This window comes from Mangifera indica, chromosome 11, assembly GCF_011075055.1.
Source record: "Mangifera indica cultivar Alphonso chromosome 11, CATAS_Mindica_2.1, whole genome shotgun sequence".
Taxonomy (NCBI): Eukaryota; Viridiplantae; Streptophyta; class Magnoliopsida; order Sapindales; family Anacardiaceae; genus Mangifera; species Mangifera indica.
The window spans coordinates 9,259,323-9,331,411 of NC_058147.1; the positions used below are offsets into that span (position 1 = coordinate 9,259,323).

General features: G+C 34.9%; 2 protein-coding genes and 1 non-coding gene across 4 annotated transcripts; 2 read left to right on the forward strand and 1 right to left on the reverse strand.

The window, feature by feature from the left end:
• The first annotated feature begins 640 nt into the window (after nucleotides 1-640).
• LOC123228586 (sucrose transport protein SUC2-like) lies at nucleotides 641-4,321 on the forward strand. Of its 2 annotated transcripts, XM_044653995.1 has the most exons (5): nucleotides 641-2,021; nucleotides 3,563-3,626; nucleotides 3,728-3,771; nucleotides 3,864-4,088; nucleotides 4,176-4,321. In XM_044653995.1, exons 1-4 carry the CDS (start codon nucleotides 780-782, stop codon nucleotides 4,038-4,040), a joined length of 1,527 nt encoding a protein of 508 aa, XP_044509930.1. In that variant the 5' UTR covers nucleotides 641-779; the 3' UTR covers nucleotides 4,041-4,088; nucleotides 4,176-4,321. The 2 variants fall into 2 exon arrangements, with proteins under 2 accessions (XP_044509930.1, XP_044509929.1); XM_044653994.1 differs by having other exon boundaries at nucleotides 3,864-4,321.
• A 13,068-nt stretch (nucleotides 4,322-17,389) lies between these two features.
• On the forward strand, nucleotides 17,390-30,315 carry LOC123229793 (embryogenesis-associated protein EMB8-like). Its single transcript, XM_044655746.1, has 14 exons — nucleotides 17,390-17,813; nucleotides 18,301-18,390; nucleotides 19,211-19,272; nucleotides 20,373-20,473; nucleotides 20,877-20,966; nucleotides 25,130-25,252; nucleotides 25,669-25,746; nucleotides 27,778-27,863; nucleotides 28,094-28,142; nucleotides 28,571-28,627; nucleotides 28,708-28,838; nucleotides 28,920-29,003; nucleotides 29,374-29,443; nucleotides 29,664-30,315. The coding sequence occupies exons 1-14, from the start codon at nucleotides 17,563-17,565 to the stop codon at nucleotides 30,117-30,119; spliced, it is 1,728 nt and encodes a 575-aa protein (XP_044511681.1). The 5' UTR covers nucleotides 17,390-17,562; the 3' UTR covers nucleotides 30,120-30,315.
• Nucleotides 30,316-55,510: 25,195 nt separating this feature from the next.
• Nucleotides 55,511-55,618, reverse strand: LOC123230224. The gene has a single exon (XR_006505036.1). It is a non-coding gene; the product is annotated as a small nucleolar RNA R71 (small nucleolar RNA).
• Between the last annotated feature and the right edge of the window lie 16,471 nt (nucleotides 55,619-72,089).

Sequence of the window (72,089 nt, forward strand, 5' to 3'; positions counted from 1 at the left end):
ATAATAATATATATCTAATATATATTTATTTAAAATAAAGATATATAATTTTAATGATGTACCAATGTTATTATTCCATGAAAGATGGAAAGTGTCTTTCGGCCTAGGTAAGAACTTTAATATACAACCTTCGTATATGAAATCTATATGTGCAAATCTACTTTATAGGTAATTGTGGGGTCAAATGTGTTTTAAAGGCCAATAATTCTGCTTCTAAATCTCTTATCAAATGATCCGATAATAAATACTATACCATAAGGATTGATGCTATAAAATTTTAAAATATTTTGTGGGGTCAAATGTTTTTTGTAAAAACACTAGGACAGGAGAGATTTGTGTTAAACTTAGGGTGAAATTGACCAACAATTTCATCCATGCAAACATCATTTAATACTCGCAATTATAAACAATGTTTGAATCTTCTCTTCTGCTCTTATCGATTATATAGTCTCCCAAATATCATAAAAACAGACCCTCCCAAAAGAATGAAACACCCAAAGGCCAAAGTCTTCACCGTATTAAATTTCCACTAATTACTATTTATTACTGGCCTCCACGTGTGCCCTCTGATTCTGTGCCCCCACCACCCCCTCGCTATTCACTCTCAGACAAAAATCAGGTCTCGGATAAGCCTTCTTCCCAAATCTCGCCAGTTGCAGCCCCTCATGCAACTCAACGGAACTCTATTTCCCTTATAAATTCTCATCCAAATCCCACAAACTCAGTAACAATATTTCTCTTATCTTCTTCTCCTTCGCTTCATTTTCATAGAAAAAGACATGGAGGTTCAGCTTGAGAAACAGCTGCCACAGTCGCAGTCGTATAAAAAGATTGTAGCAGTGGCCTCAATTGCTGCTGGGGTCCAGTTCGGCTGGGCACTTCAGCTCTCTTTACTTACTCCCTACGTTCAGCTTCTGGGAATTCCTCACAAATGGGCTTCCCTTATTTGGCTCTGCGGCCCCGTCTCCGGGATGGTGGTGCAGCCTATTGTGGGGTTTCATAGTGATACATGCACCTCCCGTTTCGGCCGCCGCCGACCCTTCATTGTTGCAGGAGCTATTCTCGTCGGCATTGCTGTTGTCCTAATCGGCTTCGCAGCTGATTTTGGACACCTGTTTGGGGACTCTGTCTCCCGGCAGGTCAAACCCCGGGCTATCGCCATCTTCGTTCTCGGGTTCTGGATGCTAGATGTCGCCAACAACACCTTGCAGGGCCCCTGCCGGGCGTTTCTGGCGGATCTGTCCGGCAGCGATCATAAGAAAACTCGTGCCGCCAACAATTTTTACTCCTTCTTCATGGCGGTCGGTAATGTTCTTGGCTATGCGGCTGGCTCCTACACTCACCTCTACCACATGCTCCCGTTTACAAAAACAAAATCATGTGATACTTACTGCGCGAATCTAAAGACTTGTTTCATCCTCTCTATAACTCTCCTGTTTACGCTAACCACTGTGGCTCTCACTTATGTGCGGGAAAGTCCCTGGTCACCGGATAAAGCCGTCAACGAGGGCGGTGACAAGCTTGGAGAAGGGGGAGGGTCCTCAAAAGAGCCATTTTTAAAAGAAATTTTTGTTGCGTTAAAGGGCTTACAAAGACCCATGTGGATTCTACTTCTCGTCACGGCGCTCAACTGGATTGCATGGTTCCCGTTCTTGCTGTTCGACACAGACTGGATGGGGCGGGAGGTTTACGGCGGGAACGCCAATGGAAACGCGGAGGAGCTGAGACTGTACAATGCGGGCGTGCGCGCGGGAGCCTTGGGGCTGATGTTAAACGCCATCCTTCTGGGGCTGACGTCTCTCGGGGTTGAGTATTTGGCACGTGCAGTTGGTGGCGTGAAGAGGCTGTGGGGGATTGTCAATTTTTTGCTGGCGTTTTGTTTGGCCTTGACGCTTTTGATCACTAAACTGGCGGAGTCTAAGCGGCGGGAGATGGCTGCCAACGGTCATGTTTTGGCTCCAGAGGTGGGTGTGAAAGTTGGCGCTTTGGCTATCTTCACCGTGTTGGGGATCCCTCAAGCGGTAAGTTTCATGAGATTTTAAATCTTAAATTAAATTAAATTTATTGTTATTATTACCGTGGCTTTCTCCTAGAAAATGAATACTTTTTTGCTTTTATCTTATTTTTTATTTCATTGATATTTGTGATAAATTATAATTGGGTCTTTGACGCAGCATTTCCTCTTAATTAATTTTAAAAAAAATAAAGTTGAACCATAATTTGCTCTACTAATTTAATTAATTAATTTTAAAACAGAAAATACTATTTTTTGGCTCATTCTACTCATAAGCACTTGCATAATAAAGGCTAAAATTAATCTCTCTTTAGCAAATAAAATTAAATAATTTTGTCGCTCTCTTTGAAAAGTTCTCTTCTCTCTTAAGCTATTTGAATGTTCCCAAGTCGAAAGATTTGATTGGAAAATAATTGGGTTCTATTCGGTGCTTTCAATTCCTGTTTTTCTATTTTTACTTTGTACCACCTTTGTTTCTTATGATTATTTAAAGGCCATAGGACTATATCCTACCTAAGTTTACCTCCGTTCCAAGCCTTATGCTTGTTGAGTTTAAAAAACTTGAAATCTTATTCATAATATAATTGCTGTTAAAATTTTCTGTTAGAGATAACAGTAAAATCATCATTTTACTAATAATATTAAAAAAATATAAAATTCATTATATTTTCCTCTCTAAGTTTTAAAAATTAACTTTACCTCTACTAAAAGTTTTTTAATTTGAAAAGTCACATTTTCCCCTCATATTTTTTTTTTACCTCTCTGACCACCATCTTTAGTGCCGACGATCTCCCCTCTCTACCTTAAACTGTTGGTCGACACACGTAAACAAATCTAAAATGGATCACAAAATCTGGGTGAAGAGATTTTGGATCTCTTCGTCTTTGAAGGAATTTGGAATCTCTTTGTCTGAGACGAAGAGATCTAGAATCTCTTCATCAGAGATCGAGGAAGAGAGCTAGATCTTTTCGTCGGCGAAAAGATATGAAATTTCTTCACCCAAATCTGTTTATCAATGAGGAGACTTTGTTATCGTCATTTCCAAATTATCGGAGAAAGCGATTAAAGGGGAAGAAAAAAATTCTTAGGTTTTGAAGGGGAATGTGACCTTTTAAAGTTAAAAGCCTTTAGGAGGGGTAAAATATTAGTTTTTAAAACTGAAGAAGGAAAAATATAATAATTTTTTTTTAATATTATTAGTAAAATAACAATTTTATCCTTACTTCTAATAGAAAATTTTAATCCCAGTTGGTTAACATGTAAGATTTTGGGTTTTTCAAACCTTATGGTGTAACTTTGACAATGCAGCTAAACTTGGGGATAGTCTTTTGGCCTTATTTAAAATCAAATTTAATCAATCTAAATTATTATTAATGCTTTCTATGAGTACTTTTATGAGTCCAATGATATTTGCAACTATATCGTGTAAATAATCCAAATTAATCCTTTGTTTTGTTTTGTTTTTTTTTTTTTGAGCTATTAATGGTATAAGTTGACTTAATTTCTAATTACAGTTGAATATTGAAAACTCTTCTTCCAATTATGCAGATAACTTTCAGTGTTCCATTTGCTTTGGCATCCATATTCAGCAGATCTTCTGCTGCTGGTCAAGGTATAAAAATTTCTTCCACTTCCACCCATTTAAGAATTTGTTTCTAATTTATATTTACAACTTCCTACTAGTTTTCATTTGATGTTTTTTCCTATTTACAGGGCTTTCCTTGGGAGTTCTTAACTTGGCCATAGTTATTCCACAGGTATATATGTTTTCCTGTAGAGTTTGATTCGACCCATTTAATTAACATCTCTAATTCTTGCAAAATTGCTCATGGATTATTGGGTCTTACAGATGGTGGTATCTTTAGTTGGAGGACCCTTTGATGATCTTTTCGGAGGTGGCAACATGCCTGCTTTTATAGCCGGCGCTGTCTCCGCCGCAGCAAGCGGCATCTTTGCACTGTCCTTGCTGCCATCGCCGCCGCCCGATCATTCAGCAGATAAATCTCCAGTGGTTGGATTCCATTAATTTATGTGGGATCCATTGTTAGTTGAAGCTTGAAAGCTTTTGTTTTAGGTAAGTGTAATGCAAATTAGTTGTAGCGTAGAGACATGCGGCATCTTCAAGTGCAAATAAGCTAACCATAAAACTGTGTCTTCGTAGACAAACTCCGGTCTTCAGTGCAGGCATGGCTAGCCTTTTTGATTGAATCACGTATGTTATGTTTATCCGTTTATCTGTTTGATTACGGTGTATGTACAAATGTGATATCATCACATTTTTTTTAATAATATAGACATTATCAGTAATTTTCATCACTTGTACATGAACATAACAAAAACTCAGTGCAGATTAATTCACATGCAAACAGAAGAAATGGAAATCAAATTGGAAGGGGAAGAAAAAATATCTTCCATGGAAATGGAGTGATACAAGGCAATTTCCAATTTGTATTCTTGTATTCTTCACTGGGTTAGATTATCTACTTTTACTATACTTTCAAAATCAAAGTAGATTTGATCATCTAAAACAATGATGACAGCAACGAAAAATTGAAATCAGGGGAAGAAGAATGGGTTTGTGCGCTTGCGATAAATGCCTATTCTTTGGCTTTGAAGATTAACCAATGATAAAACAAAAAGGAGACTGTACTAACAGTCAAGTTTACAAATAAAAAACATGTTAAACACATATTGCATTCAACTTATGCTTGTTTGAATGAAAACCAACTAAAGATAATTAGAAAAAATGTACCTGGAAAACATGACTCATATGCTTATAAGGCTTTATTTAAACCGGCAATGCTTGCCGGTTTTTCTGGCCAAACAAACAAAAAGGAAACTAAGGCTAATAGCTATGCAAGAGGAAAAGAGCAGGATCTAAGACTAATTTTCGAGAATGATACAGCATTGTTAATTTATTGCCCATTGGCAAACAATTACAGATTTGAAGCGTATGAGCCATTGCGACTTTGTGTGGAAACATTGTTAATCCTCTTTACAGGCTTGATAATTCTAAGATTGCCCTGGTGGTTAATTAAAGTCTATAAATTGGATCATTGCCATTTAGAATAAAGAGTTCCCAGCAACCAATGCTGTTGCAGAGCTTTTGGTTGATACAAATCTCTCTTTATAATAAATTCTTACCCTATGTGAGACTGAGCCGAAGATCCATATTAGTATCACCATCTTTTAACCTCTTTAGTATTACATATTTAAATCAAGACCACAAACAGCCAAAAGTTATTATTTTCAACCTTTAAAATCGTCTTTTCAAAATCCTATAACACCTATTCTACTCTTAAGCTTCCTTTTAAATGACAAAACTCTAACTTAAAAATACCCACCACCAAACTATTCTAGTGACACATATATCCAAGCTACATAGCAGCAACCAGATTAATTCATCTTTGTCCAGCCTAATTCTGTTTACAAAGTGTTAAGCCAAGAAGATCTCAACGTGTGCCCATCAAGAACCCAAGGTTTATGATATATGGTTACAATTGTGCATGTAACATGCATGGTGTACGTGGGACGTGAAAAGAGAAGTGTAGGAGCCATGCAAAAAGTCGAGGATTTGATGGAATAATTGCATAATCTCAAGAAGACTTCTTCCACTATTAGTAGAGGAATGAGTCCAGTTCTGTTAGTTTGTTGTTTAAATAAGTGTCAGCTATTTAGTTTCTTACCGTTGTTAGAGTCCTAATTTAAAGTAATTATTGTAGTAAGTTTAGGAAGAGTTAGTTATCTCTTATGTATTTAAACTCAAGAGTTATGCAGTAATAAAACAAGTTCATTCTACAAAAAATTATTGTGGTCTGTTCTCACCATAAGTAGAATCCTGTTTACATAAAAATTATAGTAGCTTTGATTGTGACCTATTATTGGTATCAGAGCTACAACGCAATGACAACCAATAAGGAAAGAATTGAAAATCTTTAAGCAGGGCTAGGAGGACTTCAAGATAGTATGAGTCGGATGGAGCTTGGGATTATTGACAAGTTTCACCAAATAGAGAACACCCTTACTAAACTAATGGAAGCTATGCTTTCAACTAAAGAAGGGTCCAACAGCAACACTAACGACCATAATGGTCAGACACGCAACAACAGAGAATAAATTAGGGAAAATACAGAAGGGGGGAGACCTCTGTTCTCAACCAAACTAGCTAGACTTGACTTTCCAAGATACTAGGGAGATGACCCTACTAAATGGCTCAGCAAAGTGGATCAGTTCTTTGTGTTCCAAGGCACCATTCATGCTCAAAAGATGTCATTAGCATCGTTCCATCTTGAAGGTGAAGCAAACCAATGGTGGCAATGGCTTCGGCGAGCTTACAAAGAAGAAAAAAAGGAAGTCACGTGTGCAGTTTTTAAGGAAGAACTATGGGCTCGATTCGGACCAACAGAGTGTGAGGACTTTGATGAAGCTTTATCAAGAGTAAAACAGGTAAGTTCTTAACGAGACTATCAAAAAGAATTTGAGAAGCTAGGGAACCATCTGCACGGATGGACACAAAAGGCATTGATAGGAACATTTATAAGGGGTCTTAAATCGAAAATTGTGGAAGGTATTTGAATGTTCAAACCGAAGTCATTGAAAGAAACGATAAGCCTAACACAGATGCGGGATGAACGACTAACTCGCCAACAGAAATTTACAAGGTCGCCACACTCTAATTGCACCTAAGTTAACTTTGTTTTGCTAACAAAAGTTAATCCAACCTCACCTATGAAACGTCTTTCTTGGGATGAGATGCAACAACGATGAACTCAAGGCCTCTGTTTCAATTGTAATGAAAAATTTACTCCAGGTCATAAGTGTTGCAAACCTTAGCTTTTGTTGTTGGAAGAAGACTCTAATTCAAGCAATGGAGATGACGGAGGCGAGACCATAGCCAAGATACAAGATAAACCTGAAATATTGCTGTATGCACTCACCAGGTGGTCAACTTCACGAACCATGAGAGTCATGACCAAAGTTGGGAATCATGAAATGGTTGTCCTTATTGATAGCAGATCCACTCGTAATTTTATTAGTGAAAAAATGGCTATGTGGTTGTAACTTCCAGTAGTACCAACTCAACCATTCACTGTGACAGTGGCTAATAGGGCTCCATTAAAATGTCAAGGGAGGTTTGAAAATGTCCATTTGTTGCTCCAAGGTATTCCTTTCTTCTTTACACTTTACTCCTTGCCAATAATAGGTTAGACTTAGTGTTAGGAGTTCAATGGTTTGAGCAATTAGGCTCAGTGGAGTGTAATTGGATAAAATGGCTATGCAATTCCAATGGAATAATCAAACTCAAAAACTATAAGGAATAGATGTTCAGCCCATCCAGTCCACATCTATGAAAACTTTTTCAAAGGAATTGCACCAAGGAAATTCAATGTTTACTATTTGCTTACTAACTGAAGCAAAGATGCCACAAAATGATATTTATCCGGATATGCAGTCATAATTGGACACCTTTGCAAACATTTTCCAGGAACCAAACCAAATTCCTTCAATAAGGGAAATTGACCACCACATTACGCTCAAAGAAGGAACCGAGCCCATCAATGTGAGACCCTACAGGTAGGGCTGGATTCGAGGCGAGCTTTTTCGGGCTCGAAACGAGCTTAGCTCGAACGAGCCCGAAACGAGCTTGTTTTAAGCAAACGCGAACACGAACCCGAACAGAGCCAAAAATCAAGAAACGAACGTGAGCCCGAACCCGAACAGAGGAATGCTCGGCTCGGCTGGCTCGACGAGCCGAGTTGAGCTCGTTATTAATATTGTTCGTTGGAGGCTGGCGGTATTATATATGGCTTCTTCTGCGTTGACTTTTTATTTTGCAGCAGTTATATAAAAAGTTTGCTTTGCTTTACTGGCTTCTATTCTATTAAAATAAAAAACGCTGCCGTTTGGAAATTGGAAGCAATTAAAGAAACTAAAGCAACAAACCTAATATTTTTTCTGTTGTTCTTTATTCTTTTTTGCCGAAAATATTAGTTGAAACTAAAATACGTCGACAAGGTTTTCCATTCCACCTTTCTTCTCTGCTGTTCAGCCGCCGATAAGGTTTTCCACCTTTCTTCTTTGCTGCTCTTCTCTGCTATTCAGCTGCCGACAAGGTTTTCCACCTTTCTTCTCTACTGTTCAGCCGCCGACAAGGTTTTCCACCTTTCTTCTCTACTGCTCTGTTTAATTATTTATCAAACAAGAGTAATTTACATCCTGATGTGTCTTGGAAAACGGGTTAGGCTTGCCAGATTTCGAGCCGGCTCTAAGTCATATAATTATTTTATTATTCCTTAAAAATGCATAACGATAATAAGTTATATTTTTTTATTGATTTTTTAAAGTTTTATTTATATAAATTAATGGCTTAGGAATGAATTGGAGATGAATTTATGAAAGGCATATTAACTGGAGAGTAATTTACGGAAGCACATATAAACCTTGGGAATTTGATTTTTTCTTTTTTTTACATTTGGGTTGTTAGTAATATATATATATATATATATATACACACACACACACACACACCAAAAACAAAATGTAATTGATCTTATTCACTTTACACTTCTATATTCACTTTACAGCAGGGATTAAATGAAGTTTATTGTTCAACATGCCAAATTCCTTGCAAATTTAATTTATTTTAGCTTAATTGAACTTCTTATGGTACTCATTATATTATTCATTGTGATATAATTGTTTTTGCTATTAAATTATCTATGTCTTGAATGTAAATGCACCAAAAAAATATTAGTCGAGGTTCCTCTTATTTATCAACTGCAACTGGAAAGAAACGTTCCCATTCATCAAGGTCGGTAAAAAGGAAGGGAATAACAATTCAGGGATCTCATTTGTGTGATTCTGTTGAGAATGCAGAAGTAGAAACTACATTTATAGAAGATTATGAAAAGTCTAAAGAAGATGTTGGTGAGCGGGAAGATATAATGTCTGAAGGAAAATCTAGCTCACCTAGTCCTCCAGTTATCCCGTCTAGCAAGAAAAAAAAGACCTCTGTTGTTTGGGAGTGTTTTCCTGAAGACATGATTATAATGGTAGGGGATGTACGATTTGTTGTATGTAAGTTCTGTAATAAAAGGTTAAAACTACAGAAAACACATTCAACAACACACCTTTGTCGTCATATGAGACAATGTGTCAAGCGAAAAAAGGCAATGGGGAAACAGAGTTATTCGAAGGGACAAATGTTGTTGAACTTTCAACCAATAGAAGAAAATTGCCCAGGCCTCCTCACTCCACCCATTATGAGATCGAACGCAAAGTATAATCACGATATGGTATGTTTTAAATATTTAAGTAACTTGTTTGGTTATTTTCTATCGATTTCATCCTAATTTTTGTTAAAATAATTAACTATTATCGTGATTCAATATGCAGATCCGTGAGGCATTAGCTCACATGATTCTGATTGATGAATTGCCATTCTCCTTTGTTGAACATATTGGCTTCAATTATTTTTGTAGTATTCTACAACCATTAATGAGAGAATAGGCAGAAAACAAGTAAAATCTGACTGTGATCGAGTTGTACAAGCTGAAGCCAAACAATTGAAAATTTTTTTTAAAGAGTTAAGAAAGATAAGTGTGACAACTGATTTATGGAAGTCAGATGCACAAAACATTGAATATATGGTTATAACCGCACATTGGGTGGATCAAGAATGGATATTAAATAAACGCATAATCAGCTTTGTCCATGTGCCTCTTCCAAGAAATGGGGAAACTATTACACAGGCTTTGTACAATTGCTTCTAAGATTGGGGTATTCAGAATAAGGTAAGGTGAAATTTGTTTATTTTGCTTATCAATGAAAAATGACAACACTTAAATTTATATGTGTCTTGATGCTATGTTAACAGGTGTTCACTATCACTGTAGACAATGCATCAATGAATGACAAGTGTATCAAATCATTGAAGAAAGATTTTAAGATGGATAGATCTCTAGTTTCTGGGGGAAATTTATTTCACATTAGATGCACGACTCATATCATTAATCTTCTTGTTCAAGATGGTATTAATGAAATTAAGGATATTATTGATAAAGTAAGGGATAGTGTGAAATATGTACGTGCAAGTGAGGTTAGACAACGAGACTTTGCAAGCACTGCTAAAATTTGTGGGATTAAAGAAAGGAAATTGGTCTTGGATTGTCCCACTAGATGGAATAGCACATATAATATGTTGAATGTGACATTGATTTTTCGAGAAGTATGGCCGCGATACGGAGCTAAAGATGGAAACTATTTGCAGTATTTACCAAATGAGATTGAATGCAAAAAATTGGCTAGAGTTTGTGACTTTTTAAGAGTTTTTAATAATGTAAGTAAGATTGTATCAGGAACTGACTATCCAACAACTAACTTGTATTTCATGGAGGTTTTCAAAGTAAAAAAGTTGTTAAAGGATAGAGAATTTGATCCTGTTGTGGCCTCAATGGTTAAATTGATGATGGTAAAGTTTGACAAATATTGGGGAGAGGTTAACCTACTCATGGCAGTCGCAATCGTTATGGATCCGAGGTAATTATCTTGATTATTAGTATATTGTTATTACTAGTGATCTAAGTAAATTTTTTGTTATTGTGGGTATAAATTAGAGTTTATAAAGTTTGCTTATCCCGTTTTATATGGGGAATATGATGCGGAGATTGAGCTTGACAACCTACGCCATACATTGAAAGAGTTATATCATGAGTATGTGGAACTTTTATCAATAGACAACCCATCCCTCGCCCCTATATCACATATGCAATCATCTACTTCAGGTATATAATTTCATTATACATTAATATTAATTGTTATATCATAATTCTTAAAGTTTTAAATTAATTTATAGTCACATGTTTTTAATAAAAAAATATTGTAGGAATACATTCCAGTTCCATATCTTCACATGGAATGATAGATGATTCTGATATTGTATTGCAATGGCAAGCACACCGTAAGAAAAGTCAAGCTGAAGCTGCCGAAAAGTCAGAGTTGACAATGTACCTCGAATCCGGTGTCTTTGAGTTTGAGACATCAGAGGGTGCAGAGACAAAAAAATTTAATGTACTTCATTGGTGGTCTGTTAATCAAACCAAGTTTCTAATCTTGTCACATATGATGGCTGAGATTCTTGCAGTTTCGATCTCTACTGTTGCTTCAGAAAGTGCTTTTAGTGTTGGGGGTAGAGTGATTGACTCGTATAGGGCATTTCTAACACCAAAAACTGTAAGTATGCTTATGTGTGGAGGTGATTGGATTCGAGCCAAACATCGAGTGAAAAAATCAATACAGGTATAACTTTAACTTCATATACTTATTTATTTATGATTTTTACAATCGATTTAATAAACCATGTCATGTGCTTTCTTGAAGATTGAGGACGAAGAGACTGAGATTGGAATATTGCTAGACATTTAAACAGTCACGTATCAGAGGTAATGCAATGTTCTCATACAAATAAGAACAAATTATGTTCATATATGTCTCATGATTAAAAATATGTAATTGCTTTTACATGTTATTTGTATGAGAACTCAAGTAATGTTACTAGAACGTGATGTGTTCTGGTAGTATTTCCCGTATACTGTTGCTTGAAGCGATTTTCTTTTAGGCTTACTGAAGTAATATATTGTTTTTTTTTTTTCAAGAATCAAGGTTGTTTCGGAAAATTCCCATTTGACTCACATATATGTGTACTTAGCATATATATATATGTCTTTCATTTTCTTATTTTTTATTGTTGCCATTTGCTTCCAAGCATGTCGTATAACATCAATAATGATTTGAAACATTTATGTCTGCTATATCTTCCTCTATATGGGTTAATATTACAGTCATTCTAATATTAAATTTTATTTTTTCAAGCTTTTGTGTTCAAATTTACATTCCAATCTCTTTTGCTGCCATATATAAATGGAGATATATGTATTGTAGTTGGAGAGCAGCAACTTGGTCAAGCTGAAAAAGGAGATTGCAGAGAAAAGTCAGTAGCTGAGGTAGGAGTTGGTCTGTGTATTGATTAGTGGTTGTAATGAGCATACTGAAACTTAACCCCATCTATGTATGTGAAATTACAAAAATGTATTTATTATGAAATTACTTCTATGGCTGTCTAATCCTTTCTATTTTTCTGTTTCACTGAAAATATTTGCTCCTATGAGAAATTTATATGTATTTTAACTGCTGACGAGCCTAAAATACGAGCCCAAACCCGAGTTGAGCGAACCCGAGCTATTAGAGACGAGCCCGAGTTAGATACAAGCCGAGCTCGAACACTTAAATTATAAAACGAGCTGAACACGAACATAAGTTTTGACGAGCTCGGCGAGCCCGAAGCGAGCCAAAAATCGAGTTGATTAAAAACGAGCTGAAAACGAGCTAAACAGTGTTCGGGCTTGGCTCGGCTCGTATCCACCCCTACCTACAGGTATGCCTATTTTCAAAAAGCTGAAATTGAAAAACAAGTTCATGACATGTTAAAATTAGGGCTCATTAGATCGAGTACTAGTGCATTCTCATCTCTTGTTCTATTGGTTAAAAAGAAAGATGACACATGACGCTTTTGCACTGACTATAGAGCCCTTAACACTATGACCATTAAAGATCGATTTCTAATTCTTATGGTTGATGGCATGCTAGATGAATTTCATGGGGCAACCTTCTTTACTAAATTAGATTTAAGAGTTGGTTACCATCAGGTATGAGTACATCCAACTGGTATTCATAAAACTGCATTTTGTACTCATAATGGTCATTATGAATATTTAGTCATGCCTTTCGATTTATGTAACACCCCATCTACTTATCAATCCATTATGAATTCCTTCTTTCGCCTTTACCTTTGCAAGTTTGTGTTAGTTTTTTTTTAATGATATTTTGATTTATAACCTTAATTGGATCGTGCATCTTGAACATGTTCGTAAGGCTTTTGAAATATTACAACAACATAAATTTTTTGTCAAATTCAGCAAATGTGTATTTGGCCAACATGAATTGGAATATTTGGGTCATATTATTACTCCGCAAGGAGTAAAGATGGATCAAAAGAAAATTAAAGATATATTAAATTGGCCTAAGCCTAATAATATTTCTGAATTACGTGGATTCTTAGGCTTTACAGGTTACTACAAGAAGTTTGTTCGCAATTATGGAATCTTGGCTGGGCCACTCACCAACTTGTAAAAAAAGGGATAATTTAGTTGGAATGATGAAATAGAAACTGCCTTTGAAGATCTTAAGCAAACCATGACTATCACTCTAACATTTGCCATGCCTAACTTTAATGAACCTTTCATTATTGAATCTGATGCCTTTGGTGATGGGATTGGTGCAATTTTGACTCAACAAGGCAACCCAATAGCTTTCATGAGCCGCTCATTAAGACTGTCCAAAAGATCATGGTCAACATATGCTAGAGAGATGCTAGCGATTGTCCAAGCTATCCAGACTTAGATACCATACTTAATTGGTCGAAAATTCTTTATTCAAATAGACCAACGCAACCTCAAATATTTTTTGGAGCAATGCATAGTCACTCCGGAGCAACAAAAATAAGTGTCAAAGCTACTTGGATATGATTATGAAATAATCTACAAGCCTAGTAAAGAGAATTCAACCGTATATGCACTTTCATGTGTAATAGGCAACCCTTATATTAATACTATATTTGTCTCACAAGCTCAAATTTGGGATGAAATTAAAGAAACAGTTGTTAACCATCCATACATACAAAAAATTGGCAAGTTGGCAATTGAGAAGCCAAGAGCTCCATATACATGGTGAAACGGACTAGTATGCTATAAGAACCAAGTCGTGGTCCCTCCCAATTCCCATCTCATTAAGCTACTTTTGCAAGAATTCCATGACTCATAAATTGGTATACATTCATGCATTCTGAGAACTTACAAACAGCTAGCACAACAGTTTTATTGGCCATCGATGCATCGAGTAGTGCAAGAATATGTCTCTTCTTGTGATGTATGCCAACGAGCTAATTAGAAACACTTTCACCAGCTGGCCTCTTGCAACCATTGCCAATTCCATGTCAAGTATGGATGACAACATAATGGACTTCATTGAAAGCCTTCCACAATCCAATGACAAGAACACAATTCTTGTTGCAGTGGATCACCTCAGTAAGTCAGCTCATTTTCTTGCTTTAGCTCATCCATTCACTGTAAAAATAGTGACTAAAAAATTTGTAGATGTGGTAGTGAAATTACATAGAATGCCAAGAACTATCATTAGTAATTGGGACCCAATCTTTATTAGTTATTTTTGGCACGAATTTTTCAAGATGTCAAACACACATTTGAAAATGAGTTTTGCATACCATCCATAAATGGATGGTCAATTCGAAGTCATCAACAGATGCCTTGAACAATACCTTCCATGTTTTGCTCATCAACAACCCCAAAAATAGAGCTCCTTGCTTTCATGGGCTGAATTTTGGTACAACACAACTTATCATGCGTCAATAGGGATGACACCTTTTCAAGCATTATATGGGTGGTTACCTCCAACAATTCCACACTATCAAATAGGCATGTCTCTAGTGCACAAAATAGACCAGCAACTTGCCTCCAGGGATGAAATACTACGCTAACTCAAAGCCAATCTTAGTACAACTAATAATCATATGCAATAACTTGCCAATTCCAAAAGATGAGATATGGATTTCCAAGAGGGTGATTGAGTTTTCCTTAAACTTCATCCTTACCACCAACAAATAATCTTTACACGAGCATATCAAAAATTGGCAAGCCGCTTTTACGATCCCTACTAGGTTGAGAAAAAGATTGGCAAAGTGGCATATAAACTCAAGCTTCCAGGAGGATCTCGTATTCATCCCGTCTTTCATGTTTCATTACTCAAAAAGAAAGTCGGCAACACCAATATATCCATTCTTGACTTACCACCTGTTGCTGAAGGTGAAATTATCATAGAACTCAAAAGCATCTTGAACACACAATGGATAAAAAAAGGATCACAATTTGTTGAAGAAAGTCTTGTGAAATGGAAACACCTTCCAATCGACGATGTTACTTAGGAATCTACTCAAGAGCTAAGAGACAAATTCATAAACTTGAACCTTGAGGACAAGGTTCCACTAGAAGAGGAAGGTAATGTTAAGCCAAGAAGATCTCAACGTGTGCCCATCAAGAACCTAAGGTTTATGATATAAGGTTACAATTGTGCATGTAACATGTATGGTGTACATGGGTCATGAAAAGAGAAGTGCAAGAGCCATGCAAGGAGCCGTTGAGGATTTGATGGAATAATTACATAATCTCAAGAAGACTTTTTTCACTATTAGTAAAGGAATGAGTCCAATTCTATTAGTTTGTTATTTAAAGAAGTGTCAACTATTTAGTTGTGTACCGTTGTTAGAGTCCTAATTTAAAGTAATTTTTGTAGTAAGTATAGGAAAAGTTAGTTATTTCTTATGTATTTAAACTCAAGAGTTATGCAATAATAAAACAAGTTCATTCTGCAACAAATTATTGTGGTCTGTTCTCATCATAAGTAGAATCCTGTTTACATAAAAATTACAGTAGCTTTGATTGAGACCTATTACAAAGCTATGCAGCGCTATGTATGCCTAGGTTAGTGCCATTTTTTAGACGCCTTGTGTGTAATGCCTAGATTAGTGCTATTGCATGTTTGATGTGTCTTGTATAGAGAGGCCATTTATTAATGAATTTAGCACTGCAGTTTGTACTTCCTCTTCTCTTGTTATCTACTTTAACTTTTATTAGTCCTTAAATAAAAACGTTTTTATGTATCATAGAGACAAAGATGATGTTAAGAAGATCGAAAAAGGAATCTATCATTATTCAACTCATTAGATGAGAGTTAGGGTTAGCTTTTCTCAAGAAAAATTAATTTTTATGAAGTGTTAAAAATATTCTTCAACAAAGAAAAAAGCTTTCTTTACAGCCAAAACGATGCAGTGATAACAGTAAAGACGGTAATAGCATAATGATATGGTGACATACATGTATTTGTTTAATCACAAAATTTATGTTTGTTATATGTACTAATACAACATTTTGTTTGATATATGACACCTACATATACACATTCATACTTAATACATATTGTCATATAAATAATAAGGCCAAAAAAGCTATTTCTCACCAAAGGTTTGATACAAATTCAACTTTTCACTCGTTAATTATTAAAAATTCAAATACTCATATGTCTGTTAAATTTCAATATTATTATTACAAGTAAAATTATCATTTATTAAAATATTTAAAAAAACTAAAAATTTATCACATCTTTCCCCTCTAAAGTTTAAAAATCTAGCAAAATTTCCCTCACCTAAGATTTGAAAAAATCAACATTTTGCTATAGGAATTTGTCAACCACCACTGTTAGTGGTTGGAGACGGTGATGATAATATTTTCCCTCCCACCCAACTTTTCTCTCACTCTAGCTCCATTTCTGGTTTTCATTGACCAAGAAAATCGATCGACGAAGATCTTTCTTCTTCTCCAGCTTTCATTTGTTAAGCTTAGTTGGGAACGAAATAGGATTGATAGAGAAGTCAAGAGAGAGAGAGAGAGAGAGAACACCGCCGTTCCTATTGTCTTTGGTTGTCAACAACGTGCTAAAAAAACTCGTCTCTAGTTTTGGTTGTAGGTAACATGTTGAGAAATTAAGTTTTTTAAACTTTGAGTAGAGAAAATTTGTTAGTTTTTTAAATTTAAAGGTGAAAATTTGATAAATTTTTAGTTTTTAAAATATTTTAATAAATAACAATTTTATCTTTAATAGTAATAGTAAAATTTAATAGATGAGGTGAATATTTAAATTTTTGATAGTTAATGGGTGAGAAAAGGTGTGCATCAAACCTTGGGTGGGAAATAGTTATTTGGCCAAATAACAATTTTGATTTTTTGCGTCATGATTACATATTTACATGTACTTGTTAATCAAAAAAATCCTGATTGCATTGGTCATAATAATTTCTTGACTCCACCTTTGCACGTACTACAGATAAAAAAAGTTATCTGTTAATTACAATGGGCATACGTCATGATACTGCACAAACACATGTATATTTGTTTAATTATGAAATGTGTCTTAATCGTGAGTCATATAACATACTTAAATATGTGGTATATATATTATTATTTTCATAAAATTATATGTATATATTATATAAAATATTTATAAAAATAATGTATTATTATATAATAAAATTATATACATAAATAATATTTATAATTTTATATATAAATAATAAGATATAATCATATAATTAAATATTATTTTATATTTAATTTTTAATTATATAATTACGTATTGCTGTTTATACGTATATCATTATTATCAACCTACCGCAATACATTTTCGTCCAACAAAAAAGGTTCCGAGGTGGGAAACCAGGGACGCGTGTCACTCTCAAGAGTCTTCTTCTCCTATAACTCATCAACCACAACCAAACCTCTAACTACCAAAAGCCAGACAATTCAAAATTCCTGAAGAAAATAACGTCGTTTCACTCTACTGAAGCATTCTCTCATTCTGAAACAATGCCTTTGTTCGATGAATCTTCTATTCATGCTTACAAGCTCCTCTTTAATGCTTTCTCTCAAATCCCTACCTCGCATTATCTCTTCTCTCTTCTAATTCTATCACTCGCTTTCCTTTACAACTTCTTGGAATTCCACTTCTTTCAAGATCTCTTCTCCGGATTTCGTGGGTCCTCCGTTGGCTTGACCTTCAATTCCTCTTGCTCCCTCTACTACGACGTCGTTTCCAAGTGTAAAATTCTCCATGGAAGGTCTGATTTTATTTATTAATTATTTAATTTTATATACATATGATTCTACACTGTTAGGTGTGCCTATATAAACATATTTATGTCAAATGCTTCAGAGTTTTCCAACAGAATGCTTAACATTTGTTACAACAATAACTCTCGCTAGTAGTAGTTTTACTTCTAATGTAGAAAGTCCGAACTGAATGGTCGGATAAAAATTTTAGCACGTAACAATAAACTATATGTTTATCGCAAAATCCTTCTAGGAATTTTGATATGTTAAATTGAATTGAATTTTTGAGGAGGCCAAAAGTGGTTTTTTTTTGGGAAATTATATTCTAGGAAAAATTTCCAGTCTTTGTTGATGAATGGTAAAGAAATTCTTAGGAGTTTGAATGTTGGCTTTTTTTTTTTTTGGAAGAAAACTTGTTTTTGGCCTTTTTCGAGCAAATGATTATGTTGATTTGTTTTCGAAGTAAAAAGAAACTTAATATTAATAGTTATGCAGGTATCTGGCAACTTCCTGGCTTTCAAGTCCTCATATTCAGACTACTTTCTTGCATTTCTTTGGGAGGCCTCCAAGTTTCAATTACAGAAGGTGATCATCTTCAATTTGCTTTCATTTCATTAGACCATCTTTATTTATGTTTGGAATCTGGCATTGGTTGGGATGTGAATCGGGTGTGACTATATAAGTGTGAGGGAAAGTCTCACCTCTATAGCTAGCTTTTGGGATGGGAAGGCCCAATGGTACTTTGTGGTGGTCCAACAAGTGGTATCAACTCAAGGTTAGAAAGAACAATCTTTTCCAAGGTGAGGTTTATGGTCTATACAGTTCTCAAACTTTGCCCATCCCCAAAGGCCCAGTCAAGGGGAGGTTTCACTTGCCTTAGCCCTAGAATTTGGGGTGTGTGAGATCCAATTGTACTTTTTGGTGGCTCAACATTTCGTACACTTGGTATTTAATTAGTATTTCACTGAATATGCTGCTATTGCAAGAATTTTTCTGAACAACAGAAACAATAAAGCTTGTGTGGAATTTGACTTGTTGCAGAAATAATTTGTATTTGACTTCAAGAGATTGTTTAATCGAGTTGAATATTTATCTTGTTGATTCCAATGCAATTTGAAATATGTATTTTTCTTTATCTACTTGCTAAACTGCACACGTCGCATGGTTTAAAGAATCTATTCTGGGCTTGTTATTTTATGCATCATTATATCTCTTGTTCTGATTTTCTTTCCCACTTCATTTTCTCTCTTATTTTTTCTATTATTTTAGGGTGTGTGGTAGGAGGGGAGGAGGATAGTGGACTTTTAATTTTTTTTAGTGTTAGATTGTATCTACATTACAATAACATTTTGGATTTTGATTCCCGGTATTAATCTAACAAATGTTTATGTATATATTTTTCCAGACAACTATTTCATTTACCTGATGGTGGAATGATTGCTTTGGATTGGCTATTAAGTTCTGATGGTAAATGCATCATTTTATTCAGTTTTGACAGCTAATGAAATTATATCTGAAGGTGATATTATTGCTTTGAATTGGCTTAAGATATCTGATGGTAAATATACGACATTGTCAACTACTCTGTGCAAAATGCTTATGCTATGAAAGATTCAACATTGTATCGTCATGACTTCCCTTTTTAACAGTAGCATTAACTGTTTTCTTGATGTTTTTGAAGCTCATATGGAGTTGTACTAGAAGAAATATTTCTACACTTTTAATTAATCAAAGCTACAAAGAACATGACCTAATCTTAACCATATAAAAGAGTTGCTTGTACTTTGTCAATTCTGTAGGTCTGTTTTTGGCTCTCTCATTTACGCAGTTTCTATGACAGTATTACACGGTTGGTCTTGAAACTGCACCTCGATATTGGCAGTTATATTTTGTTCTTGGTCGGCTTTCTAATTAGTATAAGTGGCATTTTTTATTCATATTTTATCCTTTTGTTGATTTTTAAAGCAATTATTTTGGGGATAAAATTTCCGCTTTATTGTCAGTAAAGTTATTCCTATTACCAAATTTTCCTGTATATTGCCTAATATAAAGTTCATAGAATTCTGGGTTGGTTGTACCATTTTTCTTTTTCTACAACTTTTGGAAGAACTATAGACCATTTTCATCATTATTTTCTTTTCCATCTCCTTATTATAATTAACAAAGCTGGCATGCAAATTTTTTTATCTGATAGCCATTTTTTAATTAAACTAATATTTATACCTAAAAGACCATAATATACAAATTTAGTATGTGTGTGCATGGGTGCTCTATCATTAAATACAAGCACTTATTATAGAATTTCCCTACTATTTTGAGATAACAAGTTGCATAGAAGTACTAGGAAAGTTCTAAAAACATTTGTCTGGTTCTTAGTTTATGACATTGTTGGACTGATAATTTGCATATGATGTTAAACTAAATCTAGCACTACATATATGAATACTGAGGTGTGCATTCTTTTGCTTCCAATCTTGTAAATCAGGTCTATATTTTGGAGAGACTGATTATTAGTTTGGTATTAACTGGTAACAAGTTTTAGTTTTTTCTGATTATGTATTCAACAGCTTCAGGAGGTGCTTTTCATGTGAACAATGCTATTTCTAAGGAGGATACAACCCCTATTGTTGTTGTGATTCCTGGCTTAACAAGCGATTCTGATTCTGCTGTAAGCTCAATAATACTTATTTTGTCTTATCTTCTGATCTCTTGGCACTTCTGTTTCAAATTTTATGTAATGAGTGTTCAATTTTATGAAGATACTGTTGTATAATATAGTTGAAATTGAAGTTATTTGTGATCTTTCAGGCTGCCATTGTCATATTGTTTGTGTAACTGGACAATACTTTCTGGTTATTTACCTATATCCAATAACCTAAATAATTAGGTTATGGCTTTGGCCTGCAGTAACTTATGAAGCTCATCTAGTTTAAAGCATTATTTGTTGTATTGAAGGAACGACACATATGTTAACAATTTGGAACTTATGTTCTACTTATTATTGGTAGACCACAAATTATTACTCCATATAAGTTATAGTAACTGGTCACTTTTTATTGTATGAATTGCAGTATATAAAGCATCTTGCCTTTACTACAGCAACACGTGGATGGAACGTTGTTGTCACCAACCACCGAGGATTGGGTGGTGTTTCAGTTACTGTGAGTTCTTTCTCGTTGGATTTTCCTTTGTGGAAACTGTTTATTTCGTAAATATAATATGAGGGACTGTCTATCCAAATGGAAAAAAATAAGCTTCATTAAAATAAAAATTTTATGGTTTGCGATTGTGTGTTATTAGAGCTAAGGTTCACATTTCCTGTAAGACAGGGAGAGTACAAGGGGCATATGATGGACATGGATTAGGAGAAAATAGGGGATAAGGAAGAATAGTTTTGAGGAAGTGGGTTGCCATTATGATGAGAAAGTGGGCGGTAGTTATTTTGAGGAAGTGGGCTGCAGTTATGATGAGAAAGTAGGCAAAAGTTATGATACGTGGGCAGGAAAAGAGTAGGGGTTAAGGGTGGAGAAACATGGGGAAACATGGAAAACATTCAAAAGTAGTTATGCAATAGGCAGTTATAAATGAGTTGTAGGAGGACAAAGGAAATAAGGAAAATCAAAGAAGAATTTGTGTAGGGAGAGTTCGGGCCTTTCAAAAGCCAATAGGATTGTTTCCTGTTCTTTGTAATTCCTATTATCATTTAGTAGAAAGATTTCATTTCCATTCCATGTGTTTCAATTAGGTTGTTGAGCTTATAGTTTACAAATGCTTAACAATTTTGATATCAAAGAAACAACTTGGGTGTGGTTAAATTTAGAATGGAGGGAAGAGTTAATAGTGTGGAAAATGAAGTGGAGATGGTGAAGGCTAAAATATAGGTGATGGACAGATAGTTGAACCATTTGGAGGAAGGAATGTGTTAGGAACTCAACTTTTATTCAACAAAAACAGAGGATAAAAACATAAAATACACAATAAAATAAAACTATTTAATTAATCAAAAGATTATAAGGATAAATCAAACAATTCAAGAAGTTCGAGGCCTCCCACTTCAAACAGTTCGAGAAGTCCAAAACCTTCAATTTTCCGACCATTTGAAATATGGGAGATCTCCTTGAATTAGCTAAAGTTGGCTGCCTAAATTACACAACTCTAAAATATTTCTTCTATCCCATTTGAAACATAAAAACCTTATTTATAATGAAAACTACTATTGGAGTGAGGACAAGTGTCCAAATTCTAACATTTTCACCTCTAATTCATCTAATACAAAAAATAAAAATACAAAATGCACAATAAAATAAAACCGTCTTATTAATCGAAAGGTTATAAGGATAAACTGAACAATTCGAAGAGTTTGAAATCTTTTAATCCGGACAATTTGAAGAGTCTGGAACCTCGCATTTTTCGACCATTTAAGGCGTCAGATACTTTCTACAATCAACCAAGATTGGCTGCCCAAATAAGAAACTCTAATATTTTTTCTTTCTTTCTTTTGAGATATAAAGACCTTATTTATAAAGAAAATTACTATTGGATTGAGGATGAATGTCGTAATTCTAACATTTCCTTCCCTTTCAAAACCACTTTGTCCTCAAGGTGTGAATTGGTTTAGCACTGGAGGATTGGGCACATATTGGGTAGCTAGTGGTGAACGTGTTGGTGACGATGGAAGAATGGCTGACCAAAGTTTTCGTGAGTGAAATTAATGAGGAATTTCGAACGAAGATGCGCTTGTTTGGGGCACACTCATCAAAGTGTGACCTACATCTATGACATCAACGTGAGTCGATGCTCTATTTTATGAACTAGCATGGTGAGATGGGGAACGAAAGATGTGGAAATGTCAGTGGAATTAGAGCTTGCAAAGTTTGAAATGGGAAATATTATAAGTGAGATTTGTGTTCAGTATTTCAATTGTGCCTCCCAAGAAAGCATCCTTCTTTTGGGGCAATTGCACATATTTGTCTATTTTATTGGCTTTTATCTCACCACATTTGGATTTGATACAAGGAAAATTATTCAGTTCAATGACATAACAATTATAAGACAGGTAAAGTTAGTTGGGGTTTATCCTAAGGCAATAGGAATTTGTGTTTGGGAAAGAAAGTACTCAACACCATTTTTGTCCTAGGATGATACGTTCAAGTTTATTAATGATTTATGGTTGCAACATAGTAATGGTTTGCAATCAATATCTGGACAACGAGATTTTTTATTCGAGGCTAGCAACCTTGAGAATGAGCCCATTGTTGAAGCTAAGTTCTCGATGAAAGTTATTCAAATGGTTGTTGAGAGTGCAAAAGTTGTCGGAGCTAGTGTTGGCCACGGAAGCAATGGTGATAAGATGTCAGTGTTTAAGGATCATGGGACGAATATAACCAAGTTACTGAGAGAGAATAAATTGGGTCCTATTGTTGGAAGACTATCATAAACACATGTTATTCGAATTTGGGGTTGTTGAACTAAGAAAAATCAATTTCCAACGGAAGAACTTGTTTGTGTGATGCAATGGGAAACTAAAGTGCAGAGGCATATCTAGGTAGGGCTGGATTCGAGCCGAGCCGAGCTCGGCTCGGTTTTTTGGCCGACTCTAGTTCGGCTCGAGCTCGACTCGAGTTGAACTCGGCTCGGCTCGAGTTCGGCTCGTTTTTGGCTCGGCTCGTTTATGGCTAACTCGGCTCGTTTTTCATATCAAAACGGCACCGTTTTGTATATATATATAGATCAAAACGACGACGTTTTGTATAAAAAATTAAAAAAAAAAATTACCGAGCTAACCCGAGCCAGCTCGAGCTCGGCTCGTTTCGGGCTCAAACCGAGCCGAGCCGAGCTCGAGCTCGAGCTGGCTCGGCTCGAATCCAGCCCTATATCCAGGATTGCGAAAGCGCATGTGATATATAGAAAACACAGAAGTAATGGAGTCTGAAGTCTATCCAAAGTGGGATTTCAATGTTATTTTCGCTTACCAAATGCCACCCATAGCGCCAAAAGGAGATGATGATTTATAGAAAAAATTGAAGAAATTGAGGCATGTTTTTCCCCTATTCACCTTGAGGACAAGGTGTTTCTTGTTTGGCGGGGTATTGTTAGGATCCACATATGCTTATCGTAGGAAGAAAAGAAGAAATGAGGCCAAGACACAGGGCAACAGTTGGGAGATGACAGATGGCAACCAACAAATTAACGGAAAAGCAACAAACCAACACTTATCGAATGAAGACATAGCAAGCAAGTAGCACAGAGTGGAACAAACGGTGGGAACCACTGAGACTCCTAGAGCTGAGTTGGCAGAGCATTATTGAAAGGCATTCTGGAGGAGTGCAATGAAATAGGCTTGGAGAGAGAAAGGCAAATCAGAGAAGAATTTTGGAAAAAAAAAGGAGAGATTTGAGGGAGAGAAACCAGCCTCTGGAAAGCTGGCTTATAGATTATATTTTGGTTGTTGATTTCTCTGTTATTCTCTTAAACTTTTGTGAATGTTTTGCAGATGATGCTAGTCTGAGTTTGTAAGGCCTTCTGTTATTGAAAAACTGCTCAAAAAGAAAATCCATTACATCAATACAAATTTTAGTTCAGTATATTTCAATGCTGTGTTTTGCGTTTGTTTTATAGTTTATTATCCAAAATATATAAATACATTTGCAGCACTCCAGAACTTTGTTAGTTTCTTGGCCATTGGAGAGAAGCAGCAACTTCAGTTGAGTCAGTCTACTCTAGGTCTGTATCAGTATACATTAGTCCAAACACATACATACTAACTTCTGTGATAAATACTTAAGGTTTGTTTCATTGTTATAAAGGAAATGAATGGCTCCATCACTTTCTCTTTTTATTTTTTATTTTTTGTTTTTTTGTTCTTTTTTAAAAAATCTGTCAGCTTTCCTTACATGTTCATCCAACGTGGTTAGCTACAAAATTTCTGAAATATGATGCCCTTAGTAGGTGGCCCCAAGAGGATTTGAACTATTGGTCTCTTGGTTGAAATCAAGGGCCTTTACCACTAATTCCAATCCTTCGGGTTTGCTCTATCAGTTACAAGGTATGGTTTGTTGCACAAATCAGTCACTTAGGAGTAATGGAGAGATTAATAGCCTTGAAAAAGGGTTGTAAAACATTTGAAGGCTACAATGTCATGATTTCAAACTAACCTCCTTCTGTTAATTAATATTTGAGTGTGGTTCAAAATTATGGTTCTGTTAGGCTAATTATTTCTTCATAATGACCTGTAGAGATTCCCATTGGCCAACTATTGTTTTTTGCTCTATAAGGTTTTCAATTTCTTATTTAATACAGTAATTTTCCACGAAAATCTGTGCAGTCAGATTGCTTTTATAATGCTGGATGGACAGAGGATACACGGGAAGTCGTTGGTTATCTGCATCAAGAGTATCCTAAGGCTCCTTTATTTGCTGTTGGAACCAGCATTGGTGCAAACATTCTGGTATGTTGGTTTCAATGTTCTTTCTGTTAAATCTCGTGGAAGGTTTCTTATTTCATTGAAATTGCACTTTAAGTTTTACCTACCATTTGCTTGTGTTGGCCTGTTGTTTTTTAAATTAGCATTGGATGTGGGTCCTCTCTTTTTTTAATTTTTTTTTCTTTTTGGGCAGAACAAAGAAATAAAATCTTGGAAGTTAGTTTAAAACAAACAATTTCCGGGGTTATGATTATGCAATTTTAGGATGGTTTTGGACTTATTTATGGTTGACTTTTCTCTTGTTTTCTATTTGCTATTTGTAAATCTATATTAATGTTGCAAAAATAGAAATGAAAGAAAGAAGTTTGTGTCATTTCTCTTTATGCCAAATCACCTTGATATTAATTCTTCCCCTCTATAACCTGACATATTTCTTTCAGGTAAAATATCTTGGAGAGGATGGAGAGAGGACACCTCTAGCTGGGGCTGTAGCTATTTGCTCACCGTGGGACCTTTTGGTTAGTGTCTTTACCATAACATAATGAAACTAAATGTAGTTTTCCACTTAAGTAGCACTGACACAAGGGGTTATTTTCTCACAATCCTGTCATGAATCGGTTACTATATATTCGATACAAGATCTTAATATCTTGGAGTCTGGTGTAAGTAATAACAGTAAGTTTTTAGGATAGTTTAGTTCTGGTGAGTTATATTGGTATAATGGGTTAAAGAGTAATATTTTACTTAGTGGTGTATTGAATTCTTGCAAGGTAATTTGTCAGACCCCTTGGTGGTTAAAGTGTACCACCGCTGGAAAAACAGACGTTGGTTTAGTGGCACAACAACAATGAAGGACCACTGGGAAAAGGAGTGACACATAGCTAGAGAAGGTTTGGAAAATAGTGAGAATAAAAGGAGGAATTGGAGAGAGAGAGAGACAGGCAGAAAAATTAAGATTGGTTGTGCAAACTTTTGGGAAAGGCCTGGCTCTTGAATTCCAGCCTTGAGGAGAGAATCCGGCACTCTCGAATTTTATGGAAGTTTGAACTTGTGGAACTGTATTGAGTCGTTTAGTGGAGGTACCAATCATAAAGTATCTTGGTTTGTCATACGGAAGCTTTAAAACTGTTGTATGCGTGTACTGATGGAGACCCAAACCAACTCAACTAAACAGAGCAACAATTTCATCCACACAAAGCAATAAAAGACAGCAGTAAACAATCAGATGAATGAAAAGAAGAACTAAGTGAATGGATAAGAAGCTGAATTGATAGATTGTGTTAATAAGAAGTAGAATTACATGTCTGTTTGCAAAATAGCCAGCTAACTACTTAGAAGGACTGGGACATCGATTGAACAATAGAAAGAAATCAAGATCCTGGCTAATTCGAAAGTGCCAGGCCTCTCTTCACTACAAAGACACCTATATAATTTCTGCTTGCCCATTCTTTCCATCATACTTCCCTATTTAAAGATTCATCCCTCCAATTAATCACATCCATGCGGAAGTCTTTACTGGGTTCTAGAATATTCTTGGATCACACTCCCTCCTATTTCCACGCCTTTCTTGCTGCTGCTGGAACATCCCCGAACCACCTCATTCCTGCCTTCTGGCTTTTATGTTAGAACATTCCTGGATCACGTCATTTACACCTCCTCGCTTCATGTTTTGCTTGCTTTTTTTCTGCTTGCGAGCATACATTTTGGTGATTAGGGCTCATCATGTACTCCATACATATTTGATACATTTGCCTTCTTCTTGGGTTTGTGTTCATAGAACAGAGTTTCAGAAGGACTTTTTGTTCCTGGTCCAGCAATTTTCAGATGCATAGCAAACCTGAGGCTAAATTGCTCATGCTTGGAATTTGATGGCAATCCCTTAGAAAATGATTAAGCTGAAAGTATGAATTCCGCAAGAGATAAAGAATAGAATATCCTTGGAGAACAATAGAGAAGAGAGGGAAGAATTCAAGCGGAGGGACAGAAGGAAAGATGATAGACATTAGAAAAAATCTCAACATTCAATTCACTTAGAGAAACATAACATAACATTATTTTAAGCATACACACAATTCTGAGTGAACAAGCTTTCTTCATTACTAAGGATAGCTAGTTACGCTATTGGCTGGCATTTGCTTCATATTTAAACACTTAAAGACAAGATGCTTACATATAATTATATGTGTTCCTCAAATACCAAATAGAAAAATCATATGATAGTTGTTGAGAATGAAAGACTACAAGACATCACGTATTTTATACTTCATACATTTTTGCCCCTTTTTTAGCAGTAAAGCCTATCACATTATTCAAGCATTGTTGGCGCATTACTTCATAGAGTTCTTGATATTTCATTTGTAGAATACATATTTTGTTACTGCCATTTCTCTTTCTTGGTAGTTGGTACATTAGAAAATGTTATATTTTGTAGCACCAAGTTTTTCTTCTCATTTTGCGTTGAATAATAGATTGGAATTTTCTAGATTGGAGATGTAGCTGTCATTCATTAGCTTATTAGAGGTCATGGCCTCCCTTTTACTCCTTTGCAGATTGGTGACAGATTTATATGCCGTAGGCTGTTGCAAAAACTTTATGACAGAGCTCTTGCTATCGGCCTTCAAGGCTATGCCCAATTGTATGTCTGTGCTGCCCTTTTTTGCATAGTACTAAATAACGGGTTATATTTGAAAATCTAATACAAAAGGTGTTCACTTCCTCTATCTAGTTTTGAAAAGAAATCGTTGAGGGTATCCTTTAGGTTATGTGATTCATGACAATTCTGTGATATTCTGTTTCTCTTTTATTGTTTCCTTTTTGGGGCTATTTTTTGATTGATTTGAACTGAAAATATATCGTTTTGTGCAGACATGAACCTCGCTATTCTCGCCTTGCAAATTGGGAAGGCATAAAAAAGGTTGGCTTCTTCTCTTTGTTTGGACCATCGCCCATGTTTAGGGAGCTACTGCATCAGTATGATAAACCATTTAAAATTATGTTAATAATTGATACTACATGCTACAAGGATGGTATATTTATTTGCTTGTCTACTTTTCTTCATAATTTCAACTTTTTTTAGCCACATTTTTGTTCAGATAGAGTTTTTAGTCTTTTGTAAGTCATCCCGAGGAGATGCATGACAGACTTGCTGTGAATATAATATGGCCAAGATCAGGGGGGTGGTAGTAGTCATAATTTATACTAGCCTCTCTCTTGCTTTCTGTTGTACAAATTATTTCTTTCACTAAAGTCATTCAAGAGCAATCCTATATCAGTATGTTTCTAATTTATGTATTTCCTGTGCTTCCTCTGGCTAATGTGGTTTGTTCTGCTTGTGTTTCGAAGTCACGTTCTATTCGTGATTTTGACAATCATGCTACCTGCCTTGTTGGGAAATTTGAGGTACTAATGTCTTGCATTTAATCTCTCTTCTCTTAGAGTTCCTTTTCCTTATTAACAGAAGTATTGTGCCATATCCTCAGACTGTGGATACATACTACAGACGATGTAGCAGTTCTACTTATGTTGGAAATGTGGCTGTACCACTACTCTGTATCAGTGCTCTTGATGATCCGGTCTGCACTCGAGAAGCCATTCCTTGGGATGAATGCAGGTCAAGTTGCTATTGCATGCTACTGTATCATTTCTAACATTGTTTTGAGTGCCTCTATGGAGTTTTTTAAATCTTTAACAGGGCAAACAAAAATGTTGTTTTGGCTACAACCCAGCATGGAGGACATCTGGCGTTCTTTGAAGGAATATCTGCTGCTACTGTGTGGTACTTTGTGCTTCCATGTTAATAGGATGCAGGAAACTATAATTAATGTTTATTTATCGGGCTAAATGCTTAAAATAATATACCATTTCATAAAGACCCCTTGTAACATTGAAATTTTGCAACTTTCATCGATTTTTGGGAAACACTCTCCAGCTTAAAAAAATGGGATTTGCAACTACGTCTATTTATGATGTTGGATGAATGGTAGAAGCTTGGTGGCCTCTCATATCTACATTCACATGCTTGATGATTTTTTGATTGTTGTTAAGCCAATATTTTTCATGGGTCGCCAATATGTTGCCAGATGAAGATGGACAAATCTTTTGTTTACAAGTTCCTCTTTCTTATTTGTTTTCTATTTCCCTTGCAGGTGGGTAAGGGCTTCTGATGAATTTCTTTGTGTTTTACACTCTAGTCCATTAATGCATCTGCAAAAGAAGGTTCGATTCATTTTTAGAACCCTAAATTCAATAGAAATGTATAAATAGTTTTGCAGAGTTTTTGTCAGAGAATGTGAAGCAAATTTCTTTCAAGTTACTTGTACATGGCATTCCAGATTTTCTGGATAAGTGTTTTCCTTGTCCTAGTTAACGCAATATGAAAGTTATTTCCATCCTCATTTGTTGTTTTTCTTTTCCTTATTTATATATGCTGATGCAGGAATCAGGCCATGTTCATACAACATTAGAAACCTCAATAGATCAAGGTCCTTATGTAAATGTCTCAGAAGACGGAATGGTGGCTGCACTAGGCAATGAACAAACAAGAAATAGCACTCTGGGAAACTTGCCTGAGTTCCAGAACATTGATCATAAAATGGATAACGAAATGGTTCCAGATGCCACGCACGTTAAGCAGGTCGCAGAAACCAAATCCGATAGTGTTACCAACAAGGGTCAAACCTGTGAACCACCTACAAATATTCTGGATGTCAAATTTCCAGATGTAGTTGCTGCTGTTACAAGACACTTAAACTATCTTTCACGGCAGAATAGAAGATCAATATGGTTACTTGCTTACGTTGCTATTATAACCACTTGGCCAGTGCTAGGGTCAGCTCTCAAAATCATCTTTAAAGGGAAGCACAAAAATGTACCTGCCATATTTGCAAGGTAATCTATGCTTGCAAACATTGTGTATTTTATACATGTATTGTTTATGAATAGGCAATAGCCATGCTATGTGTAAGTCAATGAAACATTGCAAGTCGATCAATGATGTTGCTTGATTCCTGTATTAAATCCTGGTATGGTAGAACATCTATTTTTTAGGCATGATTGTTATCTTAATTTGCCAAAATCTAATTTGGTCCTACTTTGTGCAGAAAAATACTAGAATTTGGTTGTGATAATACTGGGGATAACATTATCATTAATCTAGATAGAGATTATAATATAAGGGTTCAGGTGGAGATAATGTTACCCCAATACAATAAAATGTAATGCATATGTATATTGCATTAAATTGTAGCCAAAATATTGGGCTATTGGTGTTGATCATGTTTGTGAATTACTAATTAATGATTCTTTAATATATTGATGATAGTTGGAAATCCTTATGAGATAGTTATGACTCATTTTGGACTAAGTTAACACTCTAGGCAAATTCATCTTTCTAGAAGACGAAAAGGTGCCTTCATAAAATTTTATATATATTAGTTAGTATCAATTGTAATGTCCCTCTAGATTTCTGGCAAGGCTTGGGCTTTAGAATCAAATGGCTGAAGAATTTAAGCTTTTCAATCGTAGTATGTATGGTCCTGGGAATATTTGAAACTTAGACCAAAGGCTGATAATTAGTCATTATGATGAACGTTATGAGATTTGGGTCTTCAAAAACAGGTAGATGCGTTTTAAATGAATAACCCATGTAGGAAGCTTCAAACTAAATCAGTACAAGTCCAGATGTAAAGCAAACTAGTTCTTCTTGATTGGATCCAAAATATTGGCTCAAAACTAAAACTGTACAAGTCTGGATGTAAAACAATCTAAATCATGACAATGAGTTTACCAGTATCAATAATTCCAAAATACTACCAAGTATGTTCCTGTCATTTTACAATTTACCAATATAAGATAATTGGAAACAACTCATGGCCCTTCATCTTTATGTTTAATAAAGAGAGAATGACTATTTTTAATTCAAATTATGTCAAACTAATAAGTTATTATTATCTTTGAAGTTGAAAATTGATAAATTATTGTCTTTCGTCCAATTTTTTTTTGTTAATTTTTAATTGTAAAAAGAGTTTAAGTGATTTTTAATCTAATTTTAAATATTAATTACAATATTTGAAAAATATATAAAAAAACTTTTTCATCCCGTGTGTGCAAATTTGATATTGACCACAAACTTACCGATAAATGCTATGCCAACATTCCTCATTTAGAGCAAAGACACATAGAGGTATACTTCCCACTTTCCAAGAGAGAAGAAAGCTTTCAAGAGTTTTTTGTTATGTAGATTTTTAAGAAACCAAAAGAAAGGATAAACAAAAAGAAAGTGAGTGAAGGCCAAACTTGAGGAAGGGGCTGGGCATTTTCCCCCTAATTTATTCATTCTTTCAGCCCTTTCATTGAATAAAACCTGATAAGGATTCCATCCTCTTCTTTGTTGGTATTAGGACGAATCTCAAACTTTAGACTTGATGCACTACTTTTGCCTTTCCCCCATACCTGTAGATCACAACTAACTCCCCACATAAATGTTCAATGTTTTGTACTAATAATTATTTACTGCTAATTTTGTATTTTTATCTCTATGACTGTTACTATGCATGCTTCATGGTTGGGTGGTGAAGAAAGAACCCCTCATCCATGGTATGTACACAAATCCATTGAAACCGACAGGTTAATAGACTAAGTTGACACTCGCTCCATCTACATTGTCCACTACAAATCGAGAGTCAACACTAATTAGATGGTATAACAGTGTTGCTGATATGGATGAGCAGGAGGTATGTGCTATTAATAATAAAAGTAAGGCGGTGTTTTGGTTCCTCATTCTTTGAAAGGAAGAGCGGTTGAACAACAAGGTATATAAACCACTTAAGTTGTAGTGTTACCTTATTGTAACGTTTGCTACTTGTATTAAGTATTGTGTGCATTTACAACATATCAACTTCTTATTGGCATTGATGGGAAGTAGTCAGCAATTTGGAGTGGCCAATGTTTGTCAGAACTGGAAAATTATCCACTTTTTTTTCATTGGATATTTCCCTTTCACTACAGAGGAGATTCTGATACATAAGCCAATTGGTTTTATGTAATATGGGTTTCAATCTACACATTTGTAAGCCCAATTTATATTTCCGACATGGTATCAGAGCGACAGACTAACGTCATGAGTCCTGGAGACGAAAGGTAACGCAGATTCGAAAGTCAATCTTGTGGAAGTTTGTGGTCAGTATCTCTCTCAGCATCTATTCATTAGTGATCTGCTAATATCTGGTGAAAGTAGTTATGTTTAGTTATTTGATTTTGTTTCCTTTTACTGCTTAGTTAGATTGGCTTTATATGTGTAGATCTGAAATGTATATGATCTATTAGGGCTTTATTCTGGTATTTTGTCTACAGATCTGTAATTTTTTTTTGAGTTAGAAATTTCTATCTCGATCACTGTTCATCATATATTGGCTTTGATAATGTTTGTATGGCCGTATTGTGTTTTGATCTAAGTTTTTTTTTGGTTGTGGTGTTTCAATGTTTCATGATCTGTGATATTTCATTCGTTTTTTGAAGTTGTATCACTTTTGTCTGCTTTCTTTTGTGCATGTTAAATCGATTGTGTTTGCTTCCAGTTTTTTTTCGTTGTTTGATTAATCCTTTGTCTCATTCAAACTAGTAATATATCTTTATTCTCTATGTTCTGTATCCTAGGAAGAATTAAAGTGTTCATTGTTTAAACTGCTGATATCTCATTGCCCTCTAATCATGGAAAACTCACCTAACTCTGCTGCTGAAGGCAGTCAATCCAATTCCAATGTCCTAAATTCACAAACCTTTTCCTCTAGCCTTCAATCTATCACTCCTAAACTTGATAAGACCAATTTCAGTTTCTGGAGATCTCAAGTCCTCTTCTCTGTCGGAGCCCATGGTCTAGATAAACACTTGTTAGGTCTCTCTAGTTGTCCTGCCCCTTTTATTCATGTTCAAATGCTTGGTGATCCTGCAGTTACACAGAAACCTAATCCTGACTATGACCTCTGGCAGAAAATTGATAAACAGCTGGTAAGTTGGCTGCTTTCTTCAATTTCTGCAAGCATGTTTAGAGTCATCTCTAAATGTCAACATGCACATGAACTTTGGAGTACGCTTGAACATGAATTTTTGTTTGAATCTAAGTCTCAGTTGTTGCATGTCAAAAGTTTGTTGCAAACCACTAGGAAAAATAATATGAATATCACTGACTACTTTGATAAGATGAAAGAGTATGCTGAGATACTTCTTTCTGGAGGACACAACATTAGTGATGATGAACTTTTAAGCCATATTCTGGATGGCCTTGACTCAGAGTATGATTCTGCAGTTGTAACTTTAAATTCTAGAATTGAGTCTAGGTATGACAAACCAACTCTTCAGGATGCTCAATATCTTCTTCAGAAACATGAGTTAAGGTTAGCTAGAGCTCAACAGTCTCACAACACTAGTATATCCTTAGATTTTCATGGGGCTCATTCAGCCAGTGTTATAAAATCTTTAGATAAACCCACTGGATCCACTGTCTTAGGCGTCCACTCTGATCCTAATCAGCAATCGCTCTCTGTTAAGTCCTCACAGTCTTCCTCTCTGGATAAGTCTTTTACACCTGGGCCTTTAGTCTATCCGTCTCAACCATGTAGTTATAGCAATTTTCCTTCACCTTACTATAGTCAAGTTCAACCCCTTAACACTCAACCAACCTATCCTTCTTCTTATCAAACTATCTCTGGCCCCATTAGAGGTAGAGGTAGGGGTGTCGGCAGAGGCAGAGTAATCTGCCAGGTGTGTAACAAACCTGGACACATGGCTTTACAATGCTACCACAGATACAACTCCAACTACAATCTACAAAATGTCATGCCACAATTCTACACTAGGCCTGTTGGTTCCTCTTTCAATAGTGTTCTACCTACTACTACCCCTTTCAACAACATACCTGTCCATTCTTCACATTACACACCATATGATCATACTATTCAGAACAATTCAATGGTTGGTCCTACCACACAATACAACAATGCCCATAACAATCCAATACCTGCTTCAAATACACAATACAATGTTCCTTCTCCTCCTGCCTATTATACAAATCCCATTCCTAATAGTAATCATCAAGCATATCTTACCCATCATTTACATACTCCTCACACCAACTCAATTAGATCTTCTTCTACACTATCCCCAAGAATATCCAATACACCTGTAGCCACACCTTCAGTTGTACAAGATGGTTCCTGGTTCATGGACTCAGGGGCTACTGATCATGTTACATCTGATCCTGCTCAGCTTGCAACTGCTTCTACCTATCAAGGGAATGACCAATTACAAGTAGGAAATGGTGAGAATCTTGCTATATCTCATACTGGTCAACTGTCCATACCTAGCTTCATTCATAATAAAGCAGTTTACCTCAAAAATGTTCTTTGTGTTCCTCGTATCACCAGAAACTTACTTAGCATATCCAAAATCACCAAAGATAATAATGTGTTAGTTGAATTCTCAGCTGACAAATGTGTTATTAAAGATAAGCTAAGTCAGACTATCCTGTTGCAGGGAACCCTTAAAGATGGCCTCTACAAGCTGACTCTTCCTAAGCTTGTCCAGAAAAGAATTGCATTGAATGATAATAATTGTAATGTTGTCAAACATGATTGCCTCTTGTATAACTGCACTACTGGAAATTCTTCTCAAATTGTTGCTTTAAATTCTGTTAATAATAAGAACTGTACTACTGGTGACAATAATAAAGCAACATGTGTTGATTCTTCTTACAATAATTTGTCAGTTTATGATCTATGGCATAACAGGCTAGGACACCCACACACTAAAATTGTGTCATCAATTCTTAAAATTATCAATCCTTCACACACTTACTCAACCAATAAAACTTTCTGCTCAGCTTGTCAGTATGGTAAACTCAAACAGAACACCTTTCCTCCCTCTAGCTCTAGGGCAACACAACCTCTTGAACTTATTCACACTGATATTTGGGGACCCTCACCTATTCTGTCATCAGAAGGATATAGGTACTATATCCACTTTGTTGATGATTACAGTCGATTCACATGGATATTTCCATTGAAAGTTAAGTCTGAAACAACTAATACATTCAAAATCTTTCACAAGCTTGTTGAAAGACAGTTCAATGCTAGAGTCAAATGTGTTCAATCTGATTGGGGAGGAGAATATAGGCCTTTAGCTCAGTACTTAGCTAATCATGGTATTCTGTTTAGACACCCCTGTCCTCACACACACCAACAGAATGGTAGAGCTGAACGCAAGCATAGACAAATTGTTGAGAGTGGGTTAACTCTCTTGGCCCATAGTGGTATGCCTCTAAAGTTCTGGTGGTTGGCCTTTCAAACTTCTGTTTATCTCAGTAATAGATTACCTTCTACTGTATTGCAATTTCAGTCACCATTTCAGATTTTGTTTCAAAAGTCACCAAATTACACAACACTTAAAGTGTTTGGGTGTGCTGCTTACCCTTACTTAAGACCTTATCACTCTCATAAGTTCAGTTTTCACACTGAAAAGTGTGTCTTTATAGGCTATAGTCTTTGCCATAAAGGCTATAAATGTATGTCCGTCACAGGGAGAGTCTATGTTGTTCAAAGTGTCAAGTTTAATGAAACAGAATTTCCATTTCTTCATGATTCAAAATTTAAACAAACCTTAACTTCATCACAATCACTCTCACATACCATAGATGCACAAGAATCCATTCACACCTTTAGATTTCCACCTTACAATTCACTCAATACCTTTGTGAAAAATCATTCAAATGTTACAATTGGTCCCACATCAACATGCTCCCCTGAAGTTGGTTTACTTGGCAACTCAAATGTTGTTCAAGATACTTCAGAGAGCAACATTAACTCCCCTCCACTAAGTTTTACTCAGGTTGCAACTGAAAGTTTACATACTTCTGAAACTTTACAACAATCCTCTGCACAACAGTTAAATATCCCTACCACCTCTACAGAACCTCTAGGTGTTTCTTCGGTTTCCAATATTCACCCTATGCTGACCAGAAGCAAAACTGGAAAACTGCCTAAACCCAAACAGTGCATTACATCAATAGTCACTAGACACACTCTTCCTTTGTGTCTTAATGCACTTATTACATCTTCATCTAAACCTGAACCAAAGTCAGTCATAGAAGCCTTACAAGATCCTGATTGGAAGCAGGCTATGCAGTCTGAATATGATGCCCTTGTGTCAAACAACACCTGGACTCTTGTTCCTTGGTCAAATAATATGCATGTAGTTGGCTGCAAGTGGGTCTTTAAAGTTAAACATAATCCAAATGGGACAGTTCAGAGGTATAAGGCTAGGTTAGTTGCTAAGGGGTTTCAACAAACCCCTGGAGTGGACTACTTTGAAACATTTAGTCCAGTTGTTAAGTCTGCAACCATTAGAGTTATTTTGAGTGTGGCAGTGAGCTATAACTGGGATATTAGGCAGATTGATGTCAATAATGCCTTTTTAAATGGGGATTTGTCTGAAATAGTCTACATGAACCAACCTGAAGGCTTCACTAGCAACACCTCAAACACTAAACTTGTTTGCAAACTGAACAAGGCCTTATATGGTCTTAAGCAAGCTCCCAGGGCTTGGTTTGAGAAATTAAAGTCTGCTTTGTTAACCTGGGGCTTTGTCCCTTCTGTTGCAGATACTAGCCTCTTCATATACAAGTTAGATCAAGTCATTGTTTTTGTGTAACATGGGTTTCAATCTACACACTTGTAAGCCCAATTTATATTTCCGTCATGGTATCAGAGCGACAGACTAACGTCATGAGTCTTGGAGACGAAAGGTAACGCAGATTCGAAAGTCAATCTTGTGGAAGTTTGTGGTCAGTATCTCTCTCAGCATCTATTCATTAGTGATCTGCTAATATCTGGTGAAAGTAGTTATGTTTAGTTATTTGATTTTGTTTCCTTTTACTGCTTAGTTAGATTGGCTTTATATGTGTAGATCTGAAATGTATATGATCTATTAGGGCTTTATTCTGGTATTTTGTCTACAGATCTGTAATTTTTTTTTGAGTTAGAAATTTCTATCTCGATCACTGTTCATCATATATTGGCTTTGATAATGTTTGTATGGCCGTATTGTGTTTTGATCTAAGTTTTTTTTTGGTTGTGGTGTTTCAATGTTTCATGATCTGTGATATTTCATTCGTTTTTTGAAGTTGTATCACTTTTGTCTGCTTTCTTTTGTGCATGTTAAATCGATTGTGTTTGCTTCCAGTTTTTTTTCGTTGTTTGATTAATCCTTTGTCTCATTCAAACTAGTAATATATCTTTATTCTCTATGTTCTGTATCCTAGGAAGAATTAAAGTGTTCATTGTTTAAACTGCTGATATCTCATTGCCCTCTAATCATGGAAAACTCACCTAACTCTGCTGCTGAAGGCAGTCAATCCAATTCCAATGTCCTAAATTCACAAACCTTTTCCTCTAGCCTTCAATCTATCACTCCTAAACTTGATAAGACCAATTTCAGTTTCTGGAGATCTCAAGTCCTCTTCTCTGTCGGAGCCCATGGTATAGATAAACACTTGTTAGGTCTCTCTAGTTGTCCTGCCCCTTTTATTCATGTTCAAATGCTTGGTGATCCTGCAGTTACACAGAAACCTAATCCTGACTATGACCTCTGGCAGAAAATTGATAAACAGCTGGTAAGTTGGCTGCTTTCTTCAATTTCTGCAAGCATGTTTAGAGTCATCTCTAAATGTCAACATGCACATGAACTTTGGAGTACGCTTGAACATGAATTTTTGTTTGAATCTAAGTCTCAGTTGTTGCATGTCAAAAGTTTGTTGCAAACCACTAGGAAAAATAATATGAATATCACTGACTACTTTGATAAGATGAAAGAGTATGCTGAGATACTTCTTTCTGGAGGACACAACATTAGTGATGATGAGCTTTTAAGCCATATTCTGGATGGCCTTGACTCAGAGTATGATTCTGCAGTTGTAACTTTAAATTCTAGAATTGAGTCTAGGTATGACAAACCAACTCTTCAGGATGCTCAATATCTTCTTCAGAAACATGAGTTAAGGTTAGCTAGAGCTCAACAGTCTCACAACACTAGTATATCCTTAGATTTTCATGGGGCTCATTCAGCCAGTGTTATAAAATCTTTAGATAAACCCACTGGATCCACTGTCTTAGGCGTCCACTCTGATCCTAATCAGCAATCGCTCTCTGTTAAGTCCTCACAGTCTTCCTCTCTGGATAAGTCTTTTACACCTGGGCCTTTAGTCTATCCGTCTCAACCATGTAGTTATAGCAATTTTCCTTCACCTTACTATAGTCAAGTTCAACCCCTTAACACTCAACCAACCTATCCTTCTTCTTATCAAACTATCTCTGGCCCCATTAGAGGTAGAGGTAGGGGTGTCGGCAGAGGCAGAGTAATCTGCCAGGTGTGTAACAAACCTGGACACATGGCTTTACAATGCTACCACAGATACAACTCCAACTACAATCTACAAAATGTCATGCCACAATTCTACACTAGGCCTGTTGGTTCCTCTTTCAATAGTGTTCTACCTACTACTACCCCTTTCAACAACATACCTGTCCATTCTTCACATTACACACCATATGATCATACTATTCAGAACAATTCAATGGTTGGTCCTACCACACAATACAACAATGCCCATAACAATCCAATACCTGCTTCAAATACACAATACAATGTTCCTTCTCCTCCTGCCTATTATACAAATCCCATTCCTAATAGTAATCATCAAGCATATCTTACCCATCATTTACATACTCCTCACACCAACTCAATTAGATCTTCTTCTACACTATCCCCAAGAATATCCAATACACCTGTAGCCACACCTTCAGTTGTACAAGATGGTTCCTGGTTCATGGACTCAGGGGCTACTGATCATGTTACATCTGATCCTGCTCAGCTTGCAACTGCTTCTACCTATCAAGGGAATGACCAATTACAAGTAGGAAATGGTGAGAATCTTGCTATATCTCATACTGGTCAACTGTCCATACCTAGCTTCATTCATAATAAAGCAGTTTACCTCAAAAATGTTCTTTGTGTTCCTCGTATCACCAGAAACTTACTTAGCATATCCAAAATCACCAAAGATAATAATGTGTTAGTTGAATTCTCAGCTGACAAATGTGTTATTAAAGATAAGCTAAGTCAGACTATCCTGTTGCAGGGAACCCTTAAAGATGGCCTCTACAAGCTGACTCTTCCTAAGCTTGTCCAGAAAAGAATTGCATTGAATGATAATAATTGTAATGTTGTCAAACATGATTGCCTCTTGTATAACTGCACTACTGGAAATTCTTCTCAAATTGTTGCTTTAAATTCTGTTAATAATAAGAACTGTACTACTGGTGACAATAATAAAGCAACATGTGTTGATTCTTCTTACAATAATTTGTCAGTTTATGATCTATGGCATAACAGGCTAGGACACCCACACACTAAAATTGTGTCATCAATTCTTAAAATTATCAATCCTTCACACACTTACTCAACCAATAAAACTTTCTGCTCAGCTTGTCAGTATGGTAAACTCAAACAGAACACCTTTCCTCCCTCTAGCTCTAGGGCAACACAACCTCTTGAACTTATTCACACTGATATTTGGGGACCCTCACCTATTCTGTCATCAGAAGGATATAGGTACTATATCCACTTTGTTGATGATTACAGTCGATTCACATGGATATTTCCATTGAAAGTTAAGTCTGAAACAACTAATACATTCAAAATCTTTCACAAGCTTGTTGAAAGACAGTTCAATGCTAGAGTCAAATGTGTTCAATCTGATTGGGGAGGAGAATATAGGCCTTTAGCTCAGTACTTAGCTAATCATGGTATTCTGTTTAGACACCCCTGTCCTCACACACACCAACAGAATGGTAGAGCTGAACGCAAGCATAGACAAATTGTTGAGAGTGGGTTAACTCTCTTGGCCCGTAGTGGTATGCCTCTAAAGTTCTGGTGGTTGGCCTTTCAAACTTCTGTTTATCTCAGTAATAGATTACCTTATACTGTATTGCAATTTCAGTCACCATTTCAGATTTTGTTTCAAAAGTCACCAAATTACACAACACTTAAAGTGTTTGGGTGTGCTGCTTACCCTTACTTAAGACCTTATCACTCTCATAAGTTCAGTTTTCACACTGAAAAGTGTGTCTTTATAGGCTATAGTCTTTGCCATAAAGGCTATAAATGTATGTCCGTCACAGGGAGAGTCTATGTTGTTCAAAGTGTCAAGTTTAATGAAACAGAATTTCCATTTCTTCATGATTCAAAATTTAAACAAACCTTAACTTCATCACAATCACTCTCACATACCATAGATGCACAAGAATCCATTCACACCTTTAGATTTCCACCTTACAATTCACTCAATACCTTTGTGAAAAATCATTCAAATGTTACAATTGGTCCCACATCAACATGCTCCCCTGAAGTTGGTTTACTTGGCAACTCAAATGTTGTTCAAGATACTTCAGAGAGCAACATTAACTCCCCTCCACTAAGTTTTACTCAGGTTGCAACTGAAAGTTTACATACTTCTGAAACTTTACAACAATCCTCTGCACAACAGTTAAATATCCCTACCACCTCTACAGAACCTCTAGGTGTTTCTTCGGTTTCCAATATTCACCCTATGCTGACCAGAAGCAAAACTGGAAAACTGCCTAAACCCAAACAGTGCATTACATCAATAGTCACTAGACACACTCTTCCTTTGTGTCTTAATGCACTTATTACATCTTCATCTAAACCTGAACCAAAGTCAGTCATAGAAGCCTTACAAGATCCTGATTGGAAGCAGGCTATGCAGTCTGAATATGATGCCCTTGTGTCAAACAACACCTGGACTCTTGTTCCTTGGTCAAATAATATGCATGTAGTTGGCTGCAAGTGGGTCTTTAAAGTTAAACATAATCCAAATGGGACAGTTCAGAGGTATAAGGCTAGGTTAGTTGCTAAGGGGTTTCAACAAACCCCTGGAGTGGACTACTTTGAAACATTTAGTCCAGTTGTTAAGTCTGCAACCATTAGAGTTATTTTGAGTGTGGCAGTGAGCTATAACTGGGATATTAGGCAGATTGATGTCAATAATGCCTTTTTAAATGGGGATTTGTCTGAAATAGTCTACATGAACCAACCTGAAGGCTTCACTAGCAACACCTCAAACACTAAACTTGTTTGCAAACTGAACAAGGCCTTATATGGTCTTAAGCAAGCTCCCAGGGCTTGGTTTGAGAAATTAAAGTCTGCTTTGTTAACCTGGGGCTTTGTCCCTTCTGTTGCAGATACTAGCCTCTTCATATACAAGTTAGATCAAGTCATTGTTTATGTTTTGGTATATGTTGATGACATCCTATTAACTGGAAATAACACTCCTCTTGTTGAGAAAATTATTTCTCAGTTAAATTGTCAATTTGCTTTGAAAGACCTAGGATCTCTCCATTTCTTCCTTGGGTTTGAAGTTATTAGATCCTCTACTGGTCTACATTTGTGTCAAACTAAATATGCCATGGATATTTTGGTTAAGGCTAATATGCAAGACTGCAAGCCCTGCATCACTCCCATAGGCACAGATGCCAAACTTTTTCCTGAAGATAGTGAACCATTTGAACAACCTGCACTTTACAGAAGCCTAATAGGAGCCCTTCAATATTTGACCTTAACTAGACCTGACATTTCCTATTCTGTCAACAAACTTAGCCAGTTTCTTCAGACTCCCACTCACTTGCTATGGAAAGCCTGCAAACGAGTGTTAAGATATATCAAAGGCACTTTAAACTATGGTCTATTTTTTCACACACACTCAAATCTCCAATTAGAGTGCTACTCAGATTCTGACTGGGCTAGCAGCCTGCATGATAGGAGATCCACCACAGGTTATTGTCTGTTTCTTGGGACCAATTTGGTTCAATGGTGCTCTAAGAAGCAAAAGGTAGTTGCTTTGTCCTCCACAGAGGCTGAATACAGAGCACTCACACACACAGCCACTGAAGTGGCTTGGATTAGGACTTTATTCACAGAACTTGGTCTGAACTTTCTCACTCCACCCATCATTTGGTGTGATAATCAGAGTGCAAATGCTTTATCTTCTAATCCAGTGTTTCATGCCAGAACTAAACATATTGAAATTGATGCCCATTATATAAGAGACCAAGTAAATGCAAAAAATGTTGTCATACAATATGTGCCAACTGAGTATCAAAAAGCTGACATCTTAACAAAGGCTCTACCTGCCCATAAATTTGAAAGACTTCGATCTGACTTAAATGTGTATTGTGCTATTAAAACTGGATAATTGTTTGTTGGCTGAATTTATGACAGTTAGTGAAATTTCTGTTCTGTTTGTGTGTGTATGTCCCCAATAGTCTGTATCTGAATATGTAGTTATCTGCAGGCTGTGTCTCTGGCAATGAGTTTTTTTTGTGTATCTTGCATTTAATAATTTGTCTACACTTTTGAGTCTGAGGGTGGTATCTGAATGAATTTGGTTCTTTAAATAATACTGTCTGAGTATTATTCTAAACTGGTGGTATAAAATTGGTATCTGGTGGTTGTTTCAAACTGAATTTTAGTGTTTGATTCAGTTTGAATGTGATTGTTTTCTCTCAGGCATCTTGTTTGGTTTCTCTTCTCTCTATTATGTCTTAAGCATCCTGTTTGTCTAAACTTTGGTGTTTGCTTTCTCACTGAATGAGAATGTTTCACTGAATGTAAATGTGAATGTTTTGAATCTTGGTTAACTTGGTGTTGAAGCATGTGTTATCCTGTTTGTCTCAAGCATCCTGTTTGTCTAAACTTTGGTGTTTGCTTTCTTACTGAATGAGAATGTTTTCACTGAATGTGAATGTGAATGTTTTGAATCTTGGTTAACTTGGTGTTGAAGCATGTGTTATCTTTTCTAGTGTCTTTGATATTTTTAAAAATAAATAAATAACACTGAATTGTTCAATTTCACATAGCCATTGGTGCTGGTCATGTATTGGTTATTGTACACAATTTCTCATACATAATATGGATAGTTTAGAATAAGGAGATTGCATAGTGAGATAACACTAGCATCCAGTGCTACTGCAATGATTAGATCTTGGGCTGCTGCCTAACACTAATTTGTGATCTTACCTATTTTTTTTGTTGTTAAATTCCTTGTTACTAATGCAACCTTTCAAGTACAGGTGAAGACTCTAAGGCAGAAATGTTATCATTCAAAAGAATGGTACTTTCTCCATGTGTGATTCGCTTGTTTTAACCATTTTGTTGTGCTGTTTCTTGAAATTCTAGGATGCACTAGGGAAATCAGAAGTGCAGTCTCAAGCCATGAGTCAGGTATATCTCTCTAATTCTTCAATCTTAAAAAAAAAAAAAAAACGAAAAGAGAGAAGAAAGAAAAGAAAACAAATGAAAAAAAAATTGATTAAAAAAAAAAGGAGAGAAGAAAGAAAAGAAAACAAATGAAAAAAATTGATTTAAAAAAAAAAAAAGGAGAGAAGAAAGAAAAGAAAACAAATGAAAAAAAAAGAGAGAAAAAAAAAATGATTTAAAAAGAAAAAAAGGAGAGAAAAAAAAAAATAAATTGAAAAAAAAAAGAAAGAGAGGAAAGGAACTATTACTGTCCAAACTGAAAGATGCCATCTGTTTCGCTACCTGCCACTAAAGAACTCTTGAAGTCTGAAGAAAGTCAAGTTTACAGGGGGATGTTGGAGTACTATTGGAAAGTAGAGAAGGTTGAGTTTAAGGGAGGATGTTGTCATGTAAGGGTGAAAATGTAATTCTGTAATGTGTCTGTGCCTTGATGCAAACTTGTAATATTTCTATGCTTTGCTGCTCTTTTGTAAATGGCCAAGGGGCAAACTGTAATTGTGCCCCTTGACTATAAAAACCTGTGCAAATATTTGGATCGTACTTACTCTGTTCATTTTCTAATAAAAACATTTTTCTTATTCTTCCAGATTTTTCTTCTCTTTTCATTTGCTCTCTCTCGTCTCTGACTTAATCTCATGATCTAGGGTTTGGCTTCTATAATAACTTCTTAACTAAATAGTAGTAATAGGAAAGTCTCAGCATGGTATCAGAGCACGAGCCAAACGGCAGGTTTAACAGCCTAAGTGTTCCTGGATATAAGTGACAATGCACCGAGCCAAAAATCGGTTAAACCGAAAGGCAGGTCTAACAGCCTAGGTGCTTGCACTTAAGCGGGGGTGTTGAGGACTCAAATAAAGAAGAGTCCCACATCTAATAAACTTAAGTAAAATGAGTGGTATATAAGTGTTGTGGATTGGACCTTAACATAAGCCAATTGGTTTTGTGTAACATGGGTTTCAATCTACACACTTGTAAGCCCAATTTATATTTCCGTTAATATAAGTGACAATGCACCGAGCCAAAAATCGGTTAAACCGAAAGGCAGGTCTAACAGCCTAGGTGCTTGCACTTAAGCGGGGGTGTTGAGGACTCAAATAAAGAAGAGTCCCACATCTAATAAACTTAAGTAAAATGAGTGGTATATAAGTGTTGTGGATTGGACCTTAACATAAGCCAATTGGTTTTGTGTAACATAGGTTTCAATCTACACACTTGTAAGCCCAATTTATATTTCCGTCATGGTATCAGAGATGTTTTGAATCTTGGTTAACTTGGTGTTGAAGCATGTGTTATCTTTTCTAGTGTCTTTGATATTTTTAAAAATAAATAAATAACACTGAATTGTTCAATTTCACATAGCCATTGGTGTTGGTCATGTATTGGTTATTGTACACAATTTCTCATACATAATATGGATAGTTTAGAATAAGGAGATTGCATAGTGAGATAACACTAGCATCCAGTGCTACTGCAATGATTAGATCTTGGGCTGCTGCCTAACACTAATTTGTGATCTTACCTATTTTTTTTGTTGTTAAATTCCTTGTTACTAATGCAACCTTTCAAGTACAGGTGAAGACTCTAAGGCAGAAATGTTATCATTCAAAAGAAGGGTACTTTCTCCATGTGTGATTCGCTTGTTTTAACCATTTTGTTGTGCTGTTTCTTGAAATTCTAGGATGCACTAGGGAAATCAGAAGTGCAGTCTCAAGCCATGAGTCAGGTATATCTCTCTAATTCTTCAATCTTAAAAAAAAAAAAAAAAAAAACGAAAGGAGAGAAGAAAGAAAAGAAAACAAATGAAAAAAAAATTGATTAAAAAAAAAAAGGAGAGAAGAAAGAAAAGAAAACAAATGAAAAAAATTGATTTAAAAAAAAAAAGGAGAGAAGAAAGAAAAGAAAACAAATGAAAAAAAAAGAGAGAAAAAAAAAATGATTTAAAAAGAAAAAAAGGAGAGAAAAAATAAATAAATTGAAAAAAAAAAGAAAGAGAGGAAAGGAACTATTACTGTCCAAACTGAAAGATGCCATCTGTTTCGCTACCTGCCACTAAAGAACTCTTGAAGTCTGAAGAAAGTCAAGTTTACAGGGGGATGTTGGAGTACTATTGGAAAGTAGAGAAGGTTGAGTTTAAGGGAGGATGTTGTCATGTAAGGGTGAAAATGTAATTCTGTAATGTGTCTGTGCCTTGATGCAAACTTGTAATATTTCTATGCTTTGCTGCTCTTTTGTAAATGGCCAAGGGGCAAACTGTAATTGTGCCCCTTGACTATAAAAACCTGTGCAAATATTTGGATCGTACTTACTCTGTTCATTTTCTAATAAAAACATTTTTCTTATTCTTCCAGATTTTTCTTCTCTTTTCATTTGCTCTCTCTCGTCTCTGACTTAATCTCATGATCTAGGGTTTGGCTTCTATAATAACTTCTTAACTAAATAGTAGTAATAGGAAAGTCTCGACATGGTATCAGAGCGCGAGCCAAACGGCGGGTTTAACAGCCTAAGTGTTCCTGGATACAAGTGACAACGCACCCAGCCAAGAATCGGCTGAGCCGAAAGGCAGGTCTAACAGCCTAGGTACTTGCACTTAAGCGGGGGTGTTGAGGACTCAAATAAAGAAGAGTCCCACATCTAATAAACTTAAGTAAAATGAGTGGTATATAAGTGTTGTGGATTGGACCTTAACATAAGCCAATTGGTTTTATGTAATATGGGTTTCAATCTACACATTTGTAAGCCCAATTTATATTTCCGACACTGATTTATGGCTAGATTTACGTATGACCTTCTTTCTTCATAGATTTGATACAATGGACCATTGACGACAAACATTATAGGGCATGGAGTGTTGTAGATAAGGTAATAATCCAGATTTGAAGTTTCATTGGTGTTTTCTATTAAGTATTTTTGTAATTATACATGACCCTTTCATGGATAATTATTTTATGTTTGTAGGTTTACATTCTAATCAATTTTGACTATGAATGTTGGGTTTGTGGTGAAGTTGACCTACTTCAATGGTTAATCACTATGTATGACTTTATGAAGAGTTACAATGAGAATCCAAAGAGGTACTGTGACAAGACGTCTCCACACATGACAGGGATCCCACATTTGCTTGGGGGCACATCATGTTGAGTGGATTCTAGATGTGCATACTATTGTGATCCATTGACGTTACATTGGATTATCAATGTTCCCCAATAAGCGACTAGCTTAGAGGATTTTGATGTTTTCATATTGTGATTCAAGGAGTGTCTTGCACTTGATCAACTACTAAACTTTCATAACGAGTTTGTAGTATATCTTCGGATATACTTGACCCTGTTTTTTTTTTTTTTTGGCCAAACTGATTGACATGTATATGCATATTGTGTTAGTGGATATGTACATGGTATTATGCAACAATTGTATTTTTTGTTGTCAGATATTAATATATCAATCTTTCAATATCTCATCAACAATAGCATTCAACATATAACAATATAAGTCAATGAAATATTAAAAAAAAATTAGTTAATGAGATACAATATTCAATCATTTATTGTGGTTAACAATATCTTACTTTCACTTTCTCGAGATAACATCCTCATGGTTTCACTCTCACTTATTATTAATATTACAATTATATGAAATGCTTTAACATAGACTTACATTCATGACATAATCATAATTGTAACAATTTGTGCATAAAAACCACAATAATAATAATAACATAAAGGCCAAAGGACTACTTCCACCTAAAGTATGTTGTTTCCTTAAGTTTTTCCTCGTTAATTTTGAAAATCTCTTTTGTCCACCCATGGACAGTTAAAATTAACTGAGTCTATTAGTTATATCATTTCCCCCTTAAACCCTAAAAACTAACAATTTTCCCTTAATCTAAGTTTTCAAAAACAAAATTTTCCCCCCCAGGGTTTCCAATTTTTCATATTCAATTTTTTGACAACATTTCTTCCTCTTCGATGACATTCAGGTGACGTATTTTCCTCTTTAGTGTAGCCTCATTTTGGCAATTCTTCTCGGTGTCGTCATCGACGAAGACCTTGTCTTTGTCAATGATAATGCTGAGGAGGACCGCAAGAAAGAGGTTGTGTCGAAGAAGAAAAGACGTCGCTTAGAGGTCGTCAGAGAGGAAGAGATGTCACTGAAAAATTGAATATGAAAAATTAGAAACCCTAGGGGGAAAAATGCTATTTTTGAAAACTTGGGTTGAAAAAAATTATTAGTTTTTAGGGTTTAGGGGAAAAAATAAAATCAAATTTAAGTTTATTTTTAATATTACATATAAAATAGTCCTTTCGCCTAACATAAAACAGAAAGATGCTAGTCGTCACTCCATGGTATGTGAGGAACTCCCATTGATACATTTTCTAAAAGAATGTGATGATGAATAAGTTAGAATTGGTGTCAGACTTTTTAATTTGGTCTCTTATGACTAGGTTGTTGACATTGACTATAAAACCATTATTGCATATCATCAACAAGAGGATGAATTAAGTTATGACTTGATGAACATCCAGCTCATCAACGATCGATCACAGGTGGAAGAATAACTCAATCATCCTATGCATGAATCTACTTTGATTGACCCCTAAATAGACTAGCAATTTTAGCATAAACCACTTGATGAGTTGTGGTGTTGTAAGAGAAATGCACCCATTGATAATAGTAAGACATATTCATAACATTTGCTATTACGCCGACATGTGTGTAATGAATTTCCAAAAGCTAAAACTTATAACATGTGCATTTACACTCCATTAGGTCAAACCAATCGTGTTTTCTAACCACAGTTGAGAGCCTTGTCCTAGTGTAGAGTAATTAGGTGAACAATCATGTTTACAAACTTTTACACGTGACTTGTGATCTTATCCTCAACCTAGGGGAGTTATATGATTGGTACAATCAATTGTAAGTCTGAATGTCATTGAAAATGTTAGCACAAGGAGTAATTATAAGTTATAAATCAAAATCATAATAGCTATGAAGAATGATATGTTTATAGGTATCATTCTTCTCCCATATAACCAATTTTGTAGAGTGCATCTAATAAACTCAACAAACGTTGTAATTGCCAACCCTTGAGAGTACTTGAAAAGTACAATGACTAGCTCAACGTGCTAGTAGTCATGATATTATATTGTAGACATGGAAAATATGTTTTTGACCATCACTAATAACCTATGTTATAAATGTTTAATCCCACATTAAGAATGATACTATAGAGTGCCTTCATTGCATTTTGGAAATCTAGTATTCCATAAGCCTTGGTAGCTTTCCAATACAACCCCTATTTTTTTTTTTTTTTTTGTATTTTACTTTAATGTTTGACTTTAAGTGATGACAACAACAACCATGTTGTGCATATAGGAATACATTAGCAACCGCAACTATAATACTTGTATATCGATATGAAATTATTTCTAACTCTAATACTAGACTAATACAATCTCTTAATTTGCTAAGGAACGAAGTCCAAAATCGGTTTCTTCCTTGCCTTCTATGCTAAAAGCCAATGGGTAAATTAGACTATTAAATATCTACAATTTAAGAAGGTACCATTAATGCAAATTACTAGGTGAATGTTACTTTAGAATGCTCAAATAGAATCGTTGTTCATTGTTTGTATCAATGTGAGATCATCCTAGGTTATAAAGCACTAAATTCTAGTAGTAATCGAGTAATAACATGAATGAATAATCCAATATACCTCATAATGCTTGTAGTGCCCAATTTTTTGCCTTCCATGCCTGCATATATAATATATCAAATTTAAACCTATAAGCCATGTTGATAATGATTTCTTTCGGTCGATATATATGATCAACCATTACAAATATTGTTTTCAATATTTGCAAAATGCATGAGCCCTTGCTTGTCTATGATGCATCATTATTTAATTTATCAAATAAGCATAGAGAGTGTCCATACAACATAGTTGAAAATAATCACAACATTCAAACCTTATCAATCGTGCATGTCATCTATATTGTTCATGAAGTAATTTAATTTCCTATCTAGATTTTGTGGATTTATAACCTTTATATTTATATCTATATTTTAAAGCATGTCGTTTGTCTACATCTTGCGAATAGTCTTTGTTTGAGATAATGTCATCCACTTTGAAAGATCAATATGTGTTACTCACTGTTCCTTAGGCATTAGACATTGATGGCTAGTTAGGCAAAAAAGATAGTTAATGAAATTTTCCCGACCTTTGGTGGTACATTAATGTTAACCAAATTTGCACCTTGGAAACTACATGTACCTTTAATACCATAATTAACATAATCTTCCCTTAAAACACAAAGTGCTCAATAAGAATATCATCCATTTCATCACCATAGTCAAAGTCACCCCAATTCAAAACTTTTTCTTTTTTTCTATGTACCTAATTCTCTACAATTTTCAATATATCAACATCGTGTGTATTTGCCATCTCTTTCTCATTAACATTTTGATTGATACGTAACTTGACATGCTTAACCCTTTGTAAACCATCGTTGTTTAATACATCAATATGTGACTATTGAACATCAATGTTGATGGTTTCAGAAGATGTATTACTCGATTTAAGGGTACTTATCACATATATTAGAATGCCTTCTCTCAATTGCCGAAAAAGGCTAGTAAGACAATTATTATTTTCATTATCCACAATCTTGATAGGCCTCTTACTGTTTGACTTTTTTACTAGTTTCATGCCTACTTTAATATGGTTCTACTTACAGTTAGCATGGCTTATTAATCACACTAATCCCTCAAACATCATGTTTGCAAGGATTTTTATTATTTTCTTTTTACCTTCAACGTATTCCATTCTATTTTCCATCTATCATCATCTATTTCCCTCCATATCAAACCAAAACATTTACAAAATTAATTTTGTTGATTAATCTTATAAATGTAATATATAATTTTGTAACTAAAATAATCAGAAAATTTAGATCTAAAAGTATCTATATAATCTAAAAAATGTAATTGCTTAAAATTTTTTCATTTTTTGCATCATTATGAATGTTGGAAAATAACAATTTACCCTTACATGGTAAAATATTTCACTTAACCTCTACATGTTTAAATTATAAAAAAATCCCATATATATAAAATATCAAAAACCCTTTCCATGCATAAACTATTATCCAACCCCTAGTATTTTTCTAGTAGAAAATTATCATTTTAGTTCTTTATATCAATCTTGATTTTGAAATACACTTTAAACTTATCAAATACATTCAATACACCAAAAGACAATGCACAATCATCAAATAAATAAAAATTTGAACTAATGTTCATATAAATATCTACAGGTAGATCAGAGTCGAGCTTGTTTGAGCTCGGCTTGAACAAACTTGAGCTTAAGCTTGAGAATTCAATATTTTTAAGCTTAAGCTTAAGCTTTAGGGATGTTCAGTTTGCCAAGCTTATGAACTTAAAAAACTTTGATACGAATTGACTAAAATGATGTTGCTTTGACCAATATACATTAAAATGATGTAGTTTTACTATTAAACTAGGCTCAAAACTCAATTTGAGGCAAACTAGAGCTTAACTTTTTTCAAATAAGCCGAGCTTGAATACCTTTAAAGTGAGTTCGACAATCTCAAGTTTGAGCTTGACTAAACTCAAGTCAAGTCAAGTTTGAGCTCTACTTAGCTCGAATCCATCCCTATAAATACCTAGAAGTAATATAACATTCCTCTCTGAAAATCCTATCCTTTAGAGAGTGATGCTACTTCAATTGGCCATCAGTTTATGATAAAAAAAATATTTAATTTCAATATCACTAAATAAACATAATCAATAAATACTGTTATATAAAATAAAATATCCAAATAATTAGAAAATGTTAAAAGATGTCAAAACATATTCACAATATCCAAGTGCGTATATAAAACATAAAGATCAAATACATAAATATATAACATAATCTTCCACATAAATTATAATGAGTCAACAAGCATAGGTAAGTCTCTTTCATGCTCAATGCTAGCTGACACGTTGCTGCACAGTCACTAGCAAAATATAAAAGGAAAGGAGTAAGTGAAAATCATTAAGTAAGAGTCTTTAATCCTACATTCTTTCTCTTAGTTCCTTTTCACATATCTAATCTCTCATTCCTAATTCTTTTCTCTTTTGTCATCTAGAGCATATCTATAGACCTGCACTATAATGATATGGAATGCAAATGCATGTTAAACATCATTTTGAAAATCATTTTGGTGAACACATAGTTGAAGTCAAAATTAGTGTGTCAATTGAACTAGATTGAGACAGAGATTCAACATCTTTGCCATACAATTCTCTCAGACTATCATAGTTTATAGTATGTATGAACTTTTCCTAAACACCTCTGTGTGTGTGCAATCTATATACTCTTTTATAATAGATACATAGGTCCAACGCCTCTCTATGAGTATAACACCTATCTATGGGTGAATAGCCTATATCACGAATGCCTCATTGCAACAAACTTCTAGAAAACATCTTGTAAAAAATCATTATGAGAAAAAATCATTATTGATGACATAAAATATCTCTATCTACAAGATTTCAATGTCTCATACATGATCCATAGGATCTCTATGTCCCGCATATGTTCTACGGGATCTTTGTCTCCTAAAACTCATCATCCTAATGCTCAAAAGACATGAAAATAATTTCTCAAATAAAAATTTAGTGATATGTTTTCTTTAAAATAATGATTTCAAGCCTATATAAAATTTATATTTGGCTCATTTTAGCTTTAATCTATCATATACATACTCACAACTCTCATGCCCTATCTTGTATTCTCGCGCAAGCACCTCTTGGTGCTTCAAACTACCTTTAATGTCCTTTAAATATTTATGGGATAGCTCTACGAGCACATGTTCTATCTGTGAAAAGACCGTTCAACTTTTTACAATCATAAACAACTGTTTAGCTTTAAGAATGGCTTTTAACTCTCTCATTCAAGGTTGTTCATAACCTAAGGGTAATTTTGTTATTTTCTCAAATGAACTATCATACAATTTTCTACACAAACATTCATTATTTCCTAGCAGATGTTCATAACCTAAGGGTAATTTTGTCATTTTGTCTAAATGAATAGTCATACAATCTTCTACACAAACATTCATCATGTCCTAGCATTTGTGGCATGAATGACTACACATTTCTTTTGGACAATTGTCCATCACGAATCAGTCCCTTAATCTAATTGAGGAACAATTGTTGTTGTCCCATAAATGACTATTCTATCTCATTTGGAGCAATGCATTTTGGTTGTTTTGGTTGGAATTCCCAAACAAACATAACCTATGGCTATTGTTCGCTACCATATCCATATTTCATACATTTCTTATCCCGAAAGTCTTCCATAAATACAAATAAACAATTTAAGCATCAATATCCTGGCTATTATTAAACACGTTATCAATATCACCATTTTTCATTCTATTTAATCATAAAATTTTGATAGCCATCATTTCATCATCATCAAAGTAAATTACATATCAAAACAAGCCTACGGTTTCCAAAATCGTAATCAAAAGAAATTGGTAGCCTATTGTCATCAAAATTAAAAATCATGCAACCTTTACTTGGTCACCTTTGCTAAAAGATTTGATGCCATAATTCTACTTTCTCTCATGTTCTCTCATCGAAAGTGTCTTTTGGTCACCAAAAATAATAATGAATATGAGATAGAGTTTCATGTAATGAATTTTTATATATAATTTTAATTTTTTTTATCTAAATTATGATTATGTTTTTAATAAATTATTTTGTTTGACTTAGTTTTATTGTTATTGTGTTAGGTGAATTAAGGAAATAAAATAATGTGCAGATTGAAAAGTTTATGTGTGAAGAGGAGAAAATGAGGGTTGAAAGATAAAACTTATTTCTAATTAGTTGGAAGTCCACTATAACAACTTGCTGAGGAGGAAAATTAGATTCTATTGCTACATTTAAGCATTGTGTTATGCACTTGAATAGGAGGAATTTTATCCTTTTACATAAATGTCATAATTGCTTCCTATTTCAAATCGAACTCTTGCCAAGTATGCATAGAGGAATTTGAAAAATATAGAGGAGATAGCTAGTCAAGTGAATTGAATGTAATTTGAGGCAGAAGGTGATCAAGGTTGGATATGAAGAATTATTGAAGAGTTTTTCTTCTTTTTGTTCTCTTTTCAGTCATGAATTTTTATATTTGCAATTTAGTATTTTTAAATTCAGTATAAACTAAATTTATTTTTCTATGTTACTTTGATGTAGCTTGTTAAATTTTAAATATTTGGAATAATTTCGGTTTATTTTTTAATTTTCATATTAAGAGTTTAATGTTGATGTTAATGCTTTTGAATACTTGATTACTATTCAATTGATTTGTGATTGTAAAAAAGTACTAGAAGGAAAGTTTTGTAATTAGATCTAGACATTAAACTCTATAAAAAGATAGTTTAGAGCGAAAGCCAAATAACTTGACTTGTGTAGACCCAATTGAATAACTATAAAACTTAATGAATTAATCAAAGTTTATTATTGTTGTTGGAAAATAAAATAGTAAGTTTTAATTAATATATTTGATATGACTTGGTAGAGAACATCAATGAAATTATAGATGTTCAACCATAACCTAAATAATTAAAATAGAATTATCAATGAAATATTCATATTGGTTTATTTGTAGCTATTTAATATTTTGCGATACTTTTTTTTTAAATTTGTGTTTATTGGCTCATATTTAATTTTAGTTTCAATTTATTTGGATTCAATAAAATAAAAAATTCAAATTCTTGTTAGTTTAAATAATAATAGAGATAAAACAATTTTGATACTTCGTAAACAATACATGTAGAAACGATTCTTAACTCACTATTATATTACTTGAGTGATTTCGTACATTTGCAAATTTTGCCATCAAGTTTTGGTGCCATTGCCGGGGATTGATTTTGTTAATATCAATACCAATTACCTTTATTGTTAATTTAAACATTATTTTTGTTGTCATTGCTTTTTGTTATTCTTCTTATTTTTATCTTATGTTATTATTATTTGTGTGAATTTTTTTTTTGTGTTTTTAATTTGTGTTTAGTGGGTATTTTCTTTTTTGCATTTTTCAATTTTCACAGTAATTTTTTTTAGTTTAGATTAAAAAAACATTTTGTTATTTTCTCTTTTAACTTCACTTTTTCTCACTTATATGCACAATCTTTCCTTTTGTAATTTTATTTCTTTTCAACATTGAATTACTTTTTGTCTTTAATGATTTTTCCTTATAATTTTTTTTTTGCTAATTATTTGGAACAAATTTTCATCATTTTGATTATAGGTGTATGAGATGTTCACAAAACTTGGAACCATTACCTATTAATCTTGAAATTGAATGTACCTGTAGGAGATTGAATAGAGAAAGAAAGGAAAGAATAGAAGCTAAAAGAAGGGCTAGACAAGCAAACATAGATGGCAATGAATGAAGACAACAACATGAAAGGGTGGAGGAAGATAGAATTAGAGCTGAAAATGCTAGAGTTGCTAGTGCTAATGCAAAGGCATTACAAGAATTTGTTGTACCTTCAATCAAGCGGGCCACCTTGAGCATCATACGACCAACAATTGAAGCAAATAATTTTGAAATAAAGTCACAAATTATCCAGATGATTCAAACCACAATTCATTTTGATAGTTTGTTAAATGAGGGTCCAAATGCTCACATTGTCGTTTTTTGGAAATTTTTGACACTTTCAAACACAATAGGATATCAAATAATTTAATCAAGTTAAGATTATTTTCTTTTTCACTTAGAGATAGAGCTGAAACTTGGTTGCATTCTCTCCCTACACATACCATAACAACTTGGGACGATTAAGCTGAAAAATTTTAGCTAAATATTTTCCACCTACAAAAATAGCAATGTTGAGGAATGACATCAACACTTTTAAACAATATGAGTTGGAAACATTACATGAGACATGGGAGTGCTTCAAGGACCTTTTAAGGAAGTGCCCTTATCATGGACTTCCTCAATGGTTGGTGGTGCATACATATTATAATAGGTTGAATCATTCTACATGAATTACTATTGATGCAACTGTTAATGGGAATTTTATGTGCAATTCAATTGAGGAGGCATATGAGTCAATAAAGGAGATGGCCACAGATAATTATTAATGGTCTGCAAAAAGATCAACACTATGAAGAATAGTTAGAGTGTATGGGACTGATGTTATTACAACAACCAATGCAAAGGTAGATAAATTATTTACTAAGCTAGATTAGTTGAGTCTTAATGATGTTCAATCCATGTAGGTCTGTGAATTATGTGAGGGTTATCATGATACAGGCAAATGTCAAAAGGGAGATCCATTTGCATTTAATGATATGAAACAAGTCAATTATGTGTCGAATCAAGGAAGAGCACGAAGTAATCCTTATTTGAACACATATAATCTAGGGTGGAGGAATTATCCAAATTTCTCTTGGTCCAATAATCAAAATAAAGCAAGACCACAGTATGAAGTGCCAACAACACAAGGGAAAAAGCCTTCACTTGAAGAGATGATTTCTAACTTATCCAAGATGACTTAAGATTATATGGCAAGAACAGATTGATATATATAAAATCAACAAGTTATCATCAAAATTTTGGAGGTACATGTAGGCCAATTGGCTAGTGAGGTTTCTAACCAAATTGAAGGTACCTTGCCTAGTAACACTAAAAAAAATTCAAGGGAGCATGTGAAAGTGATACTCTTGAGGAGTGGAAAACAGCTTAAAAATCTACCATTGAGAGCAAGTGAGAAAAGGGTTGAGGCACCTAAGTTTATGCCTGATGTTAAAGTGCAGTTACATGTGGTAGAATAAGAACAAAAAGAGGAGGAAAAATCAGCACAAGTAAAGACTAACGCTCTCCTTATTCCTTTTCCACAACATCTTTGTGTAAACAAAGGAAATAAAAATTTCTTGATATGTTTAAAAAACTTCATATTAATATTCCTTTTGCAAAAGTGTTGGCTCAATTGCCAAGTTATGCCAAGTTCTTGAAAGAGATTCTATCTAATAAGAGAAGACTTGAAGATCATGAAACAGTGATGTTGATTGAAAAGTGCAGTGTAACCATTCGGAAAAAATTGCCTTCTAAGTTAAAAGATCCAGGGAGTTTTACTATTGTTTGTTATATTGGAAATTCTGGATTTAATAAAGCTCTTTGTGGTCTTGGTGTTAGTGTTAACTTAATGTCATTTTCTTTGTTTAGGAAAAAAGGGTTAGGTGAAGCCAAGCCAACTACTATTTCCTTGTAGTTGGCAAGTTGCTCAATAAAATATCCATTAGGTGTCATTGAAGATATTTCAGTTAAAGATGAAACTTTTATGTTTCATGTGGATTTTATTGTGCTTGATATGGAAGAAGATAGAGAAGTTCCTTTGATATTGGAATGCCCATTTTTAGCAACTAGTGGGGCATTAATTGATATTCAACAAGGTAAGTTGACATTGAGGTTAGGATAAGAGAAGGTAACTTCTGATGTTTTTCAAGCTTCTAAATTCCCTATGGAAACTGATTCATGTCTAAGAATTGATTCTATTGATAGTTATGTAGTTGTGGCAATACAAAATTCTAATGATTCCGTTGAGCAATTAAATTCTTATTTGGAAGAAGAGTGTGTGCACGTACCAAAAATAAATGCGAGACATTCAAAAAAAGGAGGGAACTTTAGTTTGGTCAAATCAGAGTGTGTTGTTTAAACAAGTTGGGAAGTCATTAATCTTATCATCCAACACTTGAGCTTAAGTTGCTACTAACACATCTAATGTATGCTTTTCTAAGTGTAACTCTACTCTTCCTGTGATAATTTATGCATATTTAAGTAAAGAAAAAGAGGAAAAACTTTTGCATGTTTTGAGAAAGCATATTAAAGCTCTAGGATGGTTTATAGCTGATATTAAAGGAATCAGTCTTTCCTTATGCATGATAAAATTTTAATGGAAGATAATTATAAGCCCTCTATTAAGCATCAACAATATTAAATCCTCACATGAAAGAAGTTGTTAGGGTTGAAATAATTAAGTGGTTAGATGCTAGAATCATGTATCCTATCTCTAATAGCAATTGGGTTAGTTTGATTCATGTGGGTCCTAAAAAAATGTGGAATGACAGTGATCACCATGAGAAAAATAAATTAATTCCAACTAGAATAGTATTGGTTTTGTGTGTGTATTGATTATAGAAAATTGAACAATGTAACTCGAAATGATCACTTTCCATTACCTTTTATTGATCAAGTGCTTGAGAGACTTGTGGATTACCCTTTTTATTGCTTTCTAGATAGATATTCAGGTTACAATCAAATTCCCATTGCACCAGATGACCGAGAGAAAACCACATTTACCTATCCACATGGTGCTTTTGCATTTAGAAGGATGTCATTTAGTTTGTGTAATGCAGCAGTGACTTTTCAAAGGTGTATAATGTCTATTTTTACTGACACAGTAAAATATTATATTGAAGTATTTATTGATGATTGCTCTGTTTTTGGTTCTTCTTTTGATATATGCATTGCTAATCTTTCTTAGTGTTAAATTGGGAAAAATGTCATTTTATGTGCAAGAGCGAATTGTATTGGGCCATAAAATTTTAACCAACGACATACAGCTGGATAAAGCAAAAATTAAAGTTATTGATAAATTACCCCCTCCTACCTCAGTTAAAGGTGTGAGAAGCTTTTTAGACATGTTGGCTTTCAGGGAAGTATCTTTACTCTACCATTTCGGTTCTGTGACAATGGGGACAATGTTAATTTTAAGTTTGGGGGTAGGGTATTATTTTTCTTATTTGGTTATTATATCGTTTAGGTCGTTTAGCAGTCTTTTAAATTTGTTTGAATATTTATTTTTTATTGTTATGTGTGTTTGTTATATGTGTTGGTCATGATTTAATTATGATATTTGAGTTTTAGTGATTTAATTTTTATTTTAAGTATTTTATTTATTTATTTTTTATATTGAGTAGGGTCAATGATGAAAAATTTAATTTAAAAAAATTATGTTTGTTATAAGGAAGGGTTGAAACTGGTCAATTGTGTATAGTTAATACCTTTATATTAATCTAACTTTGCTCATGGTTCTGCTAAAATTTAGCGCACTTGGTCAATTTCTAGTTATATATAAATTTGTAGGAGAAACCATTCTGGTTAATAAGTTTAGTTAAACTTTTTTATTTGAGACTCTAGTACTTGTTTGAGTATTGCTTGAAACTACTGTAAACAAAGCAAAAAGGGGCGAGCTAGCTTATACGGTTCCCTAATCAATTTTCAACTGAGTGAGCCTTTTGGATATTCAATGAGTTCAAATAATAAGTATTAAATATAAGGATGGACACAGAGAAGAACTCCGCCGTAAAGTTAAGTTTGGCTAAAAAATAAACAAATAAATCAATAAGTTTATGTTTCTTGAATGTACTCCACTGTTTTAAGTTGCTAGTAATTGGTGATAGGCATGAAAATTTTTCATACATTATGCCTTTATAATAATCTATTTCCATGTAAATTGGTGATTTGAAACAAGGGTATGACAAACACTTTGAATTTATGATGCATTGAGTAACCGGGTGTAACCATCACAAATATTTGCATTCGCGTCAAAAGACCTATGATAATTTAGGGAAGAACAAAAAATAAAATAAAAATGCATAAATAAAAATAACAACCTTTCAAGCTACTTTTGTTTGTAGTAGTGGATGGAAAATATGCGATTAAAGAATGCAGTCTTTCAAATAGACTTTATATATTAAAGTTTGAAATGTTTTATTATATTTATTTATATATTAACGAGATGTTTGACCTTTCCACACACACACACACTCAAAGAACCAAAAGTGAAATGAAATTAATATTTTGGTAAAAGTTGTGCACAATTGTCATGTTTATCAATTTTTCATGAAGAATTTGATTCGCTTAAAGACAAACAAAGCTTTAAGCTGGGGTATTTGATGCAGTGAAATTTTATATATAATTTTAATTTTTTTAACCTTAAATTATGGTTTTGTTTTTAATAAATTATTTCGTTTGATCTAGTTTTGTCGTTATCATGATAAGTGAATTAAGGAAACAAAATAATATATAAATTGAGAAATTTATCACTGAAAAGGAGAAAAATGAGGTATAAAGGATAAAATTTATCTCCGATTAGCTAGAAGTCCACTATAATAGCTTGATGATGAGGAAAATTAGGTTTTATTGTCACATTTAAGCATTGTGTTATTTATAGGGGTGTTCAAAATCGGTTAATTAAATCGAACCAAATTTTCAGTTTAGAAAAAATAATGAACTAACACCAAATCGATTTAAAAATTAACTGATTTTAAACTAAATTAAAAATACCAATTAATCAAATCGAATTTTTGATTAATTGGTTTTGAACTGAATTTCAAAGAATTTTTTTTTTTCAATATTGTTGAAATGTTTAATATTTTATCAATATTTTATTCAATTTTTTAAAACTACTTTGGTTAATCAGTTTTGAAAATTAGACAAACCAATAATCGAATTAAAAAATTGGTTTTTCTATATTCTTAAACGGATATCCAAACCGATTTTTTGAATAACTTATTTTTTGGCTCGGTTTTTAGTTAAAAAATTGGTTTGATTTGGTTACCAGAGAATTTTGAACACCCCTAATTATGCATTTGAATAAGAGGAATTTCATCCATTCATAAAAAATGTCATAATTGCTTCTTATTTCAAGTCTAACTCTTTCTAAGTTACATAGAAGAATTTGAGAAATATTAAAGAGATAGACAAATGAATTGAATATAACTGGAGGGAGAAGGTGATCAAGGCTAGATGTGAAGAATTAGTGAAGAGTTTTTTTTCTTTTCTCTTTTCACTCATAAATTTTTATATTTGCAATTTAATTATTTTTAAATTCAATATGAACTAAATTTATTTTTCTAAGGCCATTTTGTTGTAACTTGTTACATTTTAAATATTTAAAATTATTTCAATTGATTTTCTTTATTCATATTAAAAGTTTAATGTTGATGTTAATGCTTTTGAATACTTGATCATTTTTCAATTGATTTGTAATTGTAAAAAAGTATTAGAAGGAAAATTTTACAATTAGATTTAAACATTAAACTCCATAAAAAGATGGTTTAAAGTAGAAACCATATGTTAGAAAACAATTAAACATGTCAGGATCATAATCTGTGAAATCTGTAAATACGAATTTGTGTACCCGTTTTTATTTTCGATGAAGCGTCTTCAAATTCTACGCGAGGTGTTGACGTTAGTCTGTTTCCACGACGTCATTTGCCCACGTACTGATTTCCATTTGGGAGACCAATTTACTGTGTATTGGTTTTGGCAGGAGAGAAAAGTTCACTGTAAAAATGACATTCTCTCATCACATCACCATTTCATCACTCTGCTTTGGGAGGCAGTTAGGACTTTATATAAAAGTTCAACTGCCAATAATAACCGCCAATAACCGCTAATAACTGCCCTTTGGCAGTTAATCAAATCGGGTCGGGTCGACCCGTCATGGGTGGGCCCGAATCCAATATCTCCCACTCACACATGATGAAAGACCCAAACCAAATGCTTAGCCACAGAAATCTCATATAGCAGTACGTTTCATACTTGCAAATGTATCGTGCGACCTCGCGAGCAATCTGCACTTGGGAGCTAAATACTATGCATCTGTTAGGAATAACATAGTCGCTTCAATTCGAATAAAACAAAAATAAAGCGTTACGCTCGCAGCACCCCAGACTTACTCGATAACACCAGTTCCCTTTAATCCCTCATTTTTCATTGTGTTATTTTCCTATGTATCCATGATCAAGTCCAATCTCTATATGAGTGACATGATCGGCTAGCCAATGGACACACGTAATATATATAAGTCTTCCTCTTATACTCAAAATTCTCAATTTAAACTTAGCTATTTTTCTAGTCATGTTCCATAGACCGAATCATGCGTGGCCATAGGTTCCAAGCTAAGGTAGCAACACTAAGAGTAAATATCGAACAACAGTAAAGAGTCAAAGGGTACCAACATGAGTTAATTCTCATAAAGTCTCACACAGTGAAGGAGCAGGGATTCATCCTTCCACTACTTTAACTGGTCGTCTTACTTATACACACATGGAATGAATCATGTGCTACAGTGTGTATTTTCTCAAATGTTATTCACAACACTGTACAGATCTTAGTTCAGTCGCTACCTCGAGCGCCTAACCTAAGTTCTTAATCATCTTCACACTTGCAGGTATTTATTTATATTAAAAACTCACATCTAGCATTCACAAGTTATTTGGACGTGGGGAATCCAAATCGGTCATTTTCAAATGTATCTATTCATGACCTCATCTTGATCAATCATCAAGGCGATATTTTTATTTCAATAAATCTTTTCTCGAGAAATTTGTCTCCCATTGGTATGCTCTCTCAGCATCACAATTCTCAAGAATAATGTCTCATCTTTGCTCGCTCTCTCAGTGCCAAAGGCGATTGCTCGTGTGAGTGAGCCAATCTCTAACTTGTGTGACATTACAATCTTGTTAAGCTAAAAACGATGTGTATGCAGTGAAAACCCAAAAATTTCGAGACATAAGTTCAAAAATATAAAATGAACTTAAATTCATGGTTTTCGACGTTGTGTCATCAGTACAATATATAAGCTCAACACTCATCAATCATTGTCTACGCAATCCAAGAAATTTAACATGTGCAAGATATACTTTTCTTGGAAGAATTTCAGTCAAAGGATCAGTGACTATACAATACGTAGAATTATATTGTACGTTCATTTCCCTCTTGGAAATTGAGTCTCTTATTATGTTATGTCTAGTATCGATATGTTTGGTTATCTTATAAAAATTCAAGATCTTTCATTTCAACAAACAACCATTGCTCTGACAATATTGTCCTGTTTACTCAGATTCACAAAGAATCTTCTTAACCAAACAGTTTCTTGTACATTAACTGAACAGGCTATATGCTAGGCTTCCGATGTGGATACGGCTACGCATCTCTGTTTCTTATCGCTCCAAGATATGAGTCCTTTTGGAGTAAGAAAACTTAGCCGTTATCTAATTTGCGTTGGTTTAAAAACACTTCCCCAACTGGCATCTCAATAGCCAATCAAACGCAAGTTCGATCCTTAATCACATAATCAATCATCCACAGATCCTTAATCACATAATCAATCATCCACAGAGCCTTAAAAATATCAAAAAATTCTACATACAGCCTTTCAGTGCTCTTTTCAACATTTACGTATATCGACTAACCAGCCCAATCAAAATAAGTATCTAGGCATGTACGCATCATAACATACATAATACATCTAATGACATCTGAATAGGTAACTTTTGATATTTCTCTGCTTCAAGCTTAAGTTTTGGGACATATCTCTTTTGGCTCAATAATTCGTCATTTGTCACAGGAATATCAACGGGTTCACAATATACCATATTGGATTGTTCTAGAACCTTTTGAATATTACACTCTTATGACAGAGTCAAAAGTTTCTTTGAACAATTCTTATATAAATTCACAATATGTATTATGTTTTCCCACATCCTGTAAGTCAAAGATATAGACAACCATCATTTGATGATTATCATTTACTTCAAATCATTTCTAGCTATTTATACATCATCACACACATTGATAGAATTACAAATTTGTCATCAGACTTTGTCACATAGACATGATGGTCTTGATTAATCATTTCAAAGTTCAAGTACCAGTATCTAGATGACAGTTTTAGGTCATTCAATGTCTTTGAAGCTTGCACACTCTATGCTTCAGACCTATAACAATAAGATCTATATCTCATTTTATGCAGATTTCTTTGTCAAGTTTTCCACTAAGAAAAATTGCCTTGACATTCATCTGGTGTAATTCTAAATTCAAATGTGTTATTATAGCTAAAACCAAATACATTGAAGTAAATATTATAAATGACAAAAAAATCCTTCTACACAATCTATACTTTTTCATTGGGTATAGTTTTTCGCTATTAAGCGAAATTATTTGTATTTATTGAGCCATTCGCCTTACGACTAATTCAGGAAACTCATTCATTCCCAATGAATTTTTGATCTGGCGATAAGTCAACCAAAACCTAGAATTGGTTTGTTTTCTTAGTATTCTATCTCTTCTTCCAATGCATTCCAAAATTTTCTTATCAAAGGATGTGACATTTATTTCAGGTTCTTCATCATCTTGAGGAGTGGTTATGAAAACCTTGTTTTCACTTTAAAAACGTCACTTAAATACTTTTGGACGTCCACTCTAATGCAATTGAGAATTAATGCTCTCACTATTTGAAATAGATTAAAGCTTAATCTCAATGCTCCCACTAGGGTGAGATAAATGAAGCAAACAATTAAAGATCATTACTCCCACTATCCGAAATAGGCTGGAGCTCAATTGCATTTGTTCCCACTAACTAGAACAAGTATAGGTCTTATATCTTAGGACTCAACCAATGGTCGTTAAGATATACCTATCCTCATTCTTTTCTCATCTCATTCAGATGAAACCTTTTATCAATATCATCCTTATTAAGAAAAATATCCTCTATAAATGTAATATCTCTAATACAAATTCAGTTAATCTTCTTACGAAATCCTCCCTTATGAACACATACCCTTTGGAGTGCTAAACGTATCTGATAAAGATACATTCATTTCTTCTCAGTCCCAATTACTCTAACTTATGGGAAAAATTATGAATTAATATTGCTAACCACTGAGGTTACAATCAATTATCTCAGATTTTCTATCTGACCATAACTCATAGGGAGTGGAAGCAACTGGATTAGTAGGCAATCGGTTAAGTTCTTAAGCAGCAATAAATATCATATCATCACAAAGTGATTTGACGTTTTACTTGCGCTTTCACTGACTTAACCATTTCCAATAGAGTTCAGTTACTCTTCTCTGCTACACTGGTTATTGCAAAGTTTTGGAATTACTATTTATCATACTATTTATTTCATTACTAAGTTCCTTGAACTGTTGAAACAAATGCTCAAGATCTTGGTGAGTTCATAAAACTCTTATCTATTTTGTCTGACTTATGGAAGATCAAGTAGATAAGACCAAATCAAGCATTGTTATCATCATTAGTAATGAAAAATGAGATACATTCTCAAACTTTACATTCATAGGAAAATATATATACCTAAGTATATAAATTGCAAGGGAAGTCAAACTCATATAGTTTTGTCAAATGGTTTTCTAGAAGTTTTTCGAACTAGGCAATCCTTACATATGGACAATTCTATTTATGTGAAAGTTCCTAATAAACTTTCATAAGCCAATTTATTCATCCTATCTTGGCCAACATGCCCTAATGTAACATGCCACATATTTGCATTCATATCCATACACATAGGAGAAGCAAATAATGAAAAACTTAACATTATCAAAAGTGTAAGGTGACAAACACCGTATAACCATTCAACTAACAAACCAAATCTGTATAAATCAATTGCATTTCAATAAAACACCCAGAGAAATTCAAATTATATCCTAATTTAAGAAGAACAAGTACTTTGACCAAGATTTGCTGAATATTAGGAGCATATTGAATTTTGTGTAGGTATAAGATTCGATCATCTGTAAAACTTATTTGCTCGTGTCTATTCCTCTTACTACAACCCTTGTGTTGTTGCCCACATATATCCAATCTATTTTATTCAGAATTCAATAGAAATTTACTAAAGATCTTCTATCATGAACTACTTGGTCGGTGGCTTCAGAGTCCATAATCCACGTAGGATAATACTCAGTTAATATCATAGTACTAGAAAATCAAAGTTTCATCACTTGATTTTAAACAAGACTATCATTTTCATCTCTATTCATTCACAGGCGATATAATTCTTATTGCTTCTATTGCAACTACTCATCTTGTTTTCGTCTCTTCTTCTAGTACTTTTGCCACTCTTCTCATTTCAATTCCTTATTCTTATTCTTTGAGCATTAAACGATTTTCTTCCTATATTAGGACTTGAGCCACTCACTTTTAAAAGTTGATTCTGCAACGTATGCATGAGTATTAAATTCAGCTGCCTCATGGGCGCTTATCCTCCAACTTTATGTGGCTAGAATAATTAACAAAAGTCCTTCTTTTCTCACTGTGTGTCATCTGTACCTTTATACACTCCCACTATCGAGAAGAAATCATTTTTTCTAAATGAATCTCTTGTTCATGTATCAGGTTACGCGTAGCTGACTTTAGTTTCATAATCAGATTTAACATTCAATCAAATTCAAAAATCAACTGTCTTTAGTTGGGGACTACAGTTCCTCCAAACTTTTCAACTAAAACCAGACTTATGACATATGCAGTTGAACTTTCATGGTACTTATATACCAGATCGATAATCATGAAACTAATCAAGATATCACACGAAGTGGATCTTGCTTCTTATAAGCGTGATGTGCGTCCATATCACGTTTGTGTAAGACACTGATTAGGTTTTGTAATACCCTCAGGTATATTCTAGGGGTAATTATGTCTTTTGACCCTGTTTTGAGATTTTTCTCATTTTAAATATATATATATATATATGCATAAATAAATATATATATATATATAGAAATGCAAAAAAGGGCAAAAAGGGAAAAAAAAAAGAGAAAGAGATAAGGTTTATATATAAAGGGAGAGTAAAGTCAACAAAGGCATATCATCTCATTTTTTTTTCTATCATCTTCTTCTCCTGTAAGAAGCTCCAGCAGCCAACCTCCTTTCATGTTCTTTTCTTTGCTTTCTTGAAGCCAAAGGAAGAAGTTGAAGGAATATTAGAAGATAAAATAAGAAGAAAAGAAAAGGAAGCACTTGGAAGCTTTGGTAACCAAAGATCTCCTTCCTTCTTCTTTCATCTATGTTTATATGCATGTTATGTGAATATGTTAGAGTGTTTTGGTATTGATTTAAAGTGATCTTGGTGATAAAGGAAGCAAAACAAAGAGGAGGAAGCCAACTTTCAAAGATTTGGCTTAAAGCAAGGTAAGGGGTTTCCTCCTTGTTATGTGATATGTTTTAGGGTTTTGGTTCCTTAGATCTATATTATATATGTTGATTTTGATGTTGTTTTGCCATTTGGGATGTCTATGTATGTGATTTTGTTCATGGCAGAAAGTTACAGAATATTTATAGTTTTTACCACTGAGTTCGTCCCATGTTTTGGCTGCCTTATTGAATGATTTATGAGTGCTATTATAGGTCGTTGGAAAGATCTTTGAATCCTCTTTTCAACGATATATAGCTTGTATGAATTAGAAACCGTTTGGGATGTTAAATTGTATAAAAAAGAAGGTTGCCCTGTTAAATGACTGTTCTATGAACGGTGTTTCGCAATTCTGGGCAAGAAAGGAAGAAGGAAAGGAAGAAGGAAAGAAAGAAAGAAAGAAAGAAAGAAAAGGAAGAAGAAAGGAAAGAAAGGAAAGGAAAGGAAAGAAAAGAAGGAAAGAAAAAGAAAGAAAAATAAGAAAAAGAATTTGAGACTCAAGATTTAGGGGTCGTCCCAAGAGTAATGTCTGGTGAGTTATGAATAAAATTAAATGGAAGCAAATTTAGTAAAATATAAGACCCGTATGTATGTTATAAACTATGAGGGGGCACTTTACACTACACCGCCCGTAGTAGGGCACGTCCGCAGTAGGACACGTCCGTAGTAGGACATAGACCCCCAGTAGGGTCCGCTCGCAGTAGAGCATGCTCGCAGTAGAGCTTAATTCAGAGTCAGAAATAGTGTAGTGAAAGAAAAAGAGCTTGAGCTTAAAAAAAAGTGCCAAATCCCTATAGTTAGCTTCCAGAAAGTATTAAATAGACACCAGATGGGACAAAGTATGACCCAAATAGTAAAGAGTGAACTAAATTACCCCCTCAATCTCTTACAGAGGTTAGGATGTGGGGTTGAGTCCCAAAAGTGAGTTAGAACAGGAAAAAAGGATAGTTTATTTAATTTTTCCCCTTACTGAGTGTTCTTATCACTCACTCCCTTTTCTTTCCTGATTGCAGGTACAGGTGATCGAGGTAGCTGCGAGGCAGGGTCAGGTCAGCGTAGGTAGATCCAGCTGGAGCAGGTTATCTCTGGTTTATATTACATGCATACAGTGGCATGTTTTTATCGATTTTTGACTTTTTGAGATTATGGTACAGTTGCATATGATTACTTCTTGTTTTCAGATGCTTTCAGATGAGTTTTCATATGAGTATATACATCTTTTGTTCGCTTCCAGATTTTCAGTTTTCTTGGAATACTTTCTAAACACTTTTAAAGATGCGTTTATTGTAAAGTATTTTTAAAAAAGAAAAAAAAATAGACGCTACGAATATTAATTCGTAACATTCCTCCTTCGGTGGGTAGTACTTCTAGGGAGGGATGTTACAGTTGGTATCAGAGCATGATTTTGGAACCCAAAAGATGTTTTCTAAAACAAAATGGAGTAATCAAAGTAACACAGAGATGAAATACCCTTCAGCCACGCTGACCACCCTCGCAGCCGATCACTGTAAGTTAAGTTTTCATTTATACCTGCTGAGTTTTATGAAACTAATGTGTTCATTTTCAGGACCTATGAGTCAAACACCGGTAGATCCCTCTCAGAGGGGCCAAAATGAAGGAGCAGCCCCTCAGGTACCCTAGGGGGCACTCAGTGCACATGATGTGCGAGAGATTTTCAGAGAGATGATGAGAGAGCACAAAGGTGCTCCTACACAGGGAAGTGAGACGGCTCATACGCCGCCAATCCAGGGGCATGATATGAGGGAGGTTACTTCAGCATCTACAGCAGCCCCAGTGAGGACTCAATTACATCCTATTTTCAACCTCCCTAGTATGCACCAACCTCAAAAATTTGATGGTGCAAGGGACCCAATAACAGCTGAAGAGTGGTTAGAATCAGTAGAGAGTGCCATGGCCTTGTTTGACATGACTGACCAAGAAAGAGTGAGATATGCCACTTATCTTTTCAAGTCAGGGGCAAGAATATGGTGGAACTTAGTTAGGGAGACGGTCAATGTCTCAGAAATGACATGGATAGAGTTTAGGCACCGATTCGAGGCAGAGTACAGGGGCGCCGATGTTACTTGTATCAGGGCCCAGGAGTTTATCAGTCTAGTGCAAGGGACAGACTCTGTAAAAGAATATTCCACAAAGTTTAATCAATTGTCCCAGTATGCCCCTGAGATAGCTAGCACAGAAATGGGGCGTATGCAGAAGTTTGTGTATGGGTTGGATCCAGAGATAGCTCGAGACGTTATGACCGGGGCGCAGCCACCCAGAACTTATGCAGAGGCCCTTGATAGAGCTTTGAGGGCAGAGGTTTTTGTTAGGAGGAGGTTTGGTCAGATTACAAGGTAAAAGGTTACACCTCCTACTACCATGCCAGCTCCCCCGGTGAGTAGTGATTCAGCTTCAGCACAAAGAGGCCCTCCGCCAGAGCGAGACAGGAAGGGTAAACGACCTCTCCAGTTCAGAGGCATGAAAAAAAACTGAAAGAGTGGAAAGAAACAAAGAGGACCTGAGATACCAGCTTGTCAGAAATGTGGGAAGCACCATAGAGGAGAGTATTTTACAGGTCAGGCAGTTTGTTTCAGATGTCGTCAGCCTGGACATATTGCTCGTTTCTGTACAGCTGCCCCAGTTAGAGTAGAGCAGCAGCAGCCTATAGGAGGGGCCACAGCCAGAGTTTATACGATCACTCAGGGCCCAGCAGAGGCTAACCCATCAGCAGTTACGGGTCAGATTCTCTATCTTGATACTCCTATTTATGTTTTAATTGATTGTGGGGCTACTCATTGTTTTATAGCCAAAGGTTTGCTTAAGAGGTTAAAGTTGCAACCTGTTAGAATAGCCCAGAGGATTATGATTGAATTGCCTGATGGAGGGTCAGTCATTAGTGAGATGATGCTACTAGGACAGAGTATTATGATTCAGGGTCGACAGTTACTAGTGGACTTGATTGTGTTTGAAATGCCAGATTTTGACATGATTTTAGGGATGGACTTTTTGGGGAGATACGGAGTTGAAATTGATTGTAAAAAGAAGAAAGTGAGATTTAACCTAGACTCTGGAAATCAATTCGAGTTCGGTGAGGGTCATATCCAGAGTTTAATGATCAGTATGTTAAAAGCTAGTAAAATATTGAAAAAAGGGTGTACATGATATTTGGCTCATATAGTGAGCAAGGTTGAGTTAGGCCCAACTATTGAGGAAACACCAATGGTACGTGAGTTTCCAGATGTGTTTCCAAGTGAGCTACCGGGATTAGCTCCCGAGAGAGAGATTGAGTTTAGCATAGAGTTGGCACCTGACACAACACCTATTTCAAGAGCACCCTATTGAATGGCCCCTGCCGAGTTACAAGAATTGAAAAAGCAGCTTCAAGAGTTATTAGAACATGGTTTTATCAAACCGAGCCATTCTCCTTGGGGAGCTCCCATCCTATTTGTGAAAAAGAAAGACGGGTCTATGAGAATGTGCATTGATTACAGAGAGCTAAATAAGGCCACAGTTAAGAACAAGTACCCGTTACCCAGGATTGATGATTTATTTGATCAGTTGAAGGGATCCGTGGTCTTCTCCAAGATAGATTTGAGATCTGGTTATCACCAGGTGAGAGTGACAGAGAAGGATATACCCAAGACAGCTTTTCTAACGAGGTATGGCCACTTTGAGTTTGTAGTGATGCCATTCGGATTGACAAATGCCCCTGCAGTATTTATGGATTTGATGAACAGGGTATTTCACGACTGTCTGGATAAATTTATTGTGGTATTCATTGATGATATCTTAGTATATTCTTGCAGTCGAAAGGAGCATGAACAACACTTGAGGTTTACCCTTCAGAGATTGAGAGAGAAACAACTATATGCCAAATTCTCAAAATGTGAATTTTGGCTAGATAGAGTTACCTTTTTGGGGCATGTGATTTCAGCAGAGGGTATATCAGTGGATCCCAGTAAGATTGAGGCAATAGTTGAATGGCAAAGACCAAAGACAGTCAACGAGGTTCGTAGTTTCCTAGGTTTGGCAGGGTATTATCGGAGGTTTGTGGAAGGATTTGCCAGATTAGCTAGACCTCTTACAACCCTCACAAAGAAAACAATACCATTTCAGTGGTCAGATGCCTGTGAGACAAGCTTCCAAGAATTGAAAAGAAGATTGACTACTGCTCCAGTGTTATCACTTCCAGAGGAAGGAGTTGAGTATGATTTATACACGGATGCCTCACATGGTGGTTTAGGAGCAGTGTTGATGCAGCGAGGCAAGGTGATAGCATATGCCTCAAGACAATTGAAAGAATTTGAAACACGATACCCCACTCATGATTTGGAGTTAGCAGCGGTGGTTTTTGCTTTGAAAATTTGGAGACACTATTTGTATGGGGTAAAATGTAATATTTATACTGATCATAAGAGCCTCAAATATTTCTTCACTCAGAAGGAATTAAATATGAGGCAGAGGCGATGGCTCGAGCTAATAAAAGACTATGATTGTGATATTAAATACCATCCAGGTAAGGCTAATGTGGTTGCAGACGCCCTTAGTAGAAACGTGATGATATCACAATTGACGGTCCAGAGAGAAATTCAGAGAGAGATGGACCGAGAGCAGATTGAGCTTGTGATTGGGGCCCTCACCAAGTTAGAGATTCAACCCACTCTCCTAGATGAGATTCGAGAGGTTCAGACATAAGATGAATGGTGTCAACAGAAACTTCAAAATGTTCAAGAGGGTCTTGAGACAGATTTTCAAGTATCGAATGAAATTCTCAAATTCAGAGATCGAGTATATGTTCCCCAGATAACTGATTTGAGACAGAAAATTCTTACAGAGGCTCATAGTTCTCTTTACACTGCCCACCCTGGGGGTGTAAAGATGTATCAAGATTTAAAAAGATATTTTTGGTGGTCAGGCATGAAAAAGGATATAGGTGAGTTTGTTACCAGATGTCTCACTTGTCAGCAAATTAAGGCCGAACACCAGAGACCTGCAGGGTTACTTCAGCCTCTACCTATTCCAGAATGGAAATGGGAGCATATCTCCATGGACTTCATTAGTGGACTCCCTAGAGCTCAGAATGGATGTAATGCTATTTGGGTGATTGTTGATAGATTGACCAAGTCAGCTCATTTTCTGTCCATCAAAGATACTACTACCACAGATCAGTTGGGGAGATTATATGTTAGGGAGATTATTAGATTACATGGTGTACCCAGGACCATAGTATCTGATCGTGATACAAGATTTGTATCAGCTTTCTGGAAGAGTCTCCAAAGATCCTTGGGTACTAATTTGGCATTTAGTACAACCTATCATCCTCAGACAGATGGTCAGACGGAGAGGGTTAATCAGATTTTGGAAGACATGTTGAGAGCTTGTTGCCTAGATCATAAAGCCACGTGGGTAGAAATGTTGCCCTTGGTGGAGTTTGCTTACAATAATAGCTACCAGACGACTAT

Excerpts from the sequence above, each read along its gene's own strand:
- LOC123228586 (XM_044653994.1), top strand. The coding sequence starts at position 780 with ATGGAGGTTCAGCTTGAGAAACAGCTGCCACAGTCGCAGTCGTATAAA. Across the intron at positions 2,022-3,562 it reads TGTTGGGGATCCCTCAAGCG|ATAACTTTCAGTGTTCCATT; the intron begins GTAAGTTTCATG and ends CCAATTATGCAG. Across the intron at positions 3,627-3,727 it reads ATCTTCTGCTGCTGGTCAAG|GGCTTTCCTTGGGAGTTCTT; the intron begins GTATAAAAATTT and ends TCCTATTTACAG.
- LOC123229793 (XM_044655746.1), top strand. The coding sequence starts at position 17,563 with ATGCCTTTGTTCGATGAATCTTCTATTCATGCTTACAAGCTCCTCTTT. Across the intron at positions 19,273-20,372 it reads TTGGCTATTAAGTTCTGATG|CTTCAGGAGGTGCTTTTCAT; the intron begins GTAAATGCATCA and ends TGTATTCAACAG. Across the intron at positions 28,628-28,707 it reads GCCTTGTTGGGAAATTTGAG|ACTGTGGATACATACTACAG; the intron begins GTACTAATGTCT and ends CCATATCCTCAG.